This window comes from Zingiber officinale, chromosome 7A (genome assembly GCF_018446385.1).
Source record: "Zingiber officinale cultivar Zhangliang chromosome 7A, Zo_v1.1, whole genome shotgun sequence".
Classification (NCBI taxonomy): Eukaryota; Viridiplantae; Streptophyta; class Magnoliopsida; order Zingiberales; family Zingiberaceae; genus Zingiber; species Zingiber officinale.
The window spans coordinates 131,168,653-131,229,600 of NC_055998.1; the positions used below are offsets into that span (position 1 = coordinate 131,168,653).

At 36.6% G+C, this 60,948-nt stretch overlaps 4 protein-coding genes across 4 annotated transcripts in view; 1 reads left to right on the forward strand and 3 right to left on the reverse strand.

The window, feature by feature from the left end:
* The window catches only part of LOC121999729, a 46,832-nt gene extending 28,916 nt beyond the window's left edge, over positions 1-17,916 (reverse strand). The window contains exons 1-2 of the mRNA XM_042554369.1: positions 17,895-17,916; positions 17,657-17,820 (exon numbers count right to left, since the gene is read on the reverse strand). Coding sequence (XP_042410303.1) covers positions 17,657-17,820; positions 17,895-17,916 — 186 coding nt within the window. The remainder of the gene's footprint in view (positions 1-17,656; positions 17,821-17,894) is intronic.
* A 332-nt stretch (positions 17,917-18,248) lies between these two features.
* LOC122002590 lies at positions 18,249-22,167 on the forward strand. The gene is made up of 7 exons (XM_042557809.1): positions 18,249-18,561; positions 18,634-18,744; positions 19,399-19,467; positions 20,640-20,771; positions 21,432-21,509; positions 21,586-21,708; positions 21,798-22,167. The coding sequence occupies exons 1-7, from the start codon at positions 18,337-18,339 to the stop codon at positions 21,981-21,983; spliced, it is 924 nt and encodes a 307-aa protein (XP_042413743.1). The 5' UTR covers positions 18,249-18,336; the 3' UTR covers positions 21,984-22,167.
* A 1,445-nt stretch (positions 22,168-23,612) lies between these two features.
* LOC122002591 (pentatricopeptide repeat-containing protein At3g49240, mitochondrial-like) lies at positions 23,613-25,985 on the reverse strand. Its single transcript, XM_042557810.1, has one exon. It carries the CDS (start codon positions 25,922-25,924, stop codon positions 23,957-23,959), a length of 1,968 nt encoding a protein of 655 aa, XP_042413744.1. The 5' UTR covers positions 25,925-25,985; the 3' UTR covers positions 23,613-23,956.
* A 2,229-nt stretch (positions 25,986-28,214) lies between these two features.
* LOC122002592 (dynamin-related protein 5A) lies at positions 28,215-60,711 on the reverse strand. Its single transcript, XM_042557811.1, has 16 exons — positions 60,399-60,711; positions 55,649-55,712; positions 55,459-55,563; positions 55,010-55,111; positions 54,378-54,428; positions 54,219-54,280; positions 53,965-54,055; positions 53,339-53,403; positions 45,784-45,978; positions 45,568-45,687; positions 45,025-45,095; positions 43,717-43,942; positions 40,907-40,957; positions 29,855-30,083; positions 29,469-29,608; positions 28,215-28,642 (listed from the first exon to the last, which is right to left on the reverse strand). The coding sequence occupies exons 1-16, from the start codon at positions 60,525-60,527 to the stop codon at positions 28,514-28,516; spliced, it is 1,830 nt and encodes a 609-aa protein (XP_042413745.1). The 5' UTR covers positions 60,528-60,711; the 3' UTR covers positions 28,215-28,513.
* Between the last annotated feature and the right edge of the window lie 237 nt (positions 60,712-60,948).

Genomic DNA, 60,948 nt, shown 5'->3' on the forward strand with positions numbered 1-60,948 from the left:
TCATTCGAGAGATTATCGATAGAGGAGATGTGAAGATTTGCAGAGTACCTACAGAGGCTAACATTGCAGATCCCTTGACCAAGGCTTTGGCACAGAGGAAGCATGATGGTCACACTAGGTCATTAGGCCTTAGAGCCTATACTGATTGGCACTAGTGCTAGTGGGAGATTGCTAGTTAGAGCCCTAGAGCCAATCATTTGATGATTGTATGGACTCATGTATATCATATTCATGTATATATATTAAGGCATTTGGTTTTTGGTTATTATGCTTATTTGTATTAGTGCCAGATAAAATAAGTATAGTAACGTCCTAGAGTATAAAGGTTCTTACCTATATCAATCGATTGGTTGAATCGATAGTGAGATGATATAGGGAACACTACTCTAAATCATTCCTAGTCAAGTATTAACATTCAGGGACAATGTTAATACAATAAGACTAGCATGTAGGTCAGCTCGATGACTTGATCTCACAAGTCATGGATATAGAGATATCAAGCTGACACATGGGTATGCATTAGAGAATGTATACTGAATGACCCGCCATGAGAAAGTATCATGGATCATTATATGAGTGTCATATACTTTCTCATGTGGCTATTAGTATGACTATTAGTCCTTTGACCTGAAGTCACCATGGATCCCTACATAAGGAGTTATGTACTTTGGTTTCGTCAAACGTCACCCGTAACTGGGTGGACTATAAAGGCGATTACTGGGTATATAACGAATTATGTAGAGGGATGTGAGTGATGTAGATGGGATCTATCCCTCCCATATGACGGGAGCGACATCGGTATTCTTGATAGAGTTAGACCACGAAGTGCATGGTCATGCCCAAATGAATCAACATTAGATGTTGAGCTCGTTTGATCGAGTGAGTCTACTTGGAGTTCAAGATTTAGATTGATTAGAGGATGACACGGTCTATGCCTCACATTGATCAATCTAGATGTGTAGGATAGAAGGACAATGTCACATATTTTGTGAGGAGTCACAATTGGTAGTCACAAGGTGATGTCGGATCTCGACATTCTTGTAACTTGGGTAGTAATGATGTGTTGCTAGATACCGCTCATTACTTATGCTCCTAAATGGGTTTAGGGCATTGCCAACGTTACAAGAACCTATAGGGTCACACACTAAGGACAATTAGATGGAGATTTGGTTCATATGATGAACCAAGAGGATTAGATTCATTTGATGAATCATATTGGATTAAGAGTAATCCAAATTGGGCTAATTAAGTTAGACTCAAGTTGATTCATGTATTCAATGAGTCTAATTTAGATTATGACTCATTAAATCAACTTAATTTAATGAATTAGATTCATTATATTAAGTTGGCTTGAATCATATGGTTGGATTAGATCAACCATGAGAGAGATTTGATCAAGTTTGACTTGATTTGAGAGGAAGAGAAAAAGTCATGTTTGACTTGACTTTTTGCCACATCACTAGTGAGTTGGCAAGATGTGGACCAATAGGATTGCTCCACATCATCAATGTGTGCCACCTCATGGAGGTTACAAGCCTCCATAGCATTTAATGTGGCCGGCCCACATTAAATGAGGAGGTTACACTTGTTGCCATATCATTTAGTGAGGTGGCAAGATGTGGACCAATAGTGTTGATCCACATCATCCTAGAGTGTCACCTCATGGGGGTTACAACTCTTAATGGTCTCCACATTAATTGGAATTAATGTGGGGGTTACACCTCCTAGAGTGGCCGGCCACTTGATGGCTAAGGGGTTGTTTTGAATTTCCTCTCATTGATTTGATTTATTCACTCTTCTTCTCCCTTGGGTGCTCTCTCTTCTCCTTCTCCCATTCCTTGGCCGAACACTCCATTGGTGCTAGCACACCTTGTGTTTTGGTCATCTCCTTCTACTTGTGTCCGTGTGGATACATATAGAGGTTGTCTACTTTGACAACTAGAGATCCGGCGACATCTTGGACAAGCGGGAACGCGAAGGGCTTCGCTACAAGGGTAATGATCTTAACTTTAGTGTAGATCTAAAGTTTTTACAAACTCGTACAAGAAAAAGGTTTTTCAAAAAATTTTGTTTACGAATCTTTGCACGAGATCCATGGCTTTGGGTGACTCGGGGTTTCCGCGACGCGAAAAAGCGGTTTTCGCGGCCCGACGAACCCAACAACAAAAACATGCATTACTTCAAGAAGAGGATTCTCTAGTGAGCTAAAGACATCCAATCCAGGCTATCCAGCTATGTGGAATTTCTTGGCTTTGAAAAATAAAACAAGTAACTCCGCCCATGATGATCGGTCATGGCCGGTCCCAAGCCCGGGAAAAAAAGGAGGGTTGCGTTAGGTTGTCAGCCAGCGTTAAACAATGACAAATATTCAATGAATGAATCCATTAAACTATTGTGCTAATGCTAGGTTGTTCCCCGTAAGGAACGCGTTGCAGGTCCGACTGTAACGTCTCGGCAAGGACCGCTACATCTCCAAAACTCAGGTATAGTGATAAATATGCAAGAGTTCGCGTTACAGGGTCCGACTGTAACGTCTCAGCAAGAACCGCTACATCTCCATGAGAACTTGGGTGTAATGTTAAATAAGCAAAAGTTCTCACACCATAAGTTAGATAAAAACAAATATGATAGGAAAACTAATAATTTAAGATTTGGAACATGGAATATAGGAACTCTCACTCGTAAATCAATGGAGGTAGTAGATATGATGATTAGGGGAAAAATTAGTATTTTGTGTGTACAAGAGATAAAATGGATAGGCGAAAAGGCAAAGATGATAGAGAACTCGGGTTTTAAGTTATGGTACACTGGAAAGAGTAAAGCAAGAAATGGAGTGGGTATCATTTTAGATAATTTGTTAAAGGATGAGGTTGTAGAAGTAGTTAGAAAAGGGGATAGAATTATAGCCCTTAAGATAATAGTGGCGAAAGAAACTATTAACATAATTAGCGTATATGCACCACAAGTAGTATTAGATGAAGCTACCAAATCAAGGTTTTGGGAGGACTTAGATGAAATATTACAAAATATTCCACCAAATGAAATGATTTTAATAGGAGGTGATCTAAATTGGCATGTCGGAGTGAAAAATGAGGAATATGAGAGAGTACATGAGAGTTATGGATTTGGAACGAGAAATGAGGAAGGGAAAACTATATTAGATTTTGCGATAGCATATGACCTTATATTAGCTAATACGTTTTTTAAGAAAAGAGAAGACCACTTAGTCATATTCAAAAGTGGGAATAATAAATCGCAAATTGACTTTCTTATAGTTAGGAAGAAGGATAGAAAGATTTTTAAAGATTGCAAAGTCATCCCTGGAGAAAGCTTAACTACCCAACATAGGGTAGTAGTGTTGGATATACGCTTCCAACATAGTATCAATAGAAAGAAAATATATACAATTCCTAGAATTAAGTGGTGGAAGTTAAAGGATGAGAAACAAAATATATTTAAGGAGAAGGTAGAAGTACAAGCATTAGGTGAAATATACGATGACTCTAATACAACATGGGATAAGATGGTATCAAAGTTGAAAATAGTAACTAAGAGTGTACTCGGTGAGTCAAAGGGACATGCACTACTAAGTAAAGAATCTTGGTGGTGGAATGAGAAAGTACAAGAGAAAGTGAAGGAAAAACGAATAGCTTATAAGGAATTATATATTTGTAAGAACGAGGAAAATTTAAAAAAATATACAATAGCCAAGAAAGAAACTAAGAAAGTAGTGAGTGAAGCAAAAAATGAAACTTTTGAACGGTTATATCGAAAATTGGATACAAAAGAAGGAGAAAAGGACATTTATAGAATAGCTAAAGTAAGAGAAAGGAAAACAAGAGATCTTAGCCAAATAAAATATATTAAAGATGAATGTAATAGGGTATTAGTAAATGATAGAGAAATAAAAGAGCGGTGGAAAAGGTATTTTCATCAGCTTTTTAATGAAGGTTTAGGTGACCAACTTAACTTAGGTAATTTAATTAGGTCAAATGAGCATAGAAATTTTAATTTTTATCGTAGAATTCAAACTTCAGAAGTAAAACAAACTTTAAATGAGATGCACAATGGAAAAGTCGTTGGACCAAATGATATTCCGATAGAGGTATATATGGAAGTGCTTAGGGAAACAAGGTATTGAATGACTTACAAAATTATTTAACATGATATTAAAAACGAAAAGAATGTCAGATCAATGGAGGATAAGTACACTAGTTCCCTTATATAAGAACAAGGGAAACATACAAAATTGTGCAAACTATAGGGGTATTAAACTAATGAGTCATACTATGAAACTTTGGGAAAAAGTAATAGAAAAAAGATTAAGGAAGGAGACCACAGTGACAGAAAATCAATTTGGGTTCATGCCTGGAAGGTCAACAATAGAAGTTATACATCTCCTTAGACAATTAATTGAAAAATATCGGGAGCAAAAATAAGATCTATACATGGTATTCATTGACTTAGAAAAAGCTTATGATAGAGTCCTAAGAGAAATTATATGGAGAATTTTAAAAAAGAGAGGTGTTAGCGTAACATATATTGAACTAATTAAGGATATGTATGAGGATGTAACGACCAGAGTAAAGACTTCAGGCGGAGTAATTGAAACATTTCCAATAAAGATAGGGTTATATCAAGGATCAGCCCTAAGTCCCTATCTTTTTACACTAATTATGGACGAACTCACTGCGCACATTCAAGACACAATACCGTGGTGCATGTTGTTTGCAGATGATATTATTTTGGTAGATAAGACACGTGAAGGAGTAAATGCTAAGCTAGAATCTTTGAGGGAAACACTAGAAGGGAAAGGTTTTAAGCTTAATAGATTAAAGACAGAATATATGGAATTTAAGTTTAGCAATATTAGAAGTAATGAAACAATTATTAAGATAGGAGAGGACGAGTTATTCTGTAAGATCTAGTGAAGTTCAAGAAGCCTTTTCTAAACTCACTAAAGATCTTAGTAATTTTTTCTTAGGGAAAATTGTTCCTAAAAAACCACCAGTCACTTCTAAATTTTTAACATATAAACTCAATGAGTCTGACTAAAACTGAACCATTCACTGGTACTTCTAGATCTATTAGATCTATGGAAGCAAAAACTTCCTCTTCTTGGTTAGATGCTATTACTAGAAGAAATAGCACTTCATCTTTAGGCCCTCTTAGGTTAGAAGAAGTTATAGATGTAGACAAAGACTTAACAATCTTTTCTAATGAACAATTAAATGCTTTAAATCCCAAGAAACTTTATAGTCAAGGGATTTTAAACTTTTCTACTTCTGTTTATAGACATCATAGACAAGAAGCTCTTCACCTTCCTGATGGAGGTGAAGTAAAACTTGGTCTAATGACAGAAGAGGCTGCAAAAAGCCTCTATCTAAGGAAACATAATTATATACATCTTGGTCTCATTGTATTTGGACTTAGAGGTTTAACTAGAGCCAAATTAAGAGGCAAAGTCTTATTAGTCTTACATGATACACGTTTCTCTGATACAGAGAAAGCTATTATAGGACTAATAGAAGTAGATATGAATGCTAATTTAGGTATAACCTATTTATGTCCCAATTTTAATATGACTATTCGTGACTTTGTAAAACATATCCAAATACATATCCAAGCCAAAGGATATGGACAATTTCAAGGAGACAATTTACAACTTGATATTATTTTCTTAGGTAAAACCATAAACCATATGCATAACCACTTTAAAATTTCAGTTACTGATATGATAGAAGCTTTAACAACAAAAGGAATACACTTTTTAAAACCAAGAGAATATACTTCTGAAACCTTAGCCGGTTTAGAATGGAACATTAATTTACAAAATCATGATGCTACACTTAAACCTACTACATCCCTAATGTATAAAGATAATAATAATCAACTTTCTGTATGTTTCTCTGGATATCAACCCACTTCAATGGTACCTGAAATAGAAACAGAGGAAGAATCAGTACCTCATTTAAATTTAATGCTTCAAACTCAAACAATAGCACTAAAAACCCACTCAAAACAACAAAAACAAATACTTGAAAAACTGTATCAAAAACATTTAAAACTTATGCAAACTAGAAAAGAAGGACCAATACAATTTATGAATCCTGCTGAATCTTCTGCCACCTCAAAACCATATGATGTTAGGTTACCAGAAAGTACCATGAAAACCATGGATTATGGACAAGGTCATCCACCTAGAACTAAAATAGTTCCTTATACTAACAATAACCCACTAATAAAAACTACTGGAAAACTTAGACCTCCCAAAATGACTTTCTTTGGAAAGGATGATGTATTACTTAATATTACAGAATGTGATCCACAATTATATGATACATACTTATAACAATGGATAGTATCTGTAAAAAGAGACTATCAAGCTAAACATGAAATGGATATAGAATCAGGAGAAGCCATGATTAGAGTAGGAGAAAACTATTTAGGAGACGTAGCTAGGGCAGCATGGGAAGATTTTAAAACTCATTTTCCTTTAGAAATAGCTCGTATTGCTTCACAAGGAAATAATATACTTAACTTTTGCTATGCTATTCATAGATTATTAACTGCACGAGATGCTAATACTGGTTTAGATATTAGACAAAAAGAAGCAATGAGAGACTTAGAACAATTACAACTGTTTAACTGGAATTATATTAAACCATTTTGTAATGACATTTTAGCCCTTACGGCAGTCTCAGAAAACTATTGTAATCCTGAATTAGGAGAAATATTGTTTAGTAAACTACCTGGAGAACTAGGAAAAGAAATTCATAAGTCTTGGATTGACTTACAAGTACCCCCATTATATGATAATATTGGAGTTCGTATACAACATATCTTAACAACACTTAAAACTAAATGTACTTATATTCAAATTCAAAAACAACTTAAAAACCAACAATATGGATTCTGTAGTGAAATCTATACTCCACAACAATATGGTACTCAACAACAAACAAGAAAAAGAAATTATAAACAACGGAAAAGATTACCTCCTCCAAAGCCGAAATACAAACATAAGAAAACTTATTATCTTAGAAAAAGCAAAGAACAAAAACCTTTCTTAAATAAGGAAAAACATGTAAGAAAATTTAAGCCTAAAAAAACTTATGCTAATATTATTACTTGTTTTGCATGCCATAAACCAGGCCATTTATCTTCAGCTTGTCCTGAAAGGAAAAACTTATATAGTAGAGAAGCTGAAGTTGTAGGTAACACAAACTTAGACTTAATTGATATTCAAGATGATGTCTCCAGTACTTCTATTTATTCTATCTTATCCGTGTTAGATCTCAAGGATCTATCAGCCCCAGTACCAAAAGAGTGTTCTTTAATCAACTCTTTCTTAGACACTCCTTATACATTTGACTCTGCTGATGAGGAAGATTATTTTTCAGATCCTTTATTTACTGATACGCTTCAAGACTTTCAACACTTAAATCTTATGTATCATCATTTTATTCCACAAAATCTTACTGACCTTAGATCTGATCAAAGAACTTGTACTCATGACTGGCAACTCAAACAAGGATCTGATCATATTCCTTGTTTTGCTTGTGGTTATTATCCTTCTTTACAACAAAGAGGCACTTGTAAACTATGTCATAAACAATGCTGTAATTTATGCCTCAATACTCTTTTCCAAATTATTATCCCACCTACACAACATGTTAGAAAAAGTACACGTAATACGTTATTAGAATCACGAGTTTCTATTTTAGAAACTAGACTTAATCTGTTAGAAACAAAATTAACTCTTTTAAAAGAAGGAACATATCCTTCTGACGAACCAAGTCCCGCTTCTTATTTTCAGGATCCTTATTTAGATAAGGGAAAAAGTCCTCTTACAGAGGAAACACCTCCTAATCCTGAATTTGTCTTTGTCCAAACTCCCAGTATCTGTAATACTGGAATTACTATAGATATTAGAGTTCAATGTACTTTGAATATTCAAGGACATGAACTTACTTTATATGCTTTCTTAGATAGTGGAGCTACCACCTCCACTATTGATGAAATACTTTTATTATCTGTCTTACCTCCTTCTCTCATTAAAACCACTAATACTCCTCTTCTAAGTACACAATTTGATGGACAACAATTAAGTTGTCATAAATTTGTTAAAAATGTTCATCTTCATTTCTTTACTAATTACGACACTTTCAGTCCTCCATTAACTTTATTTCAATTATGGATTCGGCCCATGCCTCATAAATCCATTCCTTTTATTCTTGGTCTCAATTTTCTGGTCTCTCCAGATCGTGCTCTCTTATTAACAAACGATTATGTTGTCTTTCTTTCCACTCCTATTATCTCGCCTACTCTTTTTGCTTATCCATCAGAAGTTAGCACTAGGAATCATGGTGGCACCCTCCCAGCGCCAGCGGAATCTTGTAATCTCACTTCCTCTTCTTCAACGTGCCCATGTACACCTAAAACACCAAAAATTCCTAAGGTAACATTATCCTTACAGGAAAACTAGAAATACTTGGCTCTGAGAGCCCAAACGACTCAGATATGGATGATTCTAAGCTCGAAACTTATTATCAAGATGGTTTTAAACCATCCTATTTAAATACTCTTCTTAGTAAACAAGATAATCTGGATACTGTTATTTCTAGATTAGAAAAACTTGAAATCATTGGAGAAAATCCAACCAAATACTGGGAAAAAGATAAAGTCTATTGTAAACTTAATATTAATAATCCAGACTTAACTATAAAATCTCAAGACTTAAAATATTCAAACTGGGAAACGGAAGAATGTAGAATGCATATTACTCAACTCCTAGTTTTAAAAGATATACAAAGGTCAGATTCTAGATACAGAAGTTCAGCCTTTATTGTTAATAAAGGAGCAGAACAAAAGAGAGGACAGTCTAGAATGATATTTAATTATAAACGACTTAATGATAATTGCCATGAAGATAGCTATAAGATACCTGATAAGGATCAACTTATAAATAAAATACAAAAATCCAAATGGTATTCAAAATTTGACATGAAGTCTGGTTTTTGGCAAGTCAAAATGCATCCAGACTCTATTTCTTGGACAGTCTTTTCTTCTCCAGAAGGACACTTTGAGTGGCTAGTTATGCCCTTTGGCCTGAAAGTAGCCCCTCAAATATTTCAATGTAAAATGGATGATATTTTTAGACCTGTTATAGAATTCACTTGTGTTTATATAGATGATGTCTTAGTTTTTTACAAAACAAAAGATGAACATTATGCACACTTACATATGGTTTTCAATTTATTTGAAAAACATGGACTTATTGTGTCTCGGAGAAAAATGAAACTTGTTGTTCCTTATATTGAATTTTTAGGTAGTCTTATTGGACAAGGGAAAATAACTCTTCAGGCGCATATTACTAGTAAAATTTTGGACTTTCCTGACAAAATGAAAGATATTAAAACCCTTAGATCTTTCTTAGGGTTACTTAATTATGCTAGACCATATCTGAAAGATATTGGCAAAATCAGTGGCCCATTATATAATAAAACTTCACAAACAGGGCAACGCTACTTTAATCAGGAAGATATTGATTTAGTAAAACAAATCAAAGTAATGGTGCAACAACTACCTCACTTGACTTTACCATTAGATACAGATTACTTAGTAATTGAAACAGACGGATGTGAAACTGGATGGGGAGGAGCCTTATAGTAAACGCTCTAAATATGACCCTAAATCATCTGAACAATTGTGTAGATATGCTTCTGGTAAATATAAAGAAAAAGGAAGACTTACTTCTTTAGATTTTGAATTATTAGCAATAATATACTGCTTAGAAGCTTTCTTTTTATTTATTTGTAATAAATCAGAAATTACTATTAGAACTGATTGTGAGGCTATTGTAAAATATAGCCAGCAAACAAAAGAAGTTAGAAAAGGTCTAGGATCTAAAAGATGGCTTAAATTTACTGATGCCATTTTACACAAAGGACTCAAAATTCACTGGGAACATATAAAAGGGAGTGCTAACTCTCTTGCTGATACTTTGTCTAGATTACTTACTTAATTCCTGCTATTTACAGTTATGGATTTCCAAAAACGAGTACGTACTTCTGGATACCAAAAGACTATGAAGTTTGGTAATCAGGAACTTCCACAATTCACTCGCAAAGGAGATACTTTTGATTTTCCATACAGAACTCAACTTGACAATGTACAACAATGTTTAATTGATAACATCTGGAATATCCCTACTTCACCAGGCGTATCCAGTCAGAAGATAGCTATTATAAATGCTCTCTTCAATTACTTCTCCACTACTATACAAAAACCACTTGGAAAGAAGTTTACTTGTTATGCAATTCTCTCAGGACCATATGATGGTCTTTACTCTACTTGGGATGAAGTCAAAAGTCTACTTCCAAAAGAAGACAAACCTTCTTATAAAGGCTTCTACTCTCTTAATGAAGCCTATGACTTATTAAGAGAAAAATTAGGCCCAAACTTCATTATCAGCCCAGCACTTCAGTCTCATACTAATAACACAAGAAGATAAGACTTATTTGATGGTTGCTACTTCTTCATCTACAGAACAGCAAGCAACTGACCTCTTATCAGTTCCACTTAAACCTCTTAATTATCAATCTTTAGAAACTCTTCAAGGCCAAAAGAAGAAAGATAACCTTTTCTCTTTAACAGCACTTCCAGAAGACATTTCGTTATACTTAAGAATACTAGGAGATACATCTTCCTACAAAACTTTCTTGGAATTATCAGATGCACTTAATTGGTTTCATCAGAATCTCACTATGGGTATTATGATTACTTACACTGAAGAATACTCAGATAAACTTCCTTGTACTAATCAATTTCCTTAGTGTACTCAGCCTATGGAGCTAGGCTGCAGATGTCAATTATTATACTCAATTAGACAAGCTAACTTACAACTTGAAAAGTTTCAACAACGAAAATACAGAGGAAGACTTATTACACCAGACTCCCTAATGACTTATGGATTATTACATCAAGTCTGGATACAAGAATTAGATTCTATTCCATTATTATCACCAACTCTTGGACGACTTACTCAGCATTTATTAGAAGAAAGAGAAACTTTTGTTCTAGCTACTTTTGACAGTTCGCCTCCAAAATGGCTTCCTACACAAACAGAACCAGCTAGACACTTGATTAAACTTGATGTTCAAGGCCTCAACATTCAGTTAACAGCTTTTGAAGATTACCTTTCTCATCCAGACAAATAATGACTTTCACCAAAACCATTGTCTGAACAACTTAAACACTGGAGAGCTTCTCTTCAAGGGAGTTCTTGGTTATGGGATCCATATAATGATCCTACAAAATATATATTGGCAGGAGAAACATTTACAGAGAAAATTTACTGGCCTACTAAATGTGGCACAGTTCATTTTCCCTTTCACTATACAACTCAACATCAAAATTTATGTCAATTCTACCAAAAGAAAAATGTTGCATGGTTAAAACAAAAGACTTCTTCCATTGCATCAACTACAACAACACTCCCAATGGGCTCTATCGAAGAAGCCAACTTAATTAACATGATGGAAATATAGGTCATGATGAAAGCAATGCTATCAGATGATGGAAGCAATGACGTTAGCAATAATCTTGACGAAAGCAATGACTTCAGACATTAAATGACCTATGTGCTGACCTCATACTATATTCCACGTTGCACTTCTAGTTTCTTCCCTTCTTTTCTATAAATAGATGCCTTCTCTTCTTACAAGAGGCATAAAAGCAAGTGTAAGCCTTAGTATTCTCAAGCCTGTAAGCTCCTTGTAAGCAGTTCTATTTGTAAGTTTTCTTCTTTTAAATCTTAAGTTTGTTGTAAAATTTCTATCTAAATAATACAAGTTTGCTTTATATTATGACTGAGTAGTTTTCTTCTCTCTCTAAACCTTCTGGTTTTTATTTGTTGTTTAAAACAATAGTCCTCAGTCCTTCTCAGATGCTTTCATCTGTAACTAGCTAAAAGAGAAGACGGAGTATAGTTTTGGTTCTGTAAAATCTGTGCTGGCTAAGTAAGGCAATATAGCGTGCATGCTACAGTAAGACCTGAATAGCGGGGTAAGAAACCAAGAACTATCCAAAAGCTCTAGAGGCTATCTACTAGGTGAGGCTCACTGGTGAGTTTAAACAACAACTAATTACCTAAGGTTTAGAGTGAGTTCTTTATCCAACAAGCCAACTAAACTCTGTTACAGTTCTTTATCCAATAGTTTAAAATTAAAAAAAAAACACAAGCAGTAAAACAAAAACACAAGCATATGGTCATAGGCTTATGCTTGTGTTTTTGTTTTACTACTTGTGTTTTTTTTTTTTAATACTAGAGCTTTTGGATAGTTCTTGGTTTCTTACCTCGGATATTCAGGTCTTATTGTAGCATGCACGCTATATTGCCTTACTTAGCCAGCACAGGTTTTACAGAACCAAAACTATACTCCGTCTTCTCTCTTAGCTAGTTACAGATGAAAGCATCTGAGAAGGACTGAGGACTATTGTTTTAAACAACAAATAAAAACCAGAAGGTTTAGAGAGAGAAGAAAACTACTCCGCCATAATATAAAGCACACTTGTATTATTTAGATAGAAATTTTACAACAGACTTAAGATTTAAAAGAAGAAAACTTACAAATAGAACTACTTACAAAGAGCTTACAAGCTTGAGAATACTAAGACTTACACTTGCTTTTATGCCTCTTGTAAGAAGAGAAGGCATCTATTTATAGAGAAGAAGGGAAGAAACTAGAAGTGCAACGTGGAATATAATATGAGGTCAACACATAAGTCATTTAATGTCTGAAGTCATTGCTTTCGTCAAGATTATTGCTAACGTCATTGCTTTCATCATGACCTATATTTCCATCATGTTAATTAAATTAGCTTCTTCGACAGAGCCTATTGGGAGTGTTGTTGTAGTTGATGCAATGGAAGGAGTCTTTTGTTTTAACTATGCAGCATTTTTCTTTTGGTATAATTGGCATAAATTTTGATTTTGAGTTGTATAGTGAAAGGGAAAATGAACTGTGCCACATTTAGTAGGCCAGTAAATTTTCTCTGTAAATGTTTCTCCTGCCAATATATATTCTGTAGGATCATTATATGGATCCCATAACCAAGAACTCCCTTGAAGAGAAGCTCTCCAGTGTTTAAGTTGTTCAGACAATGGTTTTGGTGAAAGTCATTCTTTGTCTGGATGAGAAGGATAATCTTCAAAAGTTGTTAACTGAATGTTGAGGCCTTGAACATCAAGTTTAATCAAGTGTCTAGCTGGTTCTGTTTGTGTAGGAAGCCATTTTGGAGGCGAACTGTCAAAAGTAGCTAGAACAAAAGTTTCTTTTTCTTCTAATAAATGTTGAGTAAGTCGTCCAAGAGTTGGTGATAATAATAGAATAGAATCTAATTCTTGTATCCAGACTTGATGTAATAATCCATAAGTCATTAGGGAGTCTGGTGTAATAAGTCTTCCTCTGTATTTTCGTTGTTGAAACTTTTCAAGTTGTAAGTTAGCTTGTCTAATTGAGTATAATAATTGACATCTGCAGCCTAGCTCCATAGGCTGAGTACACTGAGGAAATTGATTAGTACAAGGAAGTTTATCTGAGTATTCTTCAGTGTAAGTAATCATAATACCCATAGTGGGATTCTGATGAAACCAATTAAGTGCATCTGATAATTCCAAGAAAGTTTTGTAGGAAGATGTATCTCCTAGTATTCTTAAGTATAACGAAATGTCTTCTGGAAGTGCTGTTAAAGAGAAAAGGTTATCTTTCTTCTTTTGGCCTTGAAGAGTTTCTAAAGATTGGTAATTAAGAGGTTTAAGTGGAACTGATAAGAGGTCAGTTGCTTGCTGTTCTGTAGATGAAGAAGTAGCAGCCATCAAATAAGTCTTATCTTCTTGTGTTATTAGTATGAGACTGAAGTGCTGGGCTGATAATGAAATTTGGGCCTAATTTTTCTCTTAATAAGTCATAGGCTTCATTAAGAGAGTAGAAGCATTTATAAGAAGGTTTGTCTTCTTCTGGAAGTAGACTTTTGACTTCATCCCAAGTAGAGTAAAGACCAGCATATGGTCCTGAGATAACTGCATAACAAGTAAACTTCTTTCCAAGTGGTTTTTGTATAGTAGTGGAGAAGTAATTGAAGAGAGCATTTATAATAGCTATCTTCTGACTGGATACGCCTGGTGAAGTAGGGATATTCCAGATGTTATCAATTAAACATTGTTGTACATTGTCAAGTTGAGTTCTGTATGGAAAATCAAAAGTATCTCCTTTGCGAGTGAATTGTGGAAGTTCCTGATTACCAAACTTCATAGTCTTTTGGTATCCATAAGTACGTACTCGTTTTTGGAAATCCATAACTGTAAATAGCAGGAATTAAGTAAGTAATCTAGACAAAGTATCAGCAAGAGAGTTAGCACTCCCTTTTATATGTTCCCAGTGAATTTTGAGTGTTTGCTGGCTATATTTTACAATAGCCTCACAATCAGTTCTAATAGTAATTTCTGATTTATTACAAATAAATAAAAAGAAAGCTTCTAAGCAGTATATTACTGCTAATAATTCAAAATCTAAAGAAGTAAGTCTTCCTTTTTCTTTATATTTACCAGAAGCATATCTACACAATTGTTCAGATGATTTAGGGTCATATTTAGAGCGTTTACTATGTAAGGCTCCTCCCCATCCAGTTTCACATCCGTCTGTTTCAATTACTAAGTAATCTGTATCTAATGGTAAAGTCAAGTGAGGTAGTTGTTGCACCATTACTTTGATTTGTTTTACTAAATCAATATCTTGCTGATTAAAGTAGCGTTGCCCTGTTTGTGAAGTTTTATTATATAATGGGTCATTGATTTTGCCAATATCTTTCAGATATGGTCTAGCATAATTAAGTAACCCTAAGAAAGATCTAAGGGTTTTAATATCTTTCATTTTGTCAGGAAAGTCCAAAATTTTACTAGTAATATACGCCTGAAGAGTTATTTTCCCTTGTCCAATAAGACTACCTAAAAATTCAATATAAGGAACAGCAAGTTTCATTTTTCTCCGAGACACAATAAGTCCATGTTTTTCAAATAAATTGAAAACCATATGTAAGTGTGCATAATGTTCATCTTTTGTTTTGGAAAAAACTAAGACATCATCTATATAAACACAAGTGAATTATGTAACAGGTCTAAAAATATCATCCATTTTACGTTGAAATATTTGAGGGGCTGCTTCAGGCCAAAGGGCATAACTAGTCACTCAAAGTGTCCTTTTGGACAAGAAAAGGTTGTCCAAGAAATAGAGTCTGGATGCATTTTGACTTGCCAAAAACCAGACTTCATGTCAAATTTTGAATACCATTTGGATATTTATATTTTATTTATAAGTTGATCCTTATCAGGTATCTTATAGTCATCTTCATGGCAATTATCATTAAGTCGTTTATAATTAAATATCATTCTAGACTGTCATCTCTTTTGTTCTGCTCCTTTATTAACAATAAAGGTTGGACTTCTATGTCTAGAATCTGACCTTTGTATAGCTTTTAAAGCCAGGAGTTGAGTAATATGCATTCTACATTCTTCCGTTTCCCAGTTTGAATATTTTAAGTCTTGAGATTTTATAGTTAAGTCTGGATTAATAATATTAAGTTTACAATAGACTTTATCTTTTTCCCAATATTTGGTTGGATTTTCTTCAATGATTTCAAGTTTTTCTAATCTAGAAATAACATTATCCAGATTATCTTGTTTACTAAGAAGAGTATTTAAATAGGATGGTTTAAAACCATCTTGATAATAAGTTTCGGGCTCAGAATCATCCATATCTGAGTCATTTGGGCTCTAAGAGCCAAGTATTTCTAGTTTTCCTGTAAGGATAATGTTACCTTAGGAATTTTTGGTGTTTTAGATGTACATGGGCACGTTGAAGAAGAGAAAGTGGGATTACAAGATTCCGCTGGCGCTGGGAGGGTGTCATTGCCCGGAACCGAGAGATTTAAATATTTATGATCATTTTTACAAAATGATGGAGGGATTGAGAGAGACGTTTTACATAAAATACAAGTAGGATGAGTGAAATGGAGGGGAGCGTCGGGTGTTTTATGTGACTGTAAAGTACCTCTTAAACTTAAAGATAAGTTCTATAAAACTGATGTTAGACCTGCTATGTTATATGGAGCTGAATGTTGGACTATGACTCGAGCACATGAGCATAAGATGAGAGTTGCAGAAATGAGGATGTTAAGGTGGATGTGTGGACATACGAAGATGGACAAAATAAGAAATGAGAGCATTAGAGAGAAAGTCGAAGTTGCATATATTGAGGAAAAACTCCGAGAGACACGTTTAAGATGGTACGGACATGTACTTAGACGACTAATAAATGCTCCAGTTAGGCGATGTGAAACTATGATAAACATGCATATCAAACGAGAAAGAGGAAAACCAAAAAAAACTTGGTTAGCAACAATAAAACATGATAAAATTTATTTAAATATAGATGATGATATAATAGGAAATAGAGCTCAATGGTGTAAAAGGATTCATACAGCCGACCCCACCTAGTGGGAAAAGGCTTGGTTGTTGTTGTTGAAAAATAAAACAAGTGAGGTCCTATTGACACCAACAGTAACGACTGTAATGCAAAATTGATGGCAAGATTCACCTTTGATGTTAAGAAAACAATTCAAAGCTGAAGGTTTTAGTGGACGCTAGAAGCTACTTCTGTTAACTTGCAAACTCACAATTTAAAGCCACATCTGGATAGGTGATAAGAGCAGGTTTGTCCTGATCTCCATACACAAAACAGAAACAACCCATGGCTAATATTTGTTAGATGTGCTTGTTGAGTAATTTTAGAGGACAATCAACCCTCAGAAACATGAAAACAAACAAAAATATATAATGTAATACAGGAAATCTTTTTTAAAAAATATGAAAAGTGTGATGCTCGTTTCATGAACATACAAACTGAAAAAATCATTTTGTGCACTTATGATTATAGAAGATTCAGAGGGAAGGTAGGCGCACCTACAAGTAAAGTAGAAACACCAAAAGAAACAACAGGTTTATGTAATTCGCAGAAACAGGAGTATCTTAAGGATTTGAAACATGGAAGTAGAAGAGGAAGAAAATAAATGAACTTTAGAGGGAACAAAGGGGAAAAATGTGAGTTAACTAGGAAGATTAAAGACTTAGTGATATTATCAGCACAACGCTTTGTGTACGGATTGTCCATCATTAATCTTTGGTTCACCTCGGAGGTTAGCTGCCTTACAATTCGATTCTAATGGAATACAAGCTCAGATGATAAGCTCAACAAAAGAATCAGGCATTCAAAGAAGAGGATAGAACAACAGATCATTTATCAGGACTGGGAAAAATAAAGTAAACTTAAACAACACCAACCATGACATAAGCTAGAATCAATCAGAAGAAACAACTTGCTTTCTCAAAATGATTTACGTGGCATAACCTAGCGAAAAGAATCAAACAAAGAAGGGAACACAAACAACATCATGAAAGTCATAAGAAACAAACTCAAGGACTAACATTCAACGAGAAAAAACATGGATGGGAAATTCGAGGCAAGAACAAATCCACCACAAGAACCATAGCGCATTTCAGGCAGCAGAAGAAAAAACAATCGAGAGGCGCCCTTACGTCCCTTCCTATGGCAATCCTCTCCACTTCCGCCAACACTGAGTCACTCGATTTCCCCGTCGACCGAGAAGACACTGACCTCGGCCCCTTCCCGAGCTCGCTTCTCCTCCTTCCGCCGTTTCTCCGCGACGATGAACAAACACTAAACCCCTCTCCACTTGTAACTGCAAAAGTAACACATTTATTTGTAAAACCCCCTAAATGAAACTATAGGGAGTAAATTAAATAAACTTTCAACCCGGTTTAACTCGGAAGGCCATCGGTGTTAAAAGAAGAATAGAAAAAAGATAAAATAAGAAAATAATAATTAATTTTATTATTTTTTTTTATATTTATTCTCAAGATAATTTAATATATAGGACTTAAATAAATACTCGTTCAATTAATAAATAATAGAATAATTTTAAAAATTATTCTAAGAATTATTCTAATAATTATAATAAAATTATTAGAATAATTTTAAAATTAATTTGACTTGATTTAAATTTGATCCGATCAATTCTGATAATTCTTCTTTATCTCTTTTATTCGATTCATTCGGAATTTTAACATTTCGCCCATCCAAAGTTCGATATTTTCTTTTCCGGTACCTAGTGTCTTCTCGAAACATCGATTAGGAGTCAACGCAGCATCTCAAATAGCCATCGGAGGTCAGTCGGTGAGGAGAAGACGAGCGAGCAATGGCGAGGCTCTTCCGGTCGTTCGTCTCTTCGTTCTCTCTTCTCCTTGTTCTCATCCTCTTCCTCTCTTCTTCGGTTTTCCTTTCCCTCGTTTCCTCGAAGAAAACGCCTGCAGCCGCTCGAAAGGGCGACATCCCCTTCATCAAGTGCCAGGTCTGCGAAAAGGCCGCTTACCAAATCATCCATCAAGTCAAGAAGAAGGAGGCTCAGATTTCGCCAAAAAAGGTTTTTCTCTTCTTTTTTTTTCACTTCGGCGAAAAACCCAGATCTGACTCGATTAATTCGGTGCTGAATTAGGTTTCGGAGTTCCAGATCATTGAAATAGCAGAGAATATCTGTAATTTAAAGAAGGAAGAGGCGGACTGGATTCTCCAGATTGACCTTGTTGAGAAAGGAGATAAATTGGAGGTATGTGGAGAAAAACTCAGCGAATTCACATTTTTTCTATATTTTATCTCGATGTAGTTTCATTAATTGGACAATTAGGGTATTCTATGGGGGACGTATACACATGCATGACTGTTCTCTCGGAGTTTCTTCTGTTTTGTCACATGGGGTTGTTTAATTTCTTTCTGGCACTGTATATTGTATTTTTGCATATATTTGGATCTTTCGTAATCCCCATTACAACATATGAATTTGACCAGAAGGATTGACTACCTGGAGGAAAAAAAAAATTGTTTTATGGAATTGGTTCAACTTTGATGTTTCCTTAAAGATATTCTTCTCATAAAGGACTTATTGTATAAGTTAAATAATTCAGCAAAAATTGTAGAATTCTCATTACCTCTAAACTTGTTGCCTTATAGTGAAATGTGTTTGAAACTAAGGTTTAATTACTATCCTAATTGGAAAAAGTTTGTTCTTTTTCTTTTACCAGAATATATAATTTGTTAGTTTCAACTCTTCCTTCTGCTTCCCCATGCCATTTCATTTCTTTGCAACATTTGCCGCTTTCATGTATAATAATACAGTTTTTGACTAAAGATATTCTTTCCTAGGTTGCAACCTTTACAATTGTACTTGTACTATACTTACCCTGTTAAATTTTGCATTTTCCAGTTGGTTGAGCAAGGTGTTGAAGGATTATGTAATTCAGAATGCAAAACCATTGAGCGTGCTTGTCAAGAGGTACCTGACATGCCATGGAATCTAAATGTTGTTTCCTTTGATATAGGCATAGAACAATATTGAGTGTAGTTGTTTTATTAACTTGTCATCATTGGACTTGCTTTTTATTACCCATTATTTAAGTAAAGTCTCTGCATAAAGAGTTTGTAATTGATAATTCCCTCTCTGTTCAGATAATTCTGAAATTATTCAAGTTTATTATGTGATTTTGGATTCTATATGTTGGCTTCACTAACTGAACCAATTACTCTGCATTTATATTTTACATTCATGCATAACTATAAGTTAATTTGAAATTTCAACCATATTCTAAGATGGTGCCTAAATTGTTCCCACTAAATGTTATATAAATTAAAAAGACATTTAAGATCCTTTTTTATGTTTCATTTTATTGAGGACAATTTTGTGCAAGCAGTTGTGGTTAAAGAATCTTTGCTAATGATGATATCAAAGTTACTTATTATGTTATAATCTCACCTATGGCAAAGAGGGATGCCTTGACTAAGATGAACAGGTTCTAACAGGACCAACATTTCTTAAATCCCTCAAAATACATACATTTATTCTCTGGCTGATGTTCGCAGATCCTGAGTTTTATGAAGTTTAATTGATCGCCTTTATGTGCAAATTCATAGTTATTGCGTAGTTTCAATTTTCTTTTAGCACGATAGCATTCTAATTAAATTACCATTCATCTATACTGAAAAAATCAATAGTAACTTTGCTTATTGGAAATTTATTTTAATTTACATTGGATGCCATCTTAGTACTTGTGTTTTACTACCACTCTCTTGATTTATCATTAAACTGAACAAGCTGCCAAATGATCATGGATAAGAAATTCATTGTTATATTATTTTGATACCTTCCAACTTGAGTATGTTTTCTGTGAGATACAGAATACAATTTTCTGAGTCATGGATAGGACTACTTACTCGGCAATGAGTCATGTGTGTACCTTGAAACAAATTTGGATTGACTGTTGGAAATTGTTGATATAGCAAGAATCTTGTGTTGGTTCTTTTACTATGAGGACAGTTAAGGTTACTACCCATGTGGGACAAAGAGAATTTTACTTCTTTTTTTATATATTTTTTATTATTTTTAATTCGTGATATGTAACATAATATGCCGAACCATTTTCATAACCTGCATGAAATTTTTGTTTGCAGATTATGGGTTACTCAGATACTGATGTTGCAGAATTTGTGTATAGCACAAGGCCTTCAGTTGATGAGTTGGTTAATTTTCTTTGCAAGGACCTCTCCAAAGCATGCTCTGTCAAGCCATTGCCTCTTCCTGCGGTAATTTAGTCATTCTCTGAAGTTGTTACAATTTAAATCTCATTTCTTACGCAAACAAAACTGTCCCCTCTCTCTCTCTCTCTCTCTCTCTCTTCCGGGAAGGAGAACTGTGTTCCTTTTAGTTGTAACATCCAATCGCCTACTTTACTTAAGCATGATACTTTTAATTGTTTCTTTGCCACATTTTTAGTCTTTTGCCACAAGACATTTGCACCATTATTAATACTTAATGACAGTCAAAACTCGAAACTAAGTAATGGTTCTTCCATCACTACACGAGATTTTAACAATTATACTGAACCTGTTTATCTACATGAATAGAACTGTAGTAAATTTGGGTGTGCATGTTGCTAAACCGATGCAATAAGTCCCACTTGAAAGCCATGGATGATAGAGCCTTGGTTGAACATTCATCATAATCCTGGCTGTTCTACAGAAGTTAAGTCAATGACTTGAATTTACTAATTGTAGTTTCTCGGTGTCACTTTTGATATGCACCATGATCATCCATTCCCATTGAACTAGCTTTTATCTTTTAAATTAATTGTGAATTCCTGGTTTCACTTCTAGAACAACTTGTACAATCAGTGTAGCATGGCATTACAACCATGTTGCTGTTAGTGCATATATGTATCATTATTCTCACCCTTTCATCTGCAGGATAGGGCTTCTGGAGAGGCTTTTGTTGTCAAGCCCACTAAAGAAGCTGACATGGATAAACTTCTGAGATCAATGGAGGTATTTTGCAGTCTGGTTTGAGTTTCCGATTTACGCCTTACAATCTATATAATATCTTTACCTATCATAAAAACAGGGAATGCCAGGGGCACCGGGAATGAAAATGTACTCACGGGAAGATTTGATGAGCGGCAAAATTGGTGGCGAAGAGGATGGCGACAGCGATGAAGATGAAGACAATGACTTTCCTAAAAAAATGGTTACTTAAAATTTTCACCAATAGTTTCCCACCTCCATCATGAATCTTGAATTCTTCATGATTTTTCTGTTTTTGTTATTAATGTTCAGGGTAATATTATGAAGGGTAAAGCTCATCCTAAGCTGGACTATAAACAGAAAATTTTGCAAGGAATTGCTGAAACATGGACAGTAATGAAACGGCATTTGAGCAACATATCTAAACGTGCGAAGATCTTGTGGACAAAATTGACAAAAGGTTCAAGTGCAGTAAGATCAAAGAAAACTGATCTATGAGTCTGCAACAGCAATTTCTTTGATTTTGTGTTAGATACAAAGGTTTATGTCCATTCACTGCGAGAAACAACACCAAGTGTTAGTGGTTATTTTATTGACTTCTTTTAAATGTCTTCTTTAGAGCTTTGGGAAACCATGAGGACATCGTAAGAAATAAAATGAATTCAGAAGCAAGTCTTTAAAACTTTCGTGTGCAATTGAAAGAGAATTAGAGTTTAGAATGGATTGAAAAGCATTAAAATTTATAAACTTGAAATGAATTTAATCAGTATATTAGCTTTGAATTGTTTTTCTGGGTGTCTCCATCTTCTTTTTGAAGCAAAAGTGCAGTCGTTAAATTATTGACTTTTCGTAAGAGACCTTTTAACTCTTTAAAAAAGGGATAATAATAGATGACTTTTGTCCTACAACGACTGTTTGGAGTGATGATATACTCAACAAGATATTCTTCATTAGTTAAAAATTAAACGTAGCTCGGTCTCAAGTAAGATGTCAATTTAGATGAATCAGATTAATTTTTTTTTTAAACCCCAATTCAAATTTAAATTCAACCTGATACCCTTAAACTTGACTTGGATAATTTGAAAATCTAATTCAAAATAATTTTTTTTTATTATTTTCTTTATAATTATATATTTTTATCTTAATACTCCATCATTATCATACTAATATTAATATTAATATTAATATACATAATAACATTTTAATTTTTAAAATAAAATTTAATTTAACCTCATAAACTCCACTAAATTCTATATTTGGGTCAACCTAAATCTAACCTAACCTAAAAAATTTCAATCCAAAACTACTCCAATCCGATAAAAATTTTCAATCCAAAAATACTCCAATCCGAATCCGATCTAAATCCAAAAATACCCCATCCGAACATGATTTTCTTTAAATCAACTCAGATTAGATCATTGGATCAGATTCATTTTTGACATCCCTAATCTCACGAGATGTTGAACCTGAGGCAAGTGCAGGCTCTAAGATGTCAAGTTTGACCCTGATCCAAATTGAGCCCGAACCATATATTTAAAGTTGTTAAAAAGATAAATAGAAACAAATTATGTTTATTTTTAAATATCTAAAAGTTTTAATTATTTTATTTTTTTAAAAAAAAATAGACTAGTTTAGACAGATTTGTCTAAGACGATCGATTTAGAAACACAAGTCAGGACAACCCATTTTGACACCTATACTTCTCATGTCCATTTGACCCTATTTTTAAAAGAAGCAAGTAAATTTTGCCTCATCCCCAAGATTATCTGATTTTTGGAAGGAGGATATAAAGTATTCGAGATATTTATAAAGAAATATTATTTGGTCACCAAAGTTCTTCTCAATTTAATAGTTAATGAATGAATGTTCATGGTTCAAAAAGTTTATAAATATTTTAAAATTTTAGAGGATATATTTTTTAAAAAATAAAAAACTACTCATACCTACATCTCTGATTAAATTAAACTAAGTAAATTTATTTATGTTTTTACTAAATATCATTTTGTTATCATTATCTTGTTCTTACTCATCAATTAATGATTTCTTTAATGGAAATGAGGAAAAAAGATTCATCACACACCTTATCCACCCCAATAGTTTGGCCAGTGTCTAACTGTTTAACCCAAATGGAGAAATAGACCTTGGAATCAAATAGTTACCACAGTATGAAGCAGATAGAAACTTAATGTCACAAACTCTCCCCCATCATTTTCTTCTGTAGATATCAGGCATAATACAATGACAAAGCAGAATGCTAAAACATAAAAACTAGACTGTAAGAGGCATGCCAAATAATTTATCTGCAAGAGTTTGAAGGTCTTGGCAGTCAAAATAGCAAGTGAAACACCAGTAAACCTTGGAATTAGTTGTAGCACACTAGACAAATGGAGCATGGTAAAATAGCAGTTGCCAAATACGGCATGGAGAAAGGTGTTCATACCATGTAAGCAGAACTTGCTTGTTGTGAATCATCAAAGGGTTTGTTGGGAATCATGTGCAGCTATTAGCTTCTCTTCCTCATTCAAGCCACCATCTAGAATTTCCCCTTCAATCACTGCATTGGCAGATTTAGAATCTGCAGATGATTCACTGGCTTGCTCATCCTTTTTTCGCCCCAATATCGCTTCGATAGCTGCAGCACTAGCTTTAGCTGCAGCTGCTTCTTTCTCGGCAGCCTCCTTCTTCTTATTCTCTTCTTCCTCCCTTGCAAGGGCCTCAGCTCTTGCTTTCTCTTCTGCCTCCCGTGCCAACCGTTCCGCCTTCTCCCTTTCGACGTCCTCCAACAGTTTTCCCATCTCCTCCTCTCTCCCTTCTTTCTTTAAGGCCTCCTCCACAAGCCCCTTCATTTCTTCACTCAGTGTTACTCCATCATCGAGCAGCAAATCCTTGAGTGTCTTCAGCCCATCATCCAATCGCCCAGCATCAATGAACCCTTTCAGTAATAGTTCATAGCTAGAAACATTAGGTTTGACCTCCTTCTCCAACATCTGGTCGAAGAACTTCTTGGCCTCATCAAGATGTGCCACATTCACCAAGCCGCCGATGACTTTGTTGTATGCAGTGGCATTTGGCCTTAGCCCCAACTCCACCATCTTTTGGAAGTACCCAGTGGCATCGTCCACCCTATCCATCCCAAAACATGCTTCCACCAGTAGCACATAGGTGTATTCGTCTGGACTGATCCCACGCTCACTCATTTCTTTGTATAACACCTCTGCCTCAGCAACAAACCTGTTGCTTCCCAGCTGATCGATCAAATTGTTGTAAGACAGTGTATCTGGGACACATTTCTGCTCGCTCATTTGCCCAAACACTGTGATCGCATCTTGAAACCTTCCGGCTATGCAATAAGCATCAACCATCACATTGAAGGTGCCCAAATTGACTGTGATCCTCCTCGGTGGATTGTGCTCCTTCAGCATTCTATCGAACAGGTTGAGGGCCTCCTCAAGCTTCCCGTTTCTTCCAAGCGCATCCAGCACCAAATTGTAGCTCACTGCCTCAAGCCGAACCTTTGAGCCTTCACCAAGGACGTCCCGGTATATCTCCATTGCCTGCTCCTCCAGCCCCTTTCCAAAGTAACCTTTCATGAGGTTTCCATAGACGATTCCATCAAGGACCTTGCCACCACCGAGCTTCTCCTGCAGCTCCTCGAAGAGGGAGACAACTGTGTCGGGGTCCCCCTTTTTGAGGAAGCCCTGCATGATGTGGTTGTAGACAACGGGGTCCGGGGCAACAAAGGCCTTGGCGAGCATGTCTTCTTTGAGCTCAACTGCTTGCTCAATCTTGCCATTGTCGACAAGACCCTTGGCGAGGATTCGGTACGTGGTGGCAGAGGGAGGAAACGGGGCGTCGTCCTTGAGGAGAAGCCGGAAGTGCTCAAGGGCGATGTCGGTCTTGCGGCAATCGCAGTAGGCCTGAAGGAGGAGATTTACTGTGATGATGTTGGGGGCGACGCTGGCCTGGGTGATGAACCGGTGGAGGGAGAGGAAATCGGCATAGCGGCACTGGCGGATGAGGGCGTTGAGGACCGCGTTGACGGTGAAGATGGTGGGGCGGCAGTTGGAGTAGATGGAGTGGCGGGTGAAGAGCGCGGCCTCGTCAAGGTCGTTCTCGCGGACGAGCTTGAGGATGCGGTTGTGGAGGTCGAGGCGTTTGGCGACGAGCGCGGAAACGGGCTCCGGCAGCTTGGGGGCGTTGGGGTTGGGCGCGGTCCTGGGCCCTCGGGGAGGAGCCGATGACGGGGGCTGACGCTGGTTGCGGAGAGAGGAGAGCGGCGGCTCAATCCGCAGGCGGCGCTTGCGGCGGCGGCGCTCGGCGGCGGCATCCTCCGCCGTGGCAAAGGACAAGAAGCGCAGGCGAGAGGCCGTGGCAAAGTAGGAAGGGAAGGAGTAGAGTTTGAGTCGGCAGGAGAAGGAGACGGTCTTCGAGAGCGCCATTACTCCGCCCGGGTCTCTTGCTCGAGGTCTCCAGGGAGGGATCGAAATGAACGACAGCAGCCGAATTGGGAGAATTTAAGACGAGGGTTTGGGGGTTTGCTTGCGTCACTTGGTAGAGTGTTGATTGTGATCGCGTTGAGTGGGCCAATTCTCATCGAACGAATTAAATAAATGGGCCAAAAGGATTCATCAGCGTCCTTATATTCCGTCTTTAAATTATATATGTATAAATAAATTTTGAAATTAACTTATAGCCATCACTAAAGGGGGGTAAAAGGATTCCAAGCCATCATAATCAAGTCACCTAGTTTTATTTTCAAACAAAAATCAAAAGGATACCAGAATTTTTCGCCTTAAAAAAAGTTTAAAAGGATGTTCCATCATTAATTTTATTTCAAAAATATCCATTATTCTAACGATATTGCATCCGCTATCGAATAGTTACTATAACGTATAAAAATTACTCGATATAAGCTACAATATATTTAGACTGAGCTTATGATTCATTTTGAAGGAGTGTGAACTAGATAATTTTTATATTATCTCAATAATATTTCATGCACTAGTCAACTATTTATTCTTAGGGGATTTAATTTTTTACATTATAATACTACAGAATAGTTGCTATACATTATATTTAAATCCTAAACTCTGAAATTTTGAATCGTCAAATTGAAATTATATCAAACTACTTACAAAAATAGCAAAAAGTCTTCCCAGCCCTTGCAATCTAATCACCTAGCTTTATTTTCAAACAGCAAAAAAAAAAACAAAAAAGGGACACCCCAAATTTTATAAACCATCAAAAACAGCTGTTTTTTTAAAAGTTCAAAGGGCGACCATCATAGATTTTATTTCAAATGTATTACTTATTTCAAGGGCGGCATTGTATCAGATACCGAGTAGATATTATAACGCGTATAAAATTATTTGACAGCTGCTATAACATATTTAGAGTGAGTTTACAATTCATTTGATTAAGTGTAAGTTAGATGATTTTTCACATTTTAGCAATTACCAAATAGCTACTTCACACTTAAATCCTAAACTTTAAAATTTTAAATTTTCAATTCTAAACTCTGAATATTATTATATCAAAATACTTACCAACTTAATCAAAATTATTTTAAACTAATCAAAATAACTCTAAAACAATAGTAAAAATTACTATATAGCTATTGTAATACTGCAATATTATTATATTAAATGTTACATGTTTTAGTAGTTACATAATAATTTTTACATATTATAGTAACTACATAATAGCTTCTATTGGAATAAAAAATGATATCGTTCATCCCAAACGATTAGTATGGTTACTCTCATAATAAGATATAAACAGATAAATCACAGAAAGATAACGAAAAGTCAGATACCCAACGAGACATTTTACATCCGTTGGGAACTATATAATTGCTTTTAGTCGTAATTATTGCAATAACACTGTGAATAAAGAACAGCATTATAACAATTACTAAATAGTTTCTATACGTTGTAGTAACTATAAGTAAATATTATCACAACACTGAAATAAAAAGCATTTTGAGGATAAAATATGTGATGGAACATCATTTGATTTTCTTTTAATAAAAAAATTGACGTCCATTTGATATTTCCTTTTAGGACGTCCTTTGGCCTCGAGGATATGGTGCAGTGATAAGAACGTTCAATTGTCTCTTAGGCACCCACGGTAGACTTTTGAACCACCCACCTCAAGTATTACTAATTTATCCTAACGGTCGAAGAAAAAGGATATGGTGCAGTGATAAGAACACTCAATTGTCTCTTAGACATCCACAGTATTACTAATTTATCCTAACGATCGATGAAAAATTTTCGTAGAACCAAATCGATTACCTCAAACTTACCTAAATTAATCATTTTTAGAAAGGGGACGCTCTTTGTTTTTTATTCTTTATTTTCTCACTAGTTTAATGCTGGAATTTTATATATTTTTAAAAATATTACAATATGCTAAAATTAAGTTTGTTGCTTCACCGAATCTGTTCTGACCCATCTACACTGCTGTTCGATTTTCACCTGCCAAGTCCTCTCAAAGACATTCCAATTGACCTAACTAACCTCGATCCGTAGTGTATCCAACAATGTCCGCTCTCATCGTCCATGGACCCATTCTTTCAACAAACTGTCAACCCACAAATTTAGTTTCAGATAAGACTGATTTTTATGAAGCGATTCTTAATTCTATATTTTAGCAGAGAGGCATCATCTGATTCAAATAGATCGATCGAGTTCCCAAATATAACTAGACTTGGACATGAACTAATAATGGACAAAAAGATAATTCACTAGGAAAAAAGGGGATTTCGAGCAACACACAGTCCATAGTGTTAGAGCATCGAAAGAGACATTTCTGCTACATAAATTCTATACATTACCTACTGGGTGGCACGATTAGGGATCAACAACAACAGATCTAAATATTACAAACTCGAGATGCAATTTATGTCAAACGGAAAAAAGAGAGACAAGAACGCTGCAAAATGTATGAAATGGGGCACACCTCTCAATCGGAATGAATGAATTGCTTAGAGATTATACAAAATGAGAACAGTCCCTGACTGCCCTCTACTTGGCCCAAGCAACAGCATCGATCTCAGCTTGGGCGTTTCTATATAGTTCTAGTCTCTTGGCCAAGGCTGATCGACGCTCCATAATTGCTGGGTCTTCATCCAACATTTTCCCCAACTGCTTAGCCTGCACGTGAAGTACGAAGAAACATTCAGGAAAGGTTAGGTTGTCTACCAACAGATGTTCTTGATTGTGTCTACATTTAAATTATTCACACAAAGTGATCAAAATGTTTTGACAAGCCATAGAATGAAAGGAATCCCTGTATGTTCATAATCTAAATGCACCTTATCAGTATTAATCAATAACTCATTTTAAAATGCGTTCAGGTTACCTGCATGCTGAACCTCTCTCATTCGAGTACCAAAACAACGTGTAACTATTTATTTTGTTATCTGAAAGTGCCATGAAGGTTAAGCAAACACACATTCACCTGATCCATTGGTCAACTGTATTAGATATCACGCATTCACTTGATCCTATGGTCAACTGGATTCGATATCGAAATCAAAATAACAGATTTTTCATCAACAGGTGCTCTTCAATTTAACATTGTTTCCATGGGATACATAGCTAAGGTAAACCGTGGCAGAATAATTGACTCAACAGATAATTATGCACAATTTGCCCTCCACACAGGTTTGATCATCCTCAGTCAGACAAATGTAGATATACTGCGACTTCTTAAATTTTGAATCAATGTGGAGCTCTTCCAAAATCCCTTGATTTAACTCGCACTGTTATTCACTATATGCCACTCGTATTATGATAATTAATCCACTAGGTGGGTTAACACACAAGGTGGGTAAAATCAGCAACGAAGTTCACTAGCCCAGAAAATTATGAGCAAATTCAAATTACTCTTAATGTGTTTAAATGTGTATGGAAGTGGAAACTGAATAATTAACAGCAACTACTTCATGCAACTTAATTGATGAGTACATTTTTTCACCTCTTTCTTTCCCAGCTCGGTGAAGAAATGATCAAGCAAGGAGCGTTTTGCCTCACGAACTTGGCAGTAAACAATAGATTTTGGAATGGAGTTGCGCAAGCTTGCCAATACCATGTTCACATATGACAGCACTGTTGTTCCTGTAGTGTACAACAATAAGTTGAAAGTCATCTATTATATTTACAAAATTTGGAATGCCTTTAAGTAGGTTAGTAGGATTCATTATGTGAACAAGAAATGACCGCATGACCATATAGGAGATTAGATTTCAAATCCAATAATGTATTTAACTGATACAACACATCAATTTGAAATTCAAATGGACATACATTACAATTTGCAAGTAAAATATGAAGTTTCAGAGATATTTACACATGATAACTCACCTATGCGTCTGAGATAGGAATCATTGTATCTGTCAAATATAGAAAGTGTTGGATTTCCTCCTTTCTCAACATCCTGAGGTAGCTTACGGAAAAAATCTACTGTAAGGTAACTGCACTCCATATCAACTAATTTAAGAGTTGCTTTTCGGCTTTCTTCCCTCATTCTTTCCAATGATTCAAATGCAGCATTGCCAACTTCAACTCGCAATGTAGGGTATTGTTTCAGCTCCTGAAAAATCATGGAAGGTCTAATTAATTTTCTTCCTACAAGGAATTTATCTATTCAGACCATATTATTCAGTATTTAATCAATTTCTGAAAAAAAAAATTTAATGCTTCGATCTACTAGTCAAACTAAGAAGTTATATTAAGATGCACCATTTCATGTTTCTGACACTTGGTATTCCAAAAGTGATGACCGAATCCAACCACTACTTCATAGACGCAACTACTTATACTTGTAAACCACTTGACAACAGAATGGAAATTGGAAAAATACAGTTCAAAGTCATTTCATAGACAACCAGTAGATAAGCTTCAAAAATTTGAGTTCATACCAACCAATTGCGGATGGATTAAGAAGTTTGCCACCCGCTACAAGTTACATCTATGCAAAAAATAATTAATTAAAAAAATATAATATAATAATAACAATAATTATAATAATAATAAATTGACTACTCTTTCAACTAATGAGCTAAAGAGAGAAACTTTCCAGAATAATTTACAAACATTAGCAAAATAAACTTGAAAGTTTTAATTTTCGGGAAGCCAGGTTTTAGTTTCACCAGATTTTAGTAGGTTAAGGTAATATTCATGTTTAATATCTCTCAAGTCTCACCTGCTTTATGATTTTTTTGCTAGTGAATTTATGAGATTGACTTTAAATTTGAGAGACATAAGATTAGTGTGCTCTTAAGACCAAGTGGTTTCCAGATTTATTAGCTTCCTGTGACATTTGGATCCAAATCCAATCATTTTAAGGAAATACCTATTCCAATATTGCAGCATGAATGATCGTTTACATTTTAACTATACATATTTAGCTGACTATAACAAAGTAACATTCGATCAATCATTCATTAAGTCCTGGCATTTAATTGTATAAACTGGAGGTAGCAAACTTTAAGTCTCCCTCAATTTGGAATCAGAAGCCTCTCAAACTACAGAACAAGAAAAAGGCAGCAGAAACGTCAGTTTTATTTCATGTGACAAACAAACTCTCAGAGGTTAAAAAAGTTATGAAATTGTTTATTGTACATGGAAAATTTTGATTCAACCTACAAGTTAGAAGTTACTAAATAGGATAGTTTATAGTTTTAAATTAATTTTGTTTAAATGAATCAAATAAGATTTTTTAATCGCACATACACATACAGACTGCATATGCAACATGAGATCCTAGTCAAGACCAGCCAAGGTGGATGCATACTTGGCATAAAGCCCAAACATATGTCAAGTGGGATGCAACGAATATGAAATTACCTACTAAGAACCGTGAGCAAAACCTTTGTGGAAGAAGTCGACACGGGAAGGACAATACAAGGCATCAAAAGCAATGAACAAGACCAACAATTGAAAAATAGAAACATACATGTACTAGTAGAGGAAGACAAGACTTAAGTCGTAGGGTAAAAATAGAAGGGATCTGTTGGTGCGGGTAGCACTAACGGTCTAACCTAAGTTTTGATGAATGATAAATAGGTTAAGTTAGTTTTGTTGTTGTCTGACACTTTAATAGAGTGTGCAGGAGAAGTCCAGACAGGTCGACGGGCTGACCGGATGTCTGGCACGAAGTCCAGCTAGGTCGACGGGCCGACCGGATAGCTGGCGAGAAGTCCAAGCGGATCGACGGGCTGACCGGACGCTTGGCAAGAAGTCCAGCTAGGTCGACGAGCTGACCGGATAGCTGGCGAGAAGTCCAGACGGGTCGAAGGGCTGACCGGACGTCTGGCAGGTAAGTGAGGTAAGTCACTGGAGGGGAATGACTGCAAGGACGCGTTCCCAGGAAGGGAACATTAGGCGTCGATCCGGTTTAGATCCATTTCGGATATCTAAGTCGAGATCATGACTAGATTCCGGTCTCGGAAAGACGGAATCTAAGTCATACTCTTTTCTTGTTAAATCATATTACTTTAGTTGTGCTAACAATCTGTTTTGCAGAATATATATTTGCCTCGGACTAACTCTGTTTTGCAGGAAAGGAAGTTTCTGGAAATAGAGGGTCCGGGCGCCCGGAAGGGATCCGGGCGCCCGGAGGTGAATTTTATCTAGGCCGAGTCGTCGCAACGTGGAGTTCGCTGATTAGACCTGCCACGTCGCACCAGGGCGCCCGGAAGAGATCCAGGCGCCCGGAGCAGCATATAAAAGAAGCCCCAGGGGTGGATCTTCAAACACAACTGAGAACTCTTCGACTGCTTGCCCTGCTGCTCTACGCTCCTGCGACGCTAACAAAGCTCCAACAAAGTGCTCCTTCTTCTTTGGTTAATTTCCTTGTCGGTATCACTTTGTTTCATTAGCATTTCTTGTACTCTTTTTGTAATCATATTTGAATTGCTAGTGATTGCCCAACGAAAGTGGTCAAGGACCACGGGCCTTCGAGTAGTAGTCGTCACAGGCTCCGAACGAAGTAAAATCAATTGTGTTCATTTACTTTTCCGCTGCGTACTTTTACACTCGAGTTTTCGAATCGATATTCACCCCCCCTCTATCGAACGATCACGGTCCTACAAGTGGTATCAGAGCAGGTACCGCTATGATTTGGTGCAACCACCAATCAGACAGGGGGTGAAAAATTATTTTGTTTCGGTTTTCAGTTTTACGTTTAATTTCAAACTGGTATTATTACCTGCTTTGATTTTTTTTTTTTCGTTGCAATTAAACTAAATTGGTGCAACACCAATTTAGATACTTCTATTATTTTTCTTCTTCCGCACTACTAATCCAAGACCAAGTCTTGGGATTTTTGTTTTTCTTTTCCTTCTTATCTTGAGGTAATAAAATGTCAGACAGAAGGATTCAGACAATACGACCTCCACTCTTCAACGAGGACGATTTTCCGTCTTGGAAGAAGCGCGTGGAGGTTTACCTCAAAAGACTTCGACCGGTAGATGAGCGTTACGAGACCCTATAAAATTCCAGCTGACAACTCCGGAGACTGGAAAGCAGATTTGAAGAAAAAGGCGTCAACAGAAAATAAAGCGATCAACACTCTACTGCGGATTAACAAGAGAAGAATTGAGAGTCGGTCCACACAAAACGCTAAAGAGTCGTGGGACAAATTGATCGAGCACGAGGAACGAGCGACGCCAAGGTAACAAAACGGGACCTGCTTTTAAATAAAATTTTAACATAAAAATACGGGAAGGTGAAACCGCGAATCAGCTCCACGCGAGGATCAAGGACATTCTCAACGGGCTTCATGCGATAGGCCACCGGATGGAAAATAGAGACTTAATAAGGTCGCGTTAAATGCTTTTCCACGTAATAGTTTATGGGCATCAATCGTGATGCCTACAAAATTTCTAAAATCTTTCTAAGTTAAAATTAGTCGAACTTTTCGTGAATTAGAATTACATGAACAAACTAATCTTGGAGCCGAGAAAGGTATAGCTTTATTTGGGTTCCTCCAAAGAAAAGAAGAGCAAGCTGAATATGAAGAAGATTCCGACCAAAACTCCGAAGACGAAGAACACCCGTGAACTTGGTAAGAAAAATGTTCACGAAGAGAAAGAAGAGCTTCAAAAGGACCTTCAAAAGATCGGTTCTCCTCCGAACAAAAGAACGTGACTTGCTTCGGCTGCGATAAAGGCATTACAAAACGAATGCCCAAAAAGTTCGACAAACCAAAGCCAACCAAAAGAAGGCCCTCAAGCAACGCGTGGGACGACTCCTCGGACGAATCGGAGGAAGAAGAGCGGAAACATCAGAGGCGAAGCTGAAACAGAAGACGAGTCGGAAGATGAAGACGGGTCTGAACCCGAAACAAGCCACGAGTCCGTACTCGTTTCCGAAGGCTCGAATGAGGTATATTTTAATTTAAACAAAAAATTTTTTAGAATCATTTCCTATTTAAAATAGTAAATTAATTAAAATAGAAAATGAAAACAAATCACTTCTTGAGGAAAATCAAAACCTCAAGGAACAAATCAAAAATTCAAATCCAACTCAAGATCTAACACTTGAGGAGGAGAACTTATCATTAAAAAATGATATTAACAATTTAAAAGAAATGCTAGAAAAATTTACAACAAGATCAAAAAATCTTGACTTAATTCTGAACAATCAAAAAGCATGTTATAATAAAACCGGACTCGGATACAAGTCGAACTCAAACAAAACTTTTAAGTCATTAATAACCCAATACAAATCAACTAATCAAGCTTGGGTTCCGAAAGCGTGTTTGACCACGCAAGTAGGAATTAATCAATACTACATACCTAAAGAAAAAATATACTATATTAACTCAAATAAACTAAATCAAAACCCAAAACACAAATCAAAGAAATCAAAATTTAAAAATATTAAAACTCAACAAAATTTAAATTATCACCAAGTTAATTATAACTATAAAAGGAATCGACACAAACCTAAAACCAAAATTTAAATTAATGGCCAATAATTCAGGGGGAGGCTCCAGAATAGCTGGCACCTCCAAAACTAACTTACCCGACAGGGTAACCTAAAACAAACTAACCCGGCAGGGTAATTAGGATTAGAAACCAAGTTTAACTTGAATCATGGTACTGGTGAAGTTTTTAGATGATAGTACGTTAGGGAAACTTGGGCATCGCATGTCTAGAAAGATATGGTTTCGATCTGGTGCATTTGGCCAAGTGGAACTGACCGAAGCTACCCTTAAATGAATCCTAATCAGTTAGACCAAGGCTTAGTACTAAGCTCCGTGGATAGGACTATTCGGAAAACCTCGAAAGGTTGGTTACTTCTAATGACGTCCATGTGACTCTCCAAGCTCAGAAGTTTATCCGAAGAATGCCTGTTTGTAGAGACCAAAACTAAACCTAAATCTAATACAAGTTAAACCAAAACTCCATAATTAAAAAATCCAATTTCATCTCACAAAATCATAGGATTCCCTGATTGATAATATAGATCGGGTGAGATGAATAAGGCTTAAATTTGGTTACTTAAAAAAAAAAAAATTAAACTTAATTTCAAAATTTTAATTTTAAACTTAAAAAACTAATTTCAAAATTTAAATTTTAAAAACTTAAAAATTAATTTCAAAATTTTAATTTTAAACTTAAAAAATTAATTTCAAAATTTTAATTTTAAAAACTTAAAAAACTAATTTCAAAATTTTAATTTTAAAAACTTAAAAATTAATTTCAAATTTTTAATTTTAAACTTAAAAAAATTAATTTCAAAATTTTAAACTTAATTAAAATTTTAAAACCTAAAAAATTAATTTCAAAATTTTAATTTTAAAACTTAATTTCAAAATTTTAATTTTAAACTTAATTTCAAAATTTTAATTTTAAAAACTTAAAAATTAATTTTAAACCTAATCTCTAATTCTTAATGTTTAAAAAAAAAAAAAAAAAAAAAAAAAAAAAAAAAAAAAAAAAAAACCGCCCCTGGTATTCACTTCTGGGGCGCCCGGGAGGGAATCCGGGCACCCCGCCTAAAATCAACTCCGGGCGCCCGGAATGGCTCCAGGCGCCCGGAGCTCCCTATAAATAAGGGACAGCGGGCGCCCCCAACCCTTGCCCCACAAAATCTTCACTTTTGCCAAGGTTCACTCTGAACCTCAGTGCGAGAGTATTTTAAATCAAATTTTTCTTGCGGTAAAGACGCTACTGCGATTCAACCGAGGTCGTCAGATCTATATTTGTCGATGGCTCCTCGGTAAACCTTCTTCCCCTATCTGAAAATTTATTAGCATTTGTCTTCTCATGTTTTTCTTAGAATTTTTTTTATATACAGTAGGAAACGAACAAATACTGGTGCTGGACCCTCTAATGCTAGCACTGACCCTAGGTTTCCCACAGATGAACTAAGGATTAAGTTTGAGTCAACCGTTTATAAGGCCATTAGGACTAAATGCATAGATAGATCATTCTTTTTAGTTTCTTGTATCCCTGTTATGGAAGTTATAAACCACTATAACCTAGGAAACCTTGTTGAATGTACCAGTCCAGTCAACATAAGTCTGTGTGCTGAATTTTGCAATAACCTAGTGAAAGTAGACGATCTCACCTATACCACTAGGGCAGCGGGTACTGATATCACGTTTTCCCCTACGACTATCCGAGAGTTTTTAGAGTTACGTCCATCTACTTGTCCTTTCTTGTGCTATCCTCCCAGGGATCTACCATTCGGAGATCCCTACTCACATATTACTCTCGATACGATTTATTCGTATTTTTTTGGGGGAGAGCGAGATCCCACTATGACCCAGTTTAGGTCGGTAGAACTTCGAGTCCAGGACTACGCTCTTTATAGGGTCTTAGTCTTTTGCATTTTACCACTGACTACTCGGAACATCGCTGTGATGCGCCCATTCCATTCGTTTTTACTCTATGCCCTGAGTCATAGGTTAGATATTGACATCAGCCTACATACCTTCTCCACCATTATCTACTCGGCTGGATACGTGACTGATAGACGAGTCCACATGCCATTCTGTCACATTCTGACAGCCTATATGTCCTCGTTGCACATTGATGTCACTAGAGGAGACATTGCCTATATGACCGAGTTCGATGTTATAGCAGCTAGGAACTTCTCCCTAGCTGGTATCCACGTAGATAAGGATGACGGGACTATGTCTTGGCGGAGGGGGGCACAGCACCAGCACGACCCAGGCGCACAGGGGGAGGCCGAACAGGATGAGTTCATGCTTGCACTATTTCCGGAGGAGGCTGTTCCACCTCCACCACCAGCTCGAGCACCACGTCGCGCACCACGCACTCTAGCCGACCGCATGACTGGGATAGAGAGAGCCATGGCGAGTCTCCAGCAGGAGAACTCTGACTTTCAGCGTGAGATGCGGCGAGAGGTCTCCGAGTTACGAGTTGACGGACAGACTCGACACACGGAGATGATGACACTACTCCGTTCCTGGGGATCTGGACCACCCCCTTCCTCATCTCAGTAGCTCTAGTTGTGACACTTCAGACATTTACATCACTTGTTAGTTGTGACACCTCAGACATTTACATCACTTGTAGTATACTTATTAATCTATCTAGTGTTCTTTCTGGTATGAATTGAGCATGTTCAATCTTAATAGACTAGAAGTTTCAAATTTCAAAAACATTTTCAAAAATGGTTCTCTCAAATTATAAGTTAAACTTGTTTGTTTTCAAAACTTTCCATTTTTAGATTTTCAAAAACAGTTTTGGCCTTAGACTAGTTTTGAATCCTTAGAAAGCATGTACCCATAGGACTAGTTTTTGAGCATCTCACCAACACCTTAGGTTTACCTTGCTTGTGTTTGACAAACATAGAAAGGGGTGAGATGCATAGGCCAACTGTCTGGACTTAAGATGCTTATTTCAGTGCATCAGCATAAGTCTGGACATTAAATACAAAGCAGACATTAATCAGATTAAGTTCATCAATCAAGTCAAACATTGACGGCTTATAATCAACTTAATCTGACTAACCAAGTGAAAGCTACTATCTTCTGATAGTTAGTTAGTACCTAATTGGTTAGACAGCTGTTTAGTTTTAAGTGTCAAGTTCAGGGGGAGAAATTAATTAAAATTTTGTATATCTTTGTACATCTATTTTAAAACTAACTTATTTATTTTTGAACACTAGTTTTCAAAAAGTTAAATTTAACTGAGTGTTTGAAAAATTGGAAGTTTAAAAATCCCACCTAATTTTTAAACTTGATTTTAAAGTTGAAAATTATTACAAATTTAAACTTATTCAGTTTTGTAACATATGCTTGAAAATTAAACTTTCCAAACTTAGCTTTTATCAAATTAGCCTTAACAAATTTATTTTGGCTAAAATTTTACTTGTTTTTTGAAAAATTAAAAATTCTTGCTTTGTTTTGAAAAATCAAATTTGAAAACTAGATTCAACTTAGTGTTTGAAAATTGGAATTTGAAAATTAGAATTTACCGTTTGAAAAGTAAATATTACTTAAAATCAAATTTTAAAAACCTGATTTGAAAAATTTTAAACGTTTGAAAAGTTAAACTTGATTAACTTTAAACTTATACCTTTTAAAATTCAACTTGACTCCCCCAAGTCAACGTGACAACCTTTTAACTTGGTTTTAAAAATTATACTTTTATCAGTATCTTTGAATTTTGAATCAAACTTAGATATTTTCCAAAATTAGCTGTGTCTTAAATTAACAAATTTTCATAGTAACTCTACACTATGCTTGTTTACCTTTGCCTATTTTTGATGAATGCCAAAGGGGGAGGGTTAGGTGGTTAAGTTAGCTAAACCAAATTGAAAACACTAAAACTAACTTTAAAAACAACCATGTACCTGTTTTATTTATTTTTGCGTCTTTTCACTAACTTAAACAGGTTGTCATTCCATCAAAAAGGGGGAGATTGTTGGTGCGGGTAGCACTAACGGTCTAACCTAGGTTTTGATGAATGACAAATAAGTTAAGTTAGTTTTGTTGTTGTCTGACACTTTAATAGAGTGTGCAGGAGAAGTCCAGACAGGTCGACGGGCTGACCGGATATCTGGCACGAAGTCCAGCTAGGTCGACAGGCTGACCGGATAGCTGGCGAGAAGTCCAAGCGGGTCGACGGGCTGACCGGACGCTTGGCAAGAAGTCCAGCTAGGTCGACGGGCTGACCGGATAGCTGGCGAGAAGTCCAGACGGGTCGAAGGGCTGACCGGACGTCTGGCAGGTAAGTGAGGTAAGTCACTGGAGGGGAGTGACTGCGAGGACGCGTTCCCAGGAAGGGAACATTAGGCGTCGATCCGACTTAGATCCATTTCGGATATCTAAGTCGAGATCGTGACTAGATTCCGGTCTCGGAAAGACGGAATCTAAGTCATACTCTTTTCTTGTTAAATCATATTACTTTAGTTGTGCTAACAATCTGTTTTGCAGAATATATATTTGCCTCGGACTAACTCTGTTTTGCAGGAAAGGAAGTTTCTGGAAATAGAGGGTCCGGGCGCTCGGAAGGGATCCGGGCGTCCGGAGGTGAATTTTATCCAGGCCGAGTCGTCGCAACGTGGAGTTCGCTGATTAGACCTGCCACGTCGCACCAGGGCGCCCGGAAGAGATCCAGGCGCCCGGAGCAGCATATAAAAGAAGCCCCAGGGGTGGAGCTTCGAACACAACTGAGAACTCTTCGACTGCTTGCCCTGCTGCTCTACGCTCCTGCGACGCTAACAAAGCTCCGACAAAGTGCTCCTTCTTCTTTGGTTAATTTCCTTGTCGGTATCACTTTGTTTCATTAGCATTTCTTGTACTCTTTTTGTAATCATATTTGAATTGCTAGTGATTGCCCAACGAAAGTGGTCAAGGACCACGGGCCTTCGAGTAGGAGTCGTCACAGGCTCCGAACGAAGTAAAATCAATTGTGTTCATTTACTTTTCCGCTACGTACTTTTACACTCGAGTTTTCGAATCGATATTCACCCCCCCTCTATCGAACGATCACGGTCCTACAGGATCAACATGCTAGATCTGCATTGGGTGAATTTTGATTCTCCGCAAAAATGAAATTAATGATTAGTGGTTGTTTGAATGTATGACACAGAGGAAAGTGAGTAGGGGCCATTGGAGAGGGAATGTAATTTCATAAATCAGTGAAGGTGTTACTCCACTGGTCAAAGGTGACCCAGAAATAAGCATCATAAGCATGATAACCTATTTGAGAGAGTAGAACTTACCTCCGCATTGTTGACAGCAAGGAGAGAGTGATCACCACGTCCCTCATCATCTATATAGAGGAAAATGTTTTGAGGGACAAGATAGAGAGATGAAGCACAGAGCATGGCAATTAATTGGCCAGATTGTTATGCATTAGTGGTCTCTCACCACCAGAGGGCAGAGGTACTGTTATTAGTAGATGCAACTGAAGATTGAAGATAGTTTGAAGGTGTTGATCTCCTCTTGTTGGAGATATTTGAATGTGAGGGATGTAGGTGCATTTATCAGATTCGATGAAAGTGAAGGATGACATGTAGGCAAATGAGAGGATCAAGGATGTTGATGATGTGAGCACCAAAGAGACAAGCATAGTGGTTATAATTCGGATGGAGTGGGAAGCAGCAACAAATTAGTCAATAGGCAACAAAGAGGAAGAATCAAAGGAAAATTCAATATGCAGATCTTGCACATGATTCTTCGAAGGTGGAGCCACAAGTAAATCCAATGAGGAGCTCTACGTCAGGGAGAAAAACAGGTTCAACAATTAGCTGTTCCGGTGCATCAACTAGAGCATGCAGATGGAAATGCAGGCAAAGTGGGTGGGTGCTAGATTAGAGACGAGGTAGAGGAAGGATGATTTTTATCCGAAGGAAGAAGTTGACATGGATGAGGGGACATTGTGGCCATATCAAAATTGATGGCCTCCCCTCCCTAAGGGGTTTACTATGTGAAATGCCAACCCTAGAAAATAAAAGGCCTGGGATCCAGGTTAAGTGGAATAATATTATTATTATATATTTCTGTTTTTAGAGATCTAGTACATGAAATGTGTATATATAGGAATAAATCCCTAGCACCTATACCTATTAACTTTTGATACTTCTAGCAGCATCTAGGGTATGACAATCATTATTGATGGTTAAAAGTCCTTCAAATAGCTATAGTGCATATTCTTCATTTCTTTCTCAATCCTATCCCCTGTTTTTATTAATCTAGAATGTACCAAGGAATAAGGATACAATTAATTATTAACTCAAACAAAAGCATCATTAGACATATCACGTCTTTGTTATTACTGATTTCATTTTGTTTTCCCCCATTAATATGTTGTAAACAGCCTGTAGAAAACATTAATAAAGAAGGAACAGCAAGCAATGAATGATTTCGTGCATAAGAAGAAATCATAAACAGCAAGAGGCAAGAGATGCACAAGTACAATATACCGGAGTCTCACTCATAGCTTTGTGAACCAACTCCTTCAGTATGGCATGAACCTGGAGACACAGTAAAGATATCACATTAATGAATTTCCAAGGCTAGACTAAATGTTTGCAAGTTTAATGATGGATGGAACATAAAGAGCATCCAATCTTACAAAACAATAAACAGCCAATCAAATGAAACAATAAAAGCATCCTGTCCAGTATATCCAAGGGCATATAACAAGCAGATGATGACAGGAAAAATAATCAATTTAAGACAAGAAGCTATGTAAATTAGCTAAATGACCTCAAGAAAATGATATTATGAAATTGTAAGCGTATGTGTTAATTGTCAGCTATTGAAAAAAAGATAAAAAAGACATTACACAATATTTTTTTCTATACATACATACTATCATCCCTCCACTCAAGCTGTCATTTACAGAATGCCTAGGCATATTATAAACAAGAATAATATTGTGGTTGTCAAAAAATAAGTGTTGATGGTGCTCTTGAACATCAGTTTATAGAGTGCTTTGCCACCTCATAGTCCAAAATAACATACTGGATGTATTTATATTTGTTGAGATCAAATTGTAAATAGAATATGGCTCAATTGTAAAGATATAATTATATAAGTATAATTATATAAAAACAATATGGGTAATTTATATCCAAGTAGGGGGGATTATATAGGGAAATAAACCTAATAAAATTTCCCGATTGCTTGCCCTCTCCCCTCCAGCGTATTTTTGCTCATTAAAGCTTCTCTCTCCTGAGATTATGTGTGTGCTGGATTCTGTGTGCAATCTGATTTCAGACAGAGCCAGTGGCTGAGGGAAAAGGAGCTTCTTCATCTCCAGATCTGTTCCCCCTTGCAGTTTTCCCTTGGAGAATCCTCCCAACAAAATTGATCTCCAGTAGATTGTCTCTATTCACTAAAGAAGACTAGGCAGATTTTTGTTTGCTTCTTCTGTGAGCCATAGATTCCTTCCAATCTGCATCAGATCCACATCCAGATTCACCTAACCATCTCCTTGGAGAGTTTCTTCTTCCGTCTTCTTGGAAGGCTTTCAAAAAATTGATTTCATGGATCAAATTTGTTTTCAAATTTGCTTTTGGTGCTAGCTTCTTCCAAAAATCAACAGGAGGGCTCTTGAATCAGCAGATTCCTTGTTTGATTTCCCCTCCTGAATTTCAGAATCCAAATTAAATCTGTTTGCACCTCTTCCCTTATCAGCTGCTTCAGATGATTTTTACCTCTGTTTTGGATGATTAAAGTAGTAGTTCTCTTCCTGCATCACCAAATTCCATAAGTATGGCTCATCCAAAGGAACTCTTCATGGAATTCTTTACAATACTTTCTGCAGACAGAAATACCACCCAAATATCAATGCTTTTCTTAAGTGGCAGGCAGTGCATTATGCATGCCTTTGTCATCATTGGATCAAGGAGGAAATTCTACTGCTTCCACAGCACCTATATCTAAAACTTGGATTTCAAATCTTAATCCTCTGAGCATATGTTTATTAACATCTCTTTTTTCCCTAATCTTCACATCATATTCATACAACTCTAACAACTGGGTCAATCACTCATCTGCATGGGTGTTAGTCAAGTGATTCCTACTCCATCTTTATCACTTCTTTTTCTATATGCTTAAATTATCCATCAATTTAGTATTTGTGAGAAAACTCACCGGATCACTAAATTGTTTAGTAAACTTACTGCTAATTCAGTATCCATTTAGGAAAGATGATGGGTGTCGCGCACAAGCCTCGAGGATCATATATATTTACAGTGGTTACACACTAATCTGCTCTTGTAGCTAATGCTTCTCCACTCTAGTCCATTGTTGGTTAGATCATCCTAGTCTACAAACTCTATAGAAGATAGTTCCTAATAAGCTAAGTGCAAAGGCATAGCCCTGAACTATGACTCTTCTTACATATGATCGTATATGGTTCAAACAGTCAATAACTAAGTCAAGTACCAGAGTAATGTTTTGAGTGAGTTAATGAAATATTTTTGTGCATATTGCTTCCAATCCCTTCTCAATGAAGGAAAAAAAACAAGAAAGAATGTCATTCTGTTTATGAAAAAAGTGCAATCCAATTAGATTTTGACCTCTTTTATTACTTCTAATGATCAACTAGAAAATTTGCTCATTAAACCTTCAAGGTCTTAGAATCAATAATATTTGTAAGAAAGTGGGATTTTACAATATTTTTTAACAAGCTTGAGAGGAAGTGTTGCGGACTAAAATGTAAATAAAATAGGAATTAGTAAATATACTAACTTAAATGTGCAAATGTAAATGAACAATAGAGATAATTTATATAACGTAAAGGGGACTAACTAGGGAAACAGCCCTAATATGTTTTCCCCCAATCAACAAATTGTATAATGGGGAACACCTCCGCCAAGTGGCTAGTCATTTTGGATTATATTAACTCTACTCCAGATTAGTGGTGGTGAATATTGCTTTAGGAACAACAACAACCAAACCTTATCTCACTAGATGGGATACTACTTTAGGAACCAACACCATTAAAACAGGTATAGAGCTTAGCAAGAATTAAGAGGAAGGGCTGGTCAAATCCAAACCCGTGGAAACAGAAGAAAACTATAGCAGTTTAACCAAGGGTATAATTATTGCTCAATTTTCAACAAATACCTACTCAGCATATCCTCCCATAACTAGAAAAAGATAAAGAAAACACAAGCCTTTACAATAAATAAAAAAATGATCAAACAAACAGAATGAATACCCTTCAAGTAGCAGAGATGAAGAATAAAGATTGGAATCCAAGGATTAGCAGCATATTTACCGCATCAACAGATGCCTCAGCAGGACCCCTAATAGAAACCAAAGAAGATTCGATAAGACGACGATATCCTTGCTCAGGAGCTATCAAGTGAGGTTGATACCCATCAGCTTCAGTGATGAGTTTTCTGACATTCTCCATTGATAGTTGTTTGTCAAATTGCAAACGTTTTAGAGCTGCAGGAAGTTGAGTATCAAAAACATTGTAAACTTTCTCACCACCAGGTCGCCTGCAAAGAGTAGCACATTTTGGTTAAAAAAAAAGATCTACAAAAAAAAGGACATCAAATGATAATGTGGTAAAAGTGCAAAACAAAAAATAACAGAGAACAGGGAATCATCCCTCTTTAACATTACGTTACCTAAACACCTAGACCATCAGTTCTATCATCAGGGAAAGAGGTTCATCATACTACTTGTTTCATCTATCAAGCTTAAGTCAATCAATTGGTATACTAATCAATATACACCTTAAGATATAGTGTTACAAGCAATGCTACTACTCTGATTTTGCATTCAACATTGTTTGCTTCTGGCTATTCATTTTCAATTTTTTAGTACAAAATTATAATAAGAAGAAGAAGAATAAACAATTTAATATGCCCCAATTTAAGTGAATATAAAAAGAAGTCAAAAAATGAAAAATATCCCGATTGGCAAATAATTTCAAACTCTCAGTAGCATGACCACTGGACTATCTGTGAGTCAACCCTCTCAATACAGCTGCCCTCCTGTCTTTCTTCTGTTACAAACAGGGATTTTTTATACTAGGGTGGAGCAATATGAAAGTCTAGGATCCTGATTGAAGCACCAATAAAAAAAAGACAGAACATAACTAAAAAACCATCAAGTGATAGTGATTCAGATATTAATTAACCATGGAAGTCCAAGAATCTTACAAGGTATCTTAATTGCAACTTCAAAGAGAGCCTATAAAATTCCAAAGGGACAGGAATATATGACAATGTATCCTCTGTTACAGACATATCTGATAATGTTATTTATAGATGGCAGGTCATTGTGCATTGAACTTGGAGGCAACAACTACAGCCACACAATCCTAGAATCTTCTTGCCTTGATGAAAGAATCAGAACTTGCAAAAAAATGAAGCACTAATTTTCCGTATCTAACTCCTATATATCAATGGTATGCTGGGTTTTGAAACACGTTTTACTCTATATGACAGTTTCCAATCTAGATTTCAAAACTATACATCTACAATCTACATAACCATAATCCATGAATTAAGCAGATTATACACATTGCAACAGACAAAGGCAAATATGATTGTAAAGTAAAAAAAATTCTTACACTCCATCAAGATGTTCCTTGTATATTTGGTCAAAGATACGGCAAATTTCCATAATTGAATATAACTTGCCCTGCATAAATGGACAAACTCAATGATTTGGGCAATAATTGAATGGTAGAGTAAGTAATGCATCTAATATATATCTGTGATATCTCCAGCTTAAATTCTAAGAGATGAGATTGATGTTAGTCTCGGACTAAATAGTAAATGACTTTGATCCAAGAAACCATATGAAATTACATTATTAGTAATCAAATTTGGTTGTTTTCATGTTTTATCAGAACTAGAAAACTGGACAAAAAAAAGGAAGCGCAAAAATAAAGATCCTTCATCACGAAATAAATGATAATTTATGAATCAAACCTATAATATCAGCTTCCAAATGTTTTTAAAAAAAATAAGCAAAGCAAAGGAATCATACTTTTAAGTAAACCAAATTTTAAACTAATCTATATGCCCAGCATAACTGGTGAAAAATAGCTACTATCTATTGACAACAAAGTCTCATGCAGCAACAAATGATGGTACAGCATTGAACTTACTCCAGCATCTGCAGCAATTGGTTTCCCAAGACGACTTAATTCACCTTCAATTTCAGCAATGCTCTTATTTATGAGAGATTGAATGCCTGGGATTCGAGATTTAATCACTTGTTCCAAATGCTGCAAAATGAGAAATTTATGCCTATTACTTGGCAAAGACTACTAGCTCCAAGCTAGAATCAATTGACAGAAATTCTTCAAAGAAACTTCTTGTACCTTTGACATGACCTTCCCTAAGTACTCTGAACCCATCCTGTGAGCTAGATGCTTGTATTCTGGTGTATTAGCAAAATACTCTCTCTCTCTCCGTCTAGCAGCAATCATGTCCACATTCTTATTAATATCAGCCTGGGAACGATTGACAACACCAATCCAAGGGTACTGTAGTCTAAATGCTTTTCCTTCCAATATCTATAAACAAAAAAAAACAAGTTATGGTGAAACCAATGTTGAACACCCCCCCCCCCCCCCCCAACATACAAAATATTACTATTATAATAAAAAAAAAATGTCATATTCAAGAAAAGCAAATTTCAGAGGTGCAAAAAGAGATGTTTCGCAGAACTAACCGTTACTAGAAAAGGTAGTAATCCATGAATTATAAATATTGGCAGCCATCTTGAAATGATTAGCATTTTGCAAGGAAGAAAGTATGACATACTAAATTATAAGACTTTGCAGTATAATAATTGCACACCAATGAAAAAAACATATTAAGTACAAAAAAGAAACCAACAGTACACCACCTTCATCAATGATAAAAAGGAAAAGAAAAGTACAGAATAATTGCTGGAAAAGACACCAAATGGCTGGGACAGAAACAGTAATACTTGGTGTAATATCCTAAATATTGAATAAAAACCACTTACTGGCTCTCAAAAAAAGGTAGTCCATTTACAATGCATACATTAAAACGATTAAAAACCAACCCCTTCTTTATAACCAACTTATTCAGACAACATTATTTTCTGAATGCCAGATACATAGCTGCAGCAATAGGATCAACATGCTAATAGAAAATGCGGGTTGAAAAGAATAGTAATCTATTTACAAGATGTACATTAGGGTAATCAGAAACCTACTCTCTCTTTTGCAACTAATTTTATTTAGACACCATTATTTTCTAAATCCCTAAAGCATAACTATATCAATTTGCTAAATAGTAAGCATATAGTTAATCTATATTAAGCCTTCAAAATATATTGTGGCGTTTTTCATGTCAACTATCAAGCTATACTGATTACTGATTATTGGCTGGGACTGACTACCAATGAATAGGACAACTACTTGAAAAACACCTTGATCACCTTGTGCTGATTGTATGAGGTGGCGGCCTAAACTGAAAAACAATAAAATGAATCCAAGTTAAATAATTTACATGATCTCCCACTGTCATCAATTATGGGCTTAGGATTTAAGCACCTTCCCAATAATTCTTACAACAACATAGATTGATCTTGGGTGATGCAACCCTAAAAGAGGACCAACCATACATCAATGGCAAGAAACAAGGACACCTCGCCATCAATCATGTGAAGTCTAGGTTGATTTCAGATCTACAGTAGCCAGGGGGAGAACAATGCCTATATATGCAGCATATTCATCTGTCTTGATCATAAACAAAGCCACAGAGAATCTGCTAAAAAGAAGAAAAGAAAACTTAAATGTTGGTTTTCTAGCTGCTTTATCTACCAACTCCTGATTTAAGTGTTGATTGGGATAAAATGAGACAAAATAGGTTGAGATGGCATACATATGTGCAAAGGCAACCAATAGATTCTATAGTTAAGAAATTGAATTGATTAGAATGATAGGTCAAAGAGTAAGAAGGAGATGAAAGAGACTTTAATGCAATAGAAAAAAATGTTTGACATTTTACCAAAGGGCGCACCCAACTTTTGGAATTTCCCAAAGGGCACACCACGCTTTGATTTTTACCAAAAGATGCACTTAATTCCCAAAAAATCCCTCTCCCAAACAACGGTCCAAATAGCAAATAGCTGTAACTCGAACTCAACTTCCAAAGCATCCGACCTAAAGACTATACGAGCTGCCCAAACATCCCTAGAGGTTTGTGCTTTCCAAGTCCTTTTTACATGCAACTTTTCCACTCAAAGCACTGTTCCAGCAGTATAGCAGTCAAAAAACAAAAATGGACGACTGTTGTTTCTACAAAGAAGACTGTTTAGGATTTACTCTACAACTGGATACATATCATTACTTGACAAATAATCTACGTTCTTCTCATTTATTCTTTTCAAGGCTTTCTCATGTTGATTGGTTGCAACGTGAAGCAATGTAAGGGACTCTAGCATTGGCAACACCTGGTTGATACAAGGGACTGCAACATATGTGACACCTTCGGTAAGTTTTCTACTCTTTTCCTTCTTCCTACCCTCATTAGAGCAACTGAATCATATGTTGTCACTTCTAAAATGACACATTTGTTCCGACTGGAAACCTAAATCGTAGCTCAGAATGAGATTTCATGATCCCAACTATTTACAATAGGTTGCATTAACACTAGCCTCCATTGAGTTCTAAGGATACATTAGTAATAACAATAGTCAAATCATTTAAAATATTTTTGGTTTTACCAAAGGGCCCATCTAGCTTTTCAGAATTTCCCAAAGGGTTCACCACACTTTGGCTTTTACAAAAGGTTGCACTTAATTCCTAGAATATCCCTCCCCAAATAGCAGTCCAAACAGTTGAACTCCAACCCAACTTCCAAAGCATCCAACCCGAAGTAACATTGTTAATATCAGCACCTTTTGTAACTACCAAAGTGCGGTGTACCCTTTGGAAAATTCTGAAAGTTAAGTGCGCCTTTTGGTAAAATCGAAAAATGTTTTAAATGATTTAACTATTGTTATTACTCATGTATCCTTGGAACTCAATGGAGGCTAATGTTAAAGCAACCTATCGTAAATAGTTGGGATCGTGATCTCAAATCTCATTCTGAGCTACGATTTAGGTCTCAATACAAATATGTCATTTTAGAAGTGATAGTATATGATTTGGTCGCTCTAATGAGGGGAGGAATAAGAAGGAAAAGAGTAGGGAACTTACCGGCAGAAGGTGTCACATATGTGTTGGAACCCCAAGATTGTTTTGGTGTGATCAACAAGTTAAGTTAGATCCTGTGTGTTTTTAACCTTGTGTCTAAGTGTGCAAGAGCTTAGGAGCACAGGTACTCGAGCGGAAAACGCAGCTAGCGAGAAGGACGGCACGCGGTGTGTCCGAGGGACGAGGCGCTGCGGAAGAGTACACCGGCGGACGAGAAGGAAGCATGCGGTGGTTTCGAGGGACGAAAGCCGGAGCGGAAGATTGCTCGGGGAGCAAGAGACGCAGCTAGCGAGAAGGTCGGCACGGGGTACAACCGAGGGACGAAGACTGCGGATGAGTACGCTGGCGGACGAGAAGGAAGCACGCAGCGATTCCGAGGGACGAGAAACCAGAGCGGAAGGCTGCTCGAGAAGACCGGAAGTTGGGTTCGGGTGAGCCCTATTCCGGATGGCAGAAATCACCCAAGCGAGCGGGAGACTTGGTCTGAGACAAACGGAGCCGGAGTAGAAGACCGGGGCTGGAAAAAGTCAACGGGGTTGACTTTTTCCCTCCGGGGCGGCCGGAGCTGTCCGGGGCGCCCAGACCTTGAAGTTTGACCAGAACGAGTCTTTCGCAATCTGGACGTTGGGGGATAGAGTTTTATCCCCCCAGGGCGCCCGGAACCCTTCGGGGCGCCCCGACCAAGGCTATAAGTATAGCCTTGGTCCAGAAGCTTTTCAACGAATTCACGAATTGGAATTCCAACACTTGTGTGCTTTAGTTTAGAGTTAAGCTTCTGTTTCTGCGCTTCATTGTTGTACGAGGCTTCTCCGCCTGAAGGAGTATTTAGTGCTTCAACTTCCTTGGATTAACAACCATATCGGTTGTAACCAAGTAAATACTTGTGCCTCGTCTTTTAATGTTCTATTTACTTTCTGCTTATTCTTTATGCAAGTATTAGTTTAAGAGTTCGAGAAGGGTTGGTTTTGTTTTTGTGTTTGCAGGCTATCCAACCTCCCTTCTAGCCGGCCGCAACGGTCCAACAAGTGGTATCAGAGCCAAGACACCTCAGAAGGACTAACTGTCGTCTAAAGCAACAAAACGATAGCCGGAGATAGCATCTATCCACCAGCATTCGAGGGGGAGTTTTCTTTATGGAAGAAACAAATGGAGGGATATCTAAACACTGATTTTGGTATTCGTTTAATAATGAAATCAGGTTTTGAAGCACCAAAGACAACGAATGGAGAAGAACTCGATAAACGCCTCTGGAACGAGAAGCAACGTAACGAGTATATGGCAAACGCCCAGGCAGAATTTCACATTCTAAGCATAATACCAAATGAAGATCTCGATAGAGTTGGCGAGTATAAAAGCGCAAAAGAACTTTGGGAAAAGTTCTTAAAGCTCTACGAAGAACAAGTCAAAGTTGAATCCAACACCGATCCATCGTCAAAAGAGTCCGAAACCGAGGTAAGTGTCGTGACAGCCCCAACAGCCGAATTTCATCCCAAGGACACAGAAAGCTCTTCTTCAATGAGCATCAATGAAGGGGGAGAATCTTCGAAAGAAAGCAATTCAACAGGGGGAGAATCAACGGCCAAGAAGGTAAGTCAGGTATGGACTTCAACTTCTGATCAATTGAGTGATTCAATCAAAATATCATTGAAAGAGTTTTTCGAATTAGAAAATCTACTATCAACAGATTTTTGCAAATTAGAATTTATGACAAAATATTTCTGCGAAGTACAAAATATTTTTTCGAACGAATTTTGCAAAGTAGAAGCATTGCCGAAAGAATTTTGCGAATTAGAAATTGAGTCATCGAAAGAGTTTTTCGAATTAGAAAATCTTCTGTCGAATAAATTTTGCAAATTACAAAATATTTTGTCGAACGAATTTTACAAATTAGAAATATTATCGAAAAACTTTATCAAGTTAGAATTTATATTACCGAAATATTTTTATGAATTAGAAATTCAAAATATAACAAAAAATAAGTCAAAAGAAATAGTCTGTCGATTAAAAAATCTCGACAAACTAATAATAGAAATTAACATGATACAATTTTTTGCATGTTTAATATTGATTGCTTTAAATCTGAAAAAGTGTGATTTAAGAAGTTATGATAAATTAAAATAGAAATTTAAAACTTTCTGATAAAAGCATTAGAAATAAAAAAATAATAAAAAAATAAATGCATAGAATTTTTTTTTTAATTTTTCTAAATGTTCTCAAAATTTTTTCAAACTTTTCTTGCATAAAGTTTTCGGCTTAGAATGTTCTTAATTCTTGATGACGAAAACTTAAGAATTTTTTTCAAAAGTTATTGTTGACTTAGAAATTTTCATTGACTTAGAAATGTTTTCCAGAAAATCATTGAAATAGATTTTCATAATTTTTCTAAGTGTCAACCCTTAGATTCTTTTTGTACCCCATGTTTTTTATGTGATCAAAGGGGGAGAAGAAAATATAAGTCTAGGGGGAGGTAGACAAATTTTTGCACTGAATCGCAAAATTTAATTCTTTCTATTTTTTTTTTTTTGCACTAAATTGCAAATTAAGTTAGTGTTATTTTATGTCTAATTTGACCCTACCTTAACTTGGGTTGCTCACATCAAAAAGGGGAGATTGTTCGAACCCCAAAATTGTTTTGGTTTGATCAACAAGTTAAGTTAGGTTCTGTGTGTTTTTAACCTTGTGTCTAAGTGTGCAGGAACTTAGGAGCACAGGTACTCAAGCGGAAGACGCAGCTAGCGAGAGGGACGGCACGCGGTGTATCCGAGGGACGAGGCGCTACGAAAGAGTACACCGGCGGACGAGAAGGAAGCGTGCGGTGGTTCCGAGGGACGAAAGCCAGAGCGGAAGATTGCTCGGGGAACAAGAGACGCAGCTAGCGAGAAGGTCGGCACGGGGTGCGACCGAGGAACAAAGACTGCGGATGAATACGCTGGCGGACGAGAAGGAAGCACGCAGCAATTCCGAGGGACGAGAAGCGGGAGCGAAAGGCTGCTCGAGAAGACCGGAAGTTGGGTTCGGATGAGCCCTATTCTGGATGGCAGAAATCACCCAAGCAAGCGGGAGACTTGGTCTGAGGCAAACGGAGCCAGAGCAGAAGACCGAAGCTGGAAAAAGTCAACGGGATTGACTTTTTCCCTCCGGGGCGCCCGGAGCTGACCGGGGCGCCCGGACCCCTCCGGGACGCCCGGAGCCGTCCGGGACGCCCGGAGCCGTCCGGGGCGCCCGGACCTTTAAGTTTGACCAAAACAAGTCTTTCGCTATCTAGACGTTGGGGGATAAAGTTTTATCCCCCATGGCGCCCGGAACCCTTCGGGGCGCCTCGACCAAGACTATAAATATAGCCTTGGTCTAGAAGCTTTTCAACGAACTCACGAATTGTAATTCCAACACTTGTGTGCTTTAGTTTAGAGTTAAGTTTCTGTTTCTGCGCTTCATTGTTGTACGAGGCTTCTCCGCCTGAAGGAGTATTTAGTGCTTCAACTTCCTTGAATTAACAATCACATCGGTTGTAACCAAGTAAATACTTGTGTCTCGTCTTTTAATGTTCTATTTACTTTCTGCTTATTCTTTATGCAAGTATTAGTTTAAGAGTTCGAGAATAGTTGGTTTTGTTTTTGTGTTTGCAGGCTATCCAATCCCCCCTTCTAGTCGGCCGCAACAGTCCAACAATATGTTGCAATCCCTCGCATCCACCAATTGACGTGAATGTACTACCATGTGCAAAAAGGATCCTATTGTTAGGAGGAAGTGCTGCCGATGCTAGTCCCTTGCATCACCTCACATTGTAACCAATCAACATAAAGGCAAAAGTAGGGCTTCATATATCGTGTGCAAGAAGGACCACTACAAAGATTCCAACGAAATACCACAAGTAAGAAAGGTTTTGATACTACATGGAGAAAAATCGAGGAAGAAAACACAAGCAAGTCATCATTGTCACTTTAATAAGTGTTTTGGGTATCGCATGCAAGAAGGGTCGCTACAAAGATAGCAACAAAACACTATGAGGAAGAAAGGTTTGATACTGCATGAAGAAAATACAAGTCATTGTCAACACTTGACAGTGTTGTCACAACGAAGAAGAATTTCAAATATCACAAGGCGGTTGGTCGTAAAGAATGATAATGAAATCTTCATGCCAATCTCCTTCTGTGTTTCAATTAGATAGCGGAATAATAAGTTTCGATCAATGCCAACGGACACGGGTCAAGATTTTAATCTCTGATTGAGAGATAATGATTTTTGTTGTCGTTTTTTAGAAACTCCTGTTATCATTTAACATGTGTTGTAATTCAGCTATATATCCTAACGAAAATTAATTAAATTTTATCATCTTCAACGATGCTATTTATCTATTTACTGACTATAAGAACTAAACTTTCATCCTCTTCCAACTCCACAAGATCCAAAACAATGTATTCTGAAGATTTGTAGCAACACCAAACAGTCAAGGCACTCGATCAAAGACAAGCATATAAACATTGCTGAGCAGAATCATAATGGAAGACAAAATTTCCCAACAATACAAGAGATTTACATGAAATAAAATAGACGAATCAACACCATCAAACTAGTTTCTAAAACAATTATCACAGCATCATGAGATATTTCCTAAAACTGAAAATAGAAAGAGACAATTCATGCCATTGTAACCTGTTAAAGCTGAAAATCTAAACAGATATCTCAAATAAAATCAACTTACATCGACAGCATCAGTACCCTTGTCCATAAGATCAATCTTTGTGAGCACACCAAATGTTCGCTCACCTACAACACAATTAGAGCAAAAGGAAAAAAAAATAAAAAAATTAAACCCCTTCACATCCTTAATCAAAGGGATTATCATCCCATCAATATTTTCAAATTCAAACACTTGCAGAGAAATTCACATGGAAATACTAATGCCAGACTAGTTTATCGGACCTTATAATAGCATAAATCATGAAATGCATAAACTTGTTACCATGGAATACAATCTGTCTCAAGTTTAATATATATCTTGCACTGGAAGATTTCAGAATCATTCTTCACAACACACAGATACATCAAAAAAGAAAATGTACAAGCACAAAAGGAATATAAAAATCCCACCGTTTTCCAACAACAATTTCCTTCAAACTACTTCAAAATTTTCAAATTATCATCTCATTAATCCATGGTTACTGAGATATTGTGAAAGCTCACTTATATCACCAAAACAGATTTTATAGGTCGTATATGCTAATGTACAACTCTTTTCCAATAGATACAATTTGGTGACCATGGTGTGAAAATGAAGTATACAATCCAAGTGACACTACAACTACCTTGGCAATCATAAAGACTTACCCTTGGGGTCTACTTCACGAGAGATTTTAATTGCATCAGATGTGGCAAGATCCTGATTAGCTGGCGAAATGGCAAGAATTATACAGTTTGGCTGTACAATCCAAAAAGAGTCAGTCTTGGAACAAACAGATCATAGTAAAGGATACACAGACATACTTACAATATTTGAAAAAAGAAATCTAAAATAATTAAAAGAAAAACAAACATGAATCTGAGTGGAATATAATTCTGGATATCTAAAAAGCAGGATGAACCTTTTCAATGTATGACCGAACCATATTCTCGATATCAGCCACAATACCATCAGGTTGACCCTCTGCAACAAAAAGCATAATCAGGTCATAAATAAATAAGAAATGCAACTCTACTGCCTGAAGGAACATAACATTTAACAAACATGGAAAGTAAATTACCAACAGCCACCTTTGTGAGTCCAGGAAGATCTATAAGTGTCAGGTTCACGACTGCCAAACTTTAGAGCATTAGCATTAGGGTAAAATATTAAACTCCACATTCTTATTCATGTGCTAATGCAAAATATACAGTGGGAAAATGACCACATGGCAGGCAAACATAACCTAACGAGAGAACGTCAGCAACAGAGTAAGCAATTGTTGGTTCAACTATTGTCACAGAAATCTGCTCAACTAGGCAAATCAGCCTTAGTTTCCTAGCTTGAATTTTTGACTTTAGACATGAGCTAACCTTGTCATTTCATCCGTGAGTATGAGGATTAGTTTAATTTTCAAAGGGAAACTACAAAAGAAGACATGCATTGAGGACAAAAAAAAAACACACGTATTAAAGACAGATTTATCAAGCTAAACTGGGGAATTAAAATACACAAACAATCATAACACCAAAATGTTGATATTGTAAGAAATGAATTAGCCAATTTACTTAATTGGCACATTAAAATAGTTGTCTTATATTGAAGGATGTCCTAGCAAACATGAAGCTATGGATTAACTGATGTAATTTCAATAAGCTTCATAAAATCTATCAAAAATCATAAACGTTTCTGGCTCTCACGCCGCAATCTCACCATTAGGCGAATAAATACTCAGATGAATTGGAACAGGTGAGATATGCTTGGTACGACCAGTCTCTCTATCAGTTTCATCTTGGATTTCCTTCCTAACAAGAGCTGCATTAAAAAATGAATATGATATGAATCGTAATGTAATGAGGATTTAGAGAAGATGCAGATGCAATGCATAAAAGACATTGAAAAGCATGCAACGTACACCAAATCTAATTGGTGTACACAAATACAAATGGAATAAGAGGACCAACAAATCACTGAAAAGTTTGCTCTTTCGATACTCAACAATATCATAAACCAGCATACTACATTTGAACTTAGTTAGATTATCTTACTACGAGTATTTAGCATTTTCAAAGGTCCAGAAGAACCAAGGAATCAATAACATTAGAGAGTGTCTCTATGTTTCCAGATGTGCTAAAATCAACACCATTAACAGATAAGATTACCAAAATCAGTGAACCTCTTTCTTGGAAGATGCATGAACTCTGCATATTCTCTATCACCATCAATCTTATGCAACTGGAGAACAAGGGGACGTCTAGTAACAATTCCTACAAGTTTTTGAAATTGATAGCCACCACAAAGTTAAAATCACCAACAAATACACAGCAAAACAGAACTGGAGTAAGTTTTTACCTGAACCCCTTGGTAGGAAGTCCTTCCCAACTATGCTTTCCAATACTGAAGACTTTCCAGAACTCTGTTAACACAACCATATCAGAAAAATAAAATAACAAAAAAGGCATTTCAGGTGGAATGGAGTACTTAAACTCCAGGTATTATACAATGCACACTTATTATCATGAAAGAAAAGTACAAACACTTCACTGTTAAGTGAAGAACATTGGTGACAGATGCATAGCAAATGCACTATAATACTGATAACAAGAAACTGAAACCAAAAACAAGTATCAACTATCACATCCTGAATGTTTAGAGAAAGGACTAAGCAAAATTATTGCGGGACAGCAAAAGCGAAACTGGAGAACTTCACAAAATATATATGAACTATAACATAAAACAGAATTTCGAAATACAGTTATTTGTCATGTTGATGCATATAAAAATGATTCAAATTTTACATTTTTCACATTGTTAGTTAATTAGAAAGAATTAGAAAGTCAGTTTGTGGTTTCAATTTTGGATATTCAGTAAATCAATGAAATAGAAAAACATGAATTACAAGACCAAAACAACAACATAATGAATTAACAAAACAAATTATGATAAATTTAACAAAATAAAATTTGTAAAATCCACATAAATTATTAAAATGAAGTAGCAAAGGGACTATGATCATGTCCAAAAAAATCAATAGCCAAAATCTGATATGGTGAAAGGATGGGATGGGTTACTAGACAATGGCGTTGCAAAATTTATTTAATTTGCTAAGTAGGTTTTGCCTATTGGTCGATGGTTAAAGCAGTTGATTATTGATAACATTTTGAAGCTCGGTCTTCTCAATAGTCTACGAGCAAAGATTGAGTTACTAATTCCTCCAAGAACAAAATGACCCTGACATTTACCAAATGGGTGATAAATCTATTTATCCTTCTTGCCTCTTCCACTTGGCAATGGGAACCTAATACTATATACGGTGACCTGTTGACATAACATATTTTTATCCTTTGATTGCTATTCCAATAGATCATGATGCAGAAGCATCCAGCACCACGATCAATTTATGTTCTCCGATAAGGCTATGATGTAATAGGGGATCCAAAGTATTCAGATTTGGATCTTTTGGATTTTTTTTTAATTAGTTATCCGTTAATTAAGTTTAGTTTGTTTTTTCCTTAATTATATTTAATTTTGTCATAAATCTTAGAAAACTAAGTCATGTTAGTTAATTTATCCTAAATCTTAAGAAATGTCTAGTTGGTTATTTTTTTCGTTTAGATTTTTTTTAGAGTTTTGAGTGCTATATGAACCTATGCTTAGATGATGTTTAGGAGAAGTTATTTTGATATTGAATCAATTGGTTTCGCTTAAGCCACGTTACGGTTACATCTCTTTTTCTTTGTGCTCTTGATTTCATAATAAGTTTAAGCCTAATTTAGGCTATTCCTTTTTTTTGTGTTACTTTTCTCTTGTTTTCTTGTTAATCCCTCTACAACTTCACGCCCTAGAATAATATACATATTCTGTCTGGCGTCAATTGGTATCAAAGCTCATTACGATCCAAATGGAGAGTCATCGTGGACATGGTCATGGTCGTGTAAGGCAGGTTCCGGTTGAGGAAGCCTCACACCGTGGTCGTATCACCCAAGATGCGATTCACTAGAGACGAGTCACAATGTTATCTCGACGTCTAATGACACAAGATCGTAAAGATCATAAGTTCCTTTATTCCCCTTTTGAAAAATCCCTAATTTCCAATCGAGAAGAGATGTTCAAGCGCAAATTTGGTTTCGAGAAATACGGGATCAACTACCCCACCACCTACAACTTCAAGAAAACGCCAACTCTGCAACACCTATACGCCCCCCTTTCCTTCCGCGACGGTGGAGACAACCATGAGGATGCGGACTTCAACAACATCGTGTATGACCAATTTTACTCTTCTGATCATTCGATCACAGGAGGAGGCAGAGACGACGACAAGATTGAAATATTTGGTGATTCAATTTATGATGACGAATTGGAAGACCCTAAAGAAGAGGATGAGAACGAAGGGCACGCTACTGCTATCTTAGAGGAAGAAAGAAGAAGAATCTTCTCTTATTTCTAATACTTTCCACTTGGCGAAGAACGCATCCATCGAAATCCCCATTTCCACTCCAAATTACATATGGGAGGATCGATTCGTTCCAATTGAGTTGATTAACTCTATGATGAAGATCACGATTGTGTTGGTTTTTGAACTCAATGAAGTGAAGCAAACTACGGGGCCTAATGATGCTAAAAGCAATATTGAGAGGGAATTGAATTCTTCTAAGATACAAAGAGTTCAACAATCTACTATGGCCTTAGATATACAACTACAAAACATTAATATCATTTGCAAAAATGGATGAAGGTATTGAAGATAATGAATGTTCTATCACTCAAGGCTATTCTCTCTCCCGGTCGTTTCCTCATTATGGTTCCTTCTTCTCTTCCCGATGCTATGGGCTACAGGCTCTACTTCACCAGCTTGCTCAAGTTCTATTCTTGTATCTTTTTGCTACTGCTAGCTGTTCAATCAGACACCGAAGCAGCCTTCCAACTTGCTACAACACTCTCATCCTCGCCTTCGCAGCCGCCAACGGTGGCGCCTACGCTTGCAATGTCATCCGCTTTTTTTCTCACATGCGCTACCTCGGCTCTGATGCCAATGGCCTCACCCTCTCCTCTGTCATCTCATCCGTCGTCAATGTCATTGAGCAGTTCTACTCCCTCACCATCACCTCAGGCCTTGACTCCTATGTCTTCGTTAACAACGCCCTCATCAGCAACTGCAGTAATGGTGACTTTTTGGTCGAAGCCGGGCCGATTTTTGATGAGATGTTCTGCAAAAGGGATGTTGTTTCTTGGAATTGCATGATCGCTGCGTTTGGACAACACCAGGGACTAAAAGCCCTTAACTTGTTTCAGGCAATAATGAAGAAAGGCTTCGAGATCGACATGTTCATGCTCGCCAACATGCTCACAACATTCATGGTCGTGAAGGATTCAGCCAGCAGTGCACAATTCCATGTGCATATGACCAAGAATGATTTTGCAAGAAAATATCATGTTGATAGGGGCTTGATTGAGCTGTACTCGAAGGTTGGCTAGATAGTCAATGTACTGAAGGTCTTCAAGGAGGTTGATGATCCTGATTTGGTCTTGTTGAACACGATGATCTCAGGGTACTTGCTCAATGATGAGTTCTAAGAGGAAGGCCTTGAATGTTTCTACGATAAGCAATTAGCTGGGGTTTAAATCAGACAATTGCATCTTTGTGTGCACCATCAGTTCATGCTCGAATTTGTCATCCCCGTCGCAAGAGAAGCAAATGCATGGACTAACCATTAAGATTGAGTCGCCAAGCAATAAAATCTTTGTTGACAATGCACTAGTTTCCATGTACGCGAAGTGTGGAAATCTCAAGGATGCAAATATGCTTTTCGAGATGATGCACCAACGCAACATGGTCTCATTCAATACTATGATCACAGCTTAGGCTCGGCATTGACTTGGTTTGGAAGCATTGGAGTTGTTCAAAGTGATTCTTGATACAGAAAATGAGCCCACAAGCATCATGTTCATCTTGGTGTTGTCTACATGTGCTCGCATGGGGAATGTTGATGAAGGATGGGAATATTTTGATTCTACGACGCAAAAGTATGATGTTGAACCCGAAGAAGAACGTTATTCATGCATGATTTATCTCTTGGCTTGCACAGTGAAGTTTAAGGAGAGAGCTGAGTCCAACTTACCCTTTATCAAGCACAGATTTGGAAGACAAGAATCAAATAAAGCTACTCTAATACGTATCTATCTGCAACAAATGAATATTGCTGATTCAGTGCTAGAGGATCTTCCTCTTGGGCTGCCATCTAATACTATTTTAAACTCGAAGACGAGTTTTTTTCAACCTGGGCAGTTTGATGCAGGAGCATCCAACACCATGATCAATTTATGTTCTCCGAGAAGGCTACGATACAAGAAGGAATCCAAAGTATTCAGATTTGCATCTTTTAGATTTTTTTTAATTAGTTGTCCATTAATTAAGTTTAGTTTATTTTTTCTTAATTATATTTAATTTTATCCTAAATCTTAGGGAAATAAATTTTGTTAGTTAATTTATCCTAAATCTTAAAGAATAAGTCTAGTTGGTTATTTTTTCCGTTTAGGAATTTTTTAGAGTTTTGAGAACTATATAAACCTATGCTTAAATGATATTTAGGAGAAATTATTTTAATATTGAATCAATTGGTTTCACTTAAGCCACGTTATGACTATATCTCTTTTTCTTTGCGCTCTTGATTTCATAATATGTTTAAGCCTAATTTAAGTTATTCATTTTTTTTTTGTTACTTCTCTCTTATTTTCTTGTTAATCCTTCTACAACTTCACGTCCCAGAATAATATACATATTCTGCTCGGCGTCATATTAGCTATAGATCTTTGAACTTCCATAAATTTTGAGTATTTTGAGCTATAACTGCATATCAGAATTGGTTGGAAAAAACTTGAAAGGAAATTTTGCCATTAAATATTTTCACGTTGATTTCACCAGAACCAGGACGGGGAAAAAGGCTAGATCTTTCCTCTCAAAACAAGCTCACATCCAAAAGTCAGCCGCCAAGAAGGTCCAATCCCAGAGCTCATGCAATACGACGACCAATTTCCGTTTAACGAGTAGCACAAAAGGCCACGATCGGAAGGAAAGCGAGATCCGGGATGTGTTAGTACTGACCTGTCCACCGACGACTGCAATCGCCGGCAAGGAGTCCCAGAGGGTCGGGAGGGCGTTCTCCTCTCCGTGGTCACCTAGAGCCGTGCAAGCCCTCTGGAGCTTATTCACCAACGAAATCAAGCTCTCCATGCGGCCTCCGGGTCCGAATCCCTCCCAAGCACAACAAAGGCGAAGAGATCGAAGAGCACACAGATCAGATCACCGCGAGATCCCGACCCCGCCCGTCGCAAACACCGAGATCGGGGAGGAGAGAGAGTTTCTTGGCGACTCGCCGTCCAACAAACAGAGACAGCTTTAGAGTTTGACGTCTTCACCGTCGGTTGGTAATGACTTGGACTCAACTTGGAAGATCCGATCCGTCCAACGAAACGGCGTCGCCATGTTGTGGACGGTTGGATCGCGAAGCGGGAGGAGAAGATGATTTGTCCTGCAAGGAGCGTCGGTCGACCCCGATTTGAAATTTTTTGAATGTTGGAAAGCGACACGGGAAGGTGTTACAACTTCAGTACGTCACCATTGTTACATTCAAACGTGTTTACCTAGAGGGGCG

Coding starts and splice junctions, on each gene's coding strand:
- LOC122002592 (XM_042557811.1), bottom strand. CDS start 60,527: ATGGAGAGCTTGATTTCGTTGGTGAATAAGCTCCAGAGGGCTTGCACG. Junction 55,112..55,458: donor AAAGAGGTTCACTGATTTTG/GTAATCTTATCT, acceptor TTTTTAATGCAG/CTCTTGTTAGGAAGGAAATC. Junction 43,943..45,024: donor AAGGAACATCTTGATGGAGT/GTAAGAATTTTT, acceptor TACTCTTTGCAG/GCGACCTGGTGGTGAGAAAG.
- LOC122002591 (XM_042557810.1), bottom strand. CDS start 25,924: ATGGCGCTCTCGAAGACCGTCTCCTTCTCCTGCCGACTCAAACTCTAC.
- LOC122002590 (XM_042557809.1), top strand. CDS start 18,337: ATGGCGAGGCTCTTCCGGTCGTTCGTCTCTTCGTTCTCTCTTCTCCTT. Junction 18,745..19,398: donor AGAAAGGAGATAAATTGGAG/GTATGTGGAGAA, acceptor TGCATTTTCCAG/TTGGTTGAGCAAGGTGTTGA. Junction 21,709..21,797: donor ATGACTTTCCTAAAAAAATG/GTTACTTAAAAT, acceptor ATTAATGTTCAG/GGTAATATTATGAAGGGTAA.